General features: G+C 39.6%; 3 non-coding genes across 3 annotated transcripts; 2 read left to right on the top strand and 1 right to left on the bottom strand.

Moving 5' to 3' along the window:
* Positions 1-33,236: 33,236 nt before the first annotated feature.
* On the top strand, positions 33,237-33,340 carry LOC130958675 (small nucleolar RNA R71). The gene has a single exon (XR_009077785.1). It is a non-coding gene; the product is annotated as a small nucleolar RNA R71 (small nucleolar RNA).
* Positions 33,341-38,256: 4,916 nt separating this feature from the next.
* Positions 38,257-38,364, bottom strand: LOC130959083 (small nucleolar RNA R71). Its single transcript, XR_009078178.1, has one exon. It is a non-coding gene; the product is annotated as a small nucleolar RNA R71 (small nucleolar RNA).
* A 24,687-nt stretch (positions 38,365-63,051) lies between these two features.
* Positions 63,052-63,159, top strand: LOC130958981 (small nucleolar RNA R71). The gene has a single exon (XR_009078078.1). It is a non-coding gene; the product is annotated as a small nucleolar RNA R71 (small nucleolar RNA).
* Positions 63,160-72,089: the final 8,930 nt, after the last annotated feature.

Raw genomic sequence — 72,089 nt, 5'->3', positions numbered from 1 at the left:
TATGCAAAGAGACCAAGAGACGCTCCATGAATATTGGACAAGATTCAAGAGATTGTTGGATTCTTGTCCCCATCATAGGATGGATGACCCTTTACTCATTAGCTACTTTATTGGAGGCCTTCGTGCTCAAGACAAAAGGCTTCTTGATGCATCAAGTGGTGGCTCTCTTATTGGAAATTGATTAATGATGTCGCCAAAGCTACTCAACATGCTAGAGTGAGAAACAATCCTCCAAAGAGTGTGGTAGAAGTGTCTTCTTCCAATTCGGCTTTGACCAAGGTGCTTGGGGAGATGACCACTCTTCTCAAGGAGATTCATCAAGGATAAAAATCATCTTCATTAATCCAAGCCATTCAAGCCCACTTCAAATTCTTCAAATTGAGGGACCTCCAAAGGTATGTGGTGTGTGCTCTTACACTTCACACTACACCGATCAATGCCCTCAAATCCAAGGAGACTACACTTTTACGGTAGCTAACCCTTACAATAACAGTTCTTCCTACCATCCTCAAAATCAAGAAAATTACTCTCAAGGTAATAACTACAATCAAGGATGGCAGGACAACTCTCAAGGAAATAACTATAATCAAAGATGGAATCAAGGGTCACCCAATCCTCCTTCTTAATACCAAAACAATTATCAATCTTCTTCTCAACCACCATTCAACAACAACTCATACCAAAGCAATCAAAATTACCACAATCAACCATTTCAACACTCACAGCAAAGCCAACCCAACAACCAAAGATACCAACCACCCCACTAAAGACAACAAGCCCCTACCAACCAACCTTCCTCTTCCTCCACAACCCAACCATCTATTGAAGAATTTCTTTGTCCATTCCTTCAAGAACAAGAAAGAATCCAATCTATGGTGGAAAGACAAGAAACCCAAATGGCCTCTATAGCCGAGATGCCCTCTAAAATGTCCTTGCCTCCTCCCACTAATACTACTAACACCTCCCAAGCTCCTAGCTCTTCTAGCCTTCCTTCTCAACCTCTCCCAAACCCAAGGGATAGCATCAATGTAATTACCTTGAGGAGTGGTACAACACTTGAGGAAGTTGAGCCCAATCTTATCAATTTGGTGGAGGATGTTCCTAATGTAGAAGTTGATGAAACAATGGAGTTAAATAAAGATGAAAGGAGAAAGTTGCAAAGGAAGAAAAAGAACAATTGAAGGCCAAGGAACCAAAGAGGAAGAACAACTTAGAGGAACAAATTTCTATACCTCTCCCAATGGTAGCCAAGAAGGCCAAGAAGCATGAAGAGCTTGATCCTAACATAGTGCAAATTTTTAAGAATATCGAGGTGACCATTCCACTCTTTAATGCCATATATCAAGTTAAAATATATTAAATTCTTTAAAGATGTGTGCACTCACAAAGAGAATATTGTTGGACTAGGGATGAATCTATTAGGTAATTCTATTTCTTCTGTGATGGATAACTTTCCTGAAAAATATAGTGATCCTAATCCTTGCTTGGTATCTTGTATGATTGGTGATATTCAACTTAAGGAATGCATGTGTGACCTAGGATCGTGTGTGAGTATCATGTCACTCTCAGTTTATGAGAAGTTGAACCTTGCATCGTTGAAGCGATCCGGGACTAGGTTTGTTTTAGCAAACAAGAGTGTAATTTCGGTTGTGGATATTGCTAAGAATGTCTTGGTGAGAATTCAGGAATTAATTTTTTCGGTGGAATTACATATTCTAGAGACACCTCCCATTGATTCGGATAGGCCATCCTCCATCTTATTCGGGAGGCCATTCTTGAAGACATCCTGGTTTAAACTAGACGCATTTTTGGGGACTATTCGTTTGAAGCCAAAAGAAAAGTGGTGAAGTTTAAATTGGAAGAAACCATGAGGCAACCCCTAGAGGTACATTCCATTTTTGGTTGTGACATTATTGAAGATGATGTAGTTGAAGACTACTTTGGAAGTGATGATGAGATAAGTGTCATTAAAGGCTTGGGTATAAGAGGAGTTGGCAAAGAAGAGGAAAATAATCCACAACTTCTATGCTATCAAGGAAACAAGGCACCCAATCATGGTTCAATTGACAAGTAGAGGCATCTTCTCTTGAAGGAAACTCTTACCAAGAGCAAAAAGAAGAATAAGTTGGATGTCCTTGAGGATGTCCCAAAGAGATGAGCATGAGCTCATGACCGTCCAACTTAAGAACGTTAAAGAAAAGTGCTAGGTGGGAGACACGCACCCCACCATGGTTTTTCCTTGTCTATAACCTCTTTTAATTAGTTTTAGAACCTTTGATTGATTTTCTTGAGTTTGTTTAGTTGGATTTGAATTATGATTGTTTTATGAGACTTTCTTTGATGTTAGCTTAGTTAGTTTGATAAATTTTGGTTAATGTCATTGAATTCTAGGTACTTTTTGAAGTATTTTGCTTGCATGGATGTCAAGATTGTGCTATAATTGTTTTTTCTTATCAGCTTAAAAAAAAAAGAGAACTTGTCACGCGTACGCCTGACCCACGCGTACGCGTGATCCTCGAAAATTCACCGTGCAAGAATGGTGCGTGAACGATGCTACCACATGGCCTGCACAGTGAGTTGTGCTGGAGCCATGAGGGAAGAATACTATGGGCATGGGCACTGATGACGGGTACGTGTTTGATGAGCGGATATTTATATGCTTTTTGACATCATTTTCATATAGATTTTAGTAGTTTTTATTTAGTTTTTATTGAGTTTTTATAGGTTTTAGTGTTAGATTCACATTTTTGGATTCTACTATGAGTTTTTATCTTTTTGGGCAATTTCAGGTATTTTCTGGCTGAAATTGAGGAGCTAGAGCAGAAGTCTGATTCAGAGACAGAGAAAGCACTGCAGATGCTGTCCAGATCTGACTTGTCTGCATTCGGAAGAGCTTTTCTAGAGTTATAAAAGTTGAAACGGATCCCTCTAACCGGCTATGGAAAGCTGACTTTCAGAGCTTTCTATCAATATATAATAGTTCATACTTTGCTTCGGATTAGAAGGCCCAAAACTGGCGTCCAACGCCAGCAACTTGCCCCCTTCCTGCCGTCCAGCGCCCAAAGAGCAGAGATCAATGTTCAAACGCCCAAAGAGGACCCCTAGCTAGCTTTCCACACCCAAGAGACCCCATAGCACGTGGATCTCATCAAAGCTCATCCCAAACACTCACCAAGTGGGCCCCAAAAGTGGATTTTAGCACTAAAAAGACTATTTTACCCTTACTAGTCATCTGTTTAGTATTTAAAGTGTATTTTTACATAATCGCGCAGATAACATCGAGGACTTTACGCTATTTTTGTTTTTCCATTGTATTTTACTTCAGTGTGAGTTTTTAAACCTCTTAGGTTGAGGGGAGGAGCCCTGCTGAGTCCTATGAATTAATAAAAGTATTACTGTTTCTTCTTCGATCAGTGTTTGATTTACTTCTAAGATGTGTATCCGATCTTCATCGTGGTTAGCATGATAATCTGACAAATTAGCTCTGTTCATCACATTAAGATGAATGTGCCTGACAAACACTCGTGTCTACTTGGGTTCGTGTGAATACTTTGAAGGAAAGCACGAGCCAACAACTATGTTTATACATCTCTCAGATGGTTAATCCACGACTTCGTTGGGGACTTCTCGAGACATCAGTTTAGCCAATTTCCAGGGAGATTAGGATCTCCGTGGTATAGGCTAGAATCCAAAGAAGTAGCGTTCTCTGGTCCGGAAGATTCGACCTTGTCTGTGGCATTTTGAGTAGGATCGCCAAGAGAATGACTTGCTAGAGCTTCACCCTTCGTCAGATTGAATGACCACGGGCAATGGCGTTCATTCTGTAGCTAAGGAGATCAATGACCACAGGCAATGGCTTTGATCACTTATAGCCTGCCATAGAAGAAGATCATTTACAAGCAAGGAAGACAGTAATACCAGAGTTAATACAGAAAGGCAAAGCAACTCTGACTCTCAACTCTATTCCTATTACTGATTACACTTGTTTCACAAATACAAATTATAAATAGTTTCCTCTAATTCAACAACCTTCTGATTTTGCCTGATTAAGACCTGTAAGATAACCATAGCTTGCTTCAAGCCACAATCCTTGTGGGATCGACCCTGACTCGCTCAGGTATTACTTGGATGACCCAATGCACTTGCTGGTACTGCTGCTGTACGAAAAGTGTGGGGTTTGTGTACACGCGCACCAGCATGACCCACGCGTACGTGTCGATGCCTAAATTCTGATGATGGCCAATCCATGCTAAAACCATGCTACAGCATGGCCTGGACAGTGAGTTGTACTAGGACCGTTATACTGTGATGCGAGGCGCACAATCCTAGCCATGCGTACGCGTGACCAATGCGTACGCATCGCCCTATAATCTTGGATTGTAAATTTTTGGTGCTATGTTTGTGCTACCGCATGGTCCAGACAGAGAGTTATACTGGGACCATGCAGGTACTGTGTGGAGGGCACGATAAGCCCTCACGCGTACGCATGACTGACGTATTCGTGTGATCTTCTTTCTCTGCTTCCCACGCGTACGCATGGCGGACACGCACGCATCACATTCCAGATTCAACTTATAGGAGTGCACTGCCCTGTTTCTTTCCCTTTCTTCTTTCTTTCTTTCTTTCTTTCTTTCTTTCTTTCTTTCTTTCTTTCTTTCTTTCTTCTTATCCCTTCTTCTCATCACATTTCTTCTCCAACACCGGCGACCACCACCTCCGGCGGTCCCACCTCCTCTCTTCTCTCTCCTCTTCTCATTCCTCTTATCCTATCTTACTTGCAATTATCTTTATCTTTTCAAGGTTTCATTTCTTACTCTCTTTTGATTTTTAATTCTCTTTTGTTTGTTACATTTGAATACTTTAATTGTTCTTAGTTACATTTTAGTTTTGTTCTTTGTAGCTTATTCTTAGTTCTTTTTCTTCTTGCATTCTTGTATTGGTGTTGGAGTTTCATGTTGAATTTTTTGTGAATTGGTTGATTATTTTGGTATCTCTTGATTTGTTTTATATGGTTTGGTGTTGCTATGGTAGTTGGAATCTTATTTTGGGTACACTACACATTTGGATTTGTCAAGTTGTTTGTTGTTTATAATATGCACACCAAGTGTTTGTGAAAAAGAACCAGTGACACTTTGGTTCATTTTTGGTCTTATTCTTTCAACTTAATGCTTCTTTTTCATAACACTTGCAATTCTTGTGCATCGATCTCAATTTCTATTGTTTTTCATGATCAAATTTCTTATTGTTTATGACTTGTTATCCTTGTGACATCATGCAAGAATTAGTGGTTTAATCCTCTCTAACCCCATCTTCTTCAATTTTTATGCTTCATTGTCTTGGAGTTAGTTGAGCTAATACTCTTCTCATGTCCTAACTAATCTTGCATGTGTTCATCATGGTTGATGCCGATGCTTGAGATTACTCTTTTCATGATTTATACTTATATACTTTTTTCACTCTTGCATCTAGTGCTAGTGATATGCCTCAATGCTCTTGTTAATGTCTCACTTAAATATTGTAGCTACCATGTATTTAAGACACTTTACTCTTTTTTGGCATTAATGCTCGCTTGCACTTTCTTAATTCCGGTGTCTATCTCTCTAAGCTTAATGTTTCTTCTTTTTCTTCCTTTTTCAGGATGGCCACCAAGAAAGAAAAGGAAAAGGCTTCTAAGAAGACACCTACAAAAGGGACAACTCAAAAAGCGCTCACTAAAGCACAGGCTTCAAAGCCAAGTGCTAATTTGCCACCTTCTAAGCGGTTGAAGAAGACTAACCGCATTGATGAGGTAAAGAAGGAAGTTCTCGCAAACAACTCCACAAGATTTGCCAACGCTATTGTGAGTGGATGTTCTCCATCTTGGTTGATACAAAGCACCACCGTGGGCACCTCTTAATTGTTCTGAGACACTTACTTCAATATGTGGTGCACCGCATTGAGAGGCAGCATTGGAGATTTTTAAATCGGGAGCCGAGCGAAGTTAAGCTATGTTAGGTGGATGAGTTTTACGCCAATTATCACACACCCACCCTTCAATCAATTTATATGCGTCAGAAGTAAGTCCTGATATCTGAAGCTGCCATTCAACAAATACTTGAGCTTTTACCAAGTCCAGATGGGATGGATGCTTATCAAGAAGTAAAACTTGACTGCAACAGATATACTTTTGACTGAGATCCCATCCTTAAAGTAATTGCTCAGCCAGGAAACCAGTGGATCTATGGACAAAGCAAAGTTAGACCCAAGTGTATCTCAATGCATGTGCTAACTGTGGAGGCTAAAGTGTGGCAACAGATCATGTCTCATTATGTAATGTCAAGCACTCATGAGTCTATCATTACTACGGATATGGCCGTCCCTTGTTTGGTGTATTCTGATGGATAAACCTCTCAACATCCCAAGACTCATCCGACAAGCTATAGGCCAGGTTCAGATAGTTGGTAACCTCTCATTCCCGGCTTTGGTTACAGAATTAGCATCTGCGGCCGGAGTTCCATATGAGGTTAATAATTTCAAGATAATGACTCTAAGGGACGATGAAATTGTCCCGAATGGCAAGTGGATTAGGCTTCCTGTTGTAACCAAGAGAAAGGACAAGGACCCACACTCAGATATCCCAACAACCTCAGCATCACCACATGCATCACAATAGTCTATCCACCAATTAGTGATTGAGCTCACTGAGAAGGTAGACTGGCAAGGCTGAAAGATTGAACAAATTGAGCGACGCAACAAGCGCCGTTATGACTACTTGAAGAAGCTCATTGGTTGTACCAACCTGCCTTTGGAGGAACCCGACACCCCAAAATCCACTTTGGACCATGAAAAAAAAAGCAATCAAGAGGTGGACATGGAGGCGCCATTGTCTCACCATCCTATGGCCATTGGAAGTGGCGATTCCGGATCTATTTTTCTCATTACTGATGACACGGAGGACCGTGCAAATTTTTAAGTTTGGAGAGGTCAGTGACCGACTTCCGTAGGTAACGACCCTTCTTTTCAACAACTAAATCTTAATTTTCTTTTGTTAATTAGGATAATTTGCATTTTATAGTTAGTTTTTGAATTTAAGTACTTTTTGCATAGTAGTTGTTTGTAAATATATCTAGAGTTTGTACATATCTTACCTATGCTTGTCATGTGATTGGATGCACATGAATTAGATGAATTGCTTTTCATCCAACCATTTTTTACTAGGACCACTTGGTTGAAGTAATGATTTCTTTTTCAAGAAAACTGTTTTAGGGCACCCCACTAATTGGAGCTTTTTTTGTTGTTGAACTTGCTTGAAGAAATAAATTTTGGAACATGGTTTTAGTGCTTGAACACACAAACCTAGTGAGACTTTGAGCTTAGTTGATTGGTTGCATCTTTCAACCAATATTTTGTTTGGTGTGTGTTGTTCTTTCTAAGATTGTGATCTTTGGCTTGCTTAGTTCTATATGTCCATTGTTTAATGTTTGAATGTACTTATGTGATTGAGGTCTTTGTTCATTTAAGATCACACACCTAAATTGGCCTCACCCTTATATCAACCCTTGTGAACCAATGTTGGGCCTACATAACCTTTTTGTTCTTTATAATAGCACATCATTGGCTCTAAGTGAAAAACAATAAATGTCTGTAATTTGAATCTTTGGTTAACTTAGACGAGTGAGAGTGTGCATAATTTGAGTAGAGGAAAATTGGAATTGGGAACATTGGTTGGGTGAATTGGGTATTTCATGAGTCTTGTTGGAAATTTTTGGAAAATTTGGGTACATATTCATGTATTCATTACTTAAATCATATGCATTAATGTCATATGTATATAAAAAAAGATAAAAGAAAAGAAAAGGGGGGGAAATATCCCAAGAAAAAAAAAAGAGAAAAGAAAAGAAAAGAGAAAAAGAAAGTAATAAAAGGGACAAAATGTCCCAAAGTAAAGTGGTGATGACAATGCATATGTGTTGTACATAAAATTGGATGCATGAGTATGTGAAAAAAGATAAATAATGGGTAGTTAGGCTTTACATTATAGTTATACGGGTTGTCTTAGGTTAGGTGGAAAGTTTAGGTTAATTAAAGATTCAACTTCTAGTCCACTTGACCAAATACAATTTTACCTTGACCCTAACCCTATTACAACCCTTGAAAGGACCTCTTGATATGTGTATTCATACATTGAACATATGTTGATTGGTAGAAGAAGAACAAGCCTTAGAAAGCAAGATTAGATGAGAATTGAGAGAAGCGACCCTCAAACACTAGAGAGATTAGAGTGCAAACACTTCCGGTGAGGGTTCAATGCTCAATCCTATGTTCCCCGCTTTTACGAGCTTTCATCTTGCAAGTTCATTTATGCTTTATTTTGGAATTTGAATTAGTGGGATTTCTTGATCATCATACTATTTTAGCCCTATGTGTTCATATATGCTCTTGGAGATTGATTTGCTCTAACCAAGTAAGTATAGGCATTTGCATTAGGTACATTAGCTGCATCCACATAGATAGGTTGTATTCCATAAGTCTTTCCAATCCCTATATTCTTTGGTCTTCTAATCTTTAGCATGAGGACATTCTTAGTTTAAGTGTGGGGAGGTTGATAAACCCCAATTTTAGGGTTTATCTTGTGTTAGATTTGGTAGGTTATATCAATTCTTTTCACATTTATTCATGTAAATTACATGTTTTTATGATTTCTTTCTAATTATGCTTCATAGTTCAAAACATGCTTCTTAGCCCTTAAAAATGCTAAATTTTAATCCTCTCCTCTTATTATTCGATGTCGTGATGCATTTGTTAAGTGATTTCAGGATCTATAAGGCAAGAATGGCTTAGAGGATGGAAAGGAAACATGCAAAAATGGAAGGAACATGAAGAATAGAAGTTGTGAGAGGCTGGTTCCCACGTGCACACGTGACCTTCCGCGTGCGCGTGACTTGTGAAGAGTTCAGCCGACGCGCACGTGTGACCCACGCATACGCGTGACGTTTAGCACATGTCTCATTTATGAAAAACATGGCTAGTGATTTCTGAGAGGCTCTAGGCCCAAATCCAACTTGATTCTGAATGGGAAAAGGCCAAGAATTGATGGGGGGGAAAGGAGCCAATCAAGCATACACACATGAGACTTAATTTTGGCTAGTTTTTGTTTTTTTTTTTCTAGAGAGAAAAACTCTTACTTCTCTCTACGTTTAGTGCATTTTGCTCATTTCTTGTTTGAATTTCTGAATAGGAGTTTGTTAATTCTAGTTTTATTTTCCTAATTTTAGTTTCTCTAGTTATAATTTTGCTTAAATCATGTGTTAGAATTATGTTCTTCTCCTAGTTTTCTCTTTTGTTTCTCATTTTGTGAACTATATTAATTTTGAATTCTCATTAATGTATTGATGTTTTCGTGTTTCTTAGTCTTAGTTGATTTGATATTATTGTTAATTATTAGTTAGTAGTTTTAATTTTTATTTGATTTTACAGGTTAGCTATGTCTTTAACTATTGCCTACCAAGTGTTTGACAAAATGCTTTCATTAGTTATGGAGTAGTTTTCTATACTCTTGGCCTAGGCTAAGGGAATTGAATGACCTTGAGTCATTGGGTCTAATTAGATTGGTGATTTGGAAACCCTTGTTGGTAAATTTAATACCCATTAATACTAGCATACTACTAAGAAATTAGTGGCTAGGTTGGAACTCATGGGTTGATATTGATCAAACCTATTTGACATACTTCAAGCATAGAAGTAGACTTGATGGGTTTGGTCCCTCATAATTGTCAATATATGGTTATTAGACAAGGAAAGTGATCTCAATTCCTATGCCTTAGCTAAAAGTTCTTTTCCAATTCATATTTGAAAACCCAAAATTCTAATCACTTAATTCTTACTTTAGTTAGTTTTAGTTGTTTAATTAGTTCTAGAACAGAATTAGATTTATATATTGTCTTGTTAGATTGCCATTTGCTTAGATCTTGCTTTAATTGTCTTAATTTAAATTCCTTGCAATTTAAGTTTCTTGCATGTTAAGTTTTGTTAGTTTAAATTCTTACTTATATGCCTGTCAACTCTCGATTTCTAGCCAACCTTGATACACACAATTGTCCATTCTCTTGAGGACAACCCGGGATTAATACTCCCGATTATTTTTATTTGTATTGTGACAACCTTTTAAACTTTGATTGAGGGTTAATTGTTGGTTTGGACTATGCTTGCAATGAAATTCCTTTGAGAAATTCTAGACCGACGATTTTCCTCTTTCAAGATTACACAATGGAAATGGGAGAGTATCGCGATGGATTTTATGTCGGGTTTTCCAAGAACTCAAACCGGATTTAACGCTGTTTGGGTGATTATGGACCGGCTGATAAAGTCAGCTCACTTTTTACCCATTCGGATGAATTGCACCTTAGAGGAGCTAGCACGCTTGTACATCAAGGAAATTGTGAGGTTACACAGTGTGCCTACCACCATAATCTCCAACAAAGATCCTCATTTCACATCTAGATTCTGTGGAGCATTCCAACGGCCGTTTGAAACTCAGTTAAGCTTAAGTACCGCGTACCACCCTCAAACCAATGGCCAATCAGATAGGACAATCCAAACCCTAGAAGATATATTGAGGGCTAGTGTTTTAGACTAGCCAGTGAGCTGGGATCGGTATATGCTGCTAGTGGAGTTTGTGTAATAATAGCTACCATGCGAGCATCAGAATGGATCCGGTAACTTACAAAATTGCCTTACCGCTGCATCTTTCAAATATGCACGATGTGTTTCACGTGTCGCAGCTTTTGAAGTATACTCTTGATGCTAGCCATGTCTTGGAACCTGAATCGGTTCAAGTAAGAGAAGATTTGACACTTCAAGTAACCCCGGTTAGAATTGACAACACCAGCATCAAACGATTGCGTAGAAAAAAGGTTTCATTGGTGAAAATTGCTTGGAGTCAGGCTGGAATAAAAGAACATATGTCGGAACTTGAATCCAAAATGCGGAAGGACTATCCACACTTGTTCTCAGGTAACTAAATTTGAATTTTGTGAAAAAATTCTTATTTAGGTGGGTAGGATGTAAATCCTGCGTAATTAACAAATAATTAGCCAATAAATTAATTATTAATCAAAGAAATTAGAAGATTGAATTTCATATTTTAATGAGGTAGAATTAATTAAAACATGAAATTTGACACTGATTTTAAAGGTTTTGGCCTAAAATTGGGCCGAACAAGCCGAACCATACACTTGAGCTTCAACTCATTTTTCACTTCAGACACAAAGAATCACATTGAACATGTTGAGAAGGGGGAGAACAAAGGAGGAAAACTCAAACCCTTGAATTGAATTCAAGTCCCCATATCTTCCAACTCCGAGCTCCGATTGCCGCACCGTTTACGGTCATGCGTCTTGCGCGTCGAGCTCTACAAAGCCCAGTAGTCAATTTGGTAAGGAAGTCTCAATCTCAATTTCAGTTCTTCCTTCCCTAAGTTTCAAAAATTCAATGAATTTAATGTTGAGATTTTGTTAGTTTTAATGCTTAGGATCAAGCTAGCTTAGTGAGCTTGTCGGGTTTTGACCCAATTCTCCATCAGTGAGGTAAGAATTTTTAAATCCTAGTGAATCCTTTGGTTAGTTGTGATTGGGTATTGAAACTTTCTATATGAATGTGATAATATTTGTTAGGTAGGTTATAAGTGAAATTGGAGTACAATTGAGGATAGTGGAAGCTTAATTGGGAGCATTGGATGCTGAATTTTGGTGGTAGAGCTTGTGAACTTGCTTAGTTGACTTGTCCTTGGGCTATACAAGAAAATCGGTCAAGGTATTATTTTGGTTTCTCGTATGTAATATGTACGGTGTCCTGAAAACTTAGGCTAGACGATTTAGGATAAGTTGAACGTAGTGAAATTGATAATGTTAGCGGTTTTGGGTGAAAGATTGAATTTGTTATAATGTGTAATCATGATTGATGAGAATGAGGACTTGCATTATAAATGTTGTGGTATTTGTTGAATTGTATTGTTGATTGAGAATGGGTTGATGATATTGAAATTATTGAATTGAATATGAATTTTGAGGTTGAGTTTGATTAATTATGAGTTGAAGATGTTAAGCTTATTGGAGTTGTGTATTGGGAAACTATGAAATGAATTGAGCATTAGAATGTGAATTGGTATGTTTAGATGTTGTTAAAAAGCTTATAGTTTTGGTATTGAGTTATAAGATTGGTGAAAATAGAGGTTTGATAAATTTTGTGAAAATCCGATTTTTGACCAAATTTTGCCAAGCCATAACATGACTTCCAGACCCCAAAACCCTTCAAACTTATTTCATATAAAAATTGGGTCCGTGAAGTTTACACCATTCAAAGAACAGATGAAAAATATTTTAAAACAAAAAAGTTATGCACGTCGGAAGTTCGGTGTGTAAAACTGAAATTCTGAAACACCTAAAAATTTTTCCTACCTTGCAGAATCCGCCTACGCAAACACTTCCACATGGCGTGGCCATTCCCTTCTGGTTTGGTGTCTCACATACGCGAGCAGGTGTATGCATACACGAGAACCGAATTTTTGACGGGTTGCGTACGCGAACGTAGCACGCGGTGCAGCCAATCTTCTCGGGATGAATCCCCGCGTACACGAATTAGTGATGCGTACGTGGAACCCCTGATGCTACGATTTTAGGAAATTGCACGATCGGCAAAAATTCCTTCCGGCAAGTGCACCGGTTATCGTCAAGTAAAAACTCACAATAGAGTGAGGTCGAATCCCACAAGGATTGGTTGAGTGAGCAATTCGGATTAGAAGTGTGTTCTAGTTGAGCAGAATCAAGATTTAGATGAGAATTGCGGAATGTAAAATTGGCGGGAAACGTAAATGGCAAGAAATTGAAATTGCGGAATCTTAAATTGCATGAATTAAAGAGCGAGAAGCTAAATTGCTGAAATTAAAAAGGGGATCGGGGTGATTGCATGAATTTAATTGCAGAATGTAAAGAGAAAGTGGTAGATCAGAAATGGGGAATTCATTGGGTTTCAGGAGATATTGAGATCTCCAAATCAAAACATTTTTATCCCTTCCTCAACCAATGCGTTCATTGAATTTTGCTTGGCAATCTTATATGATTGGATCCCAATCCCTTGGCTCACCAATTCTCTCTAAAAACAAACAAATTCCCAATCCCTTGGTTTAAATGTTCATAAGAAGAGATGACGCTCGATCACTGATTATACCACACAGTTTTATGAACCACAATTTGGTAGGATTACATGTCACAATATCCATCCAAACCCCAATTCAATTCACTGTGAGAAAGCTTCTCTAGCATGAATCCTCCATTCCTTTCCCAAGGTTCCGAAGGATTCCAATTATGGATAGTTTCTTTCCCAAGACAACTAACCAATGGAATTAGATCGAGAAGCTTTCTAACAAAAATTCAAGAGAAAAGATTGAAGAAGAAGATAAAAACTATTATTGATTCATTGAATTACAATAGAGCTCCCTAACCCAATGAAAGGGGTTTAGTGAGTCATAGCTCTGAATTCAATTACAAAAAGTATGAAAACTCGAAAAAATGATCCAAAAGTCTTTTACTAACTTAAATTCTATCCTATTTATACACTTTCTAAATTGAGCTTCTGTTGTGTTTCTTGGGCTTTGAGGCCTTTCCCTGATTTCCTTTTGCTTTGGGTTTATGATCCATAATCCTGATGAGGCTGCTGATCCAATTCTGTAACATTCATTGAGCCAACTTAGTGATAATCAAGTAATGACACATGACTCAACAAATTGAAATTCCAGACTCATCAATTTTTTAGGCCCAATCCCATAAACCATGATATTCAATTGGGTTTCATACCAGAGTACGTTTAAGTTAATGTTTGTGCTTAAATGCTAACTTAAACTGCAATATCTTTGGCCCAGAAACCTTTTCAAATAGTGGCGTTTAAGTTGCAGTTTAAGCTTAAACTGCAACTTAAACGTTGGACACTCTTGGAGGTGGTATAATTCAAGCACGTTTAAGCTTCAGTTTAAGGTTAAACTGAAGCTTAAACGTGGAAATGGAAGAAAGCAACCCTGGAGGGTGAAGTAGTCGAACACGTTTAAGCTTCAGTTTAAGGTTAAACTGAAGCTTAAACGTGGAAATGGAAGAAAGCAACCCTGGAGTGTGGAATTGTCGAACACGTTTAAGCTCCAGTTTAAGCTTAAACTGGAGTTTAAACGTGGAAATGAAGAAAGCAACCCTGGAGGAGAATGGTCGAACACGTTTAAGCTCAAGTTTAAGGTTAAACTGGAGCTTAAACGTGGAAATGGCTCCCTGGTGCATTTCTCATTTCTGGCGTTTAACTTCCAGTTTAAGGTTAAACTGGAGGTTAAACGCCACTTTCAGCTTTTCCTCAGCTTTCATGATTTTGGCGTTTAAGCTCCAGTTTAAGCTTAAACTAGAGCTTAAACGCCACTGATAGTTCCCAGCATTATATGGCTTGGCAGTTTAAGTTCCAGTTTAAGCTTAAACTGGAACTTAAACTCCACATGTGATATTCAAGCTTCCTTTATTGATTTTGTTGCTTCCTTGCCTAACCTCTTCTTCCCTGAAATCATCCAAACAACTACATCAAAGTCTTGCAAAATTTCATGAGAAATCTTCCATTCATAGCATTCAAGTAATATAACTAAAAACTCATGGAATTTGCATCAAAATCATACTGTTTGGATGGTTCATTGCTTTGTTATTCATTTAACCATTCTTGGTTACTTTAAGCTCAAGAAAATGCATAAAACAACTAAAACTAACAGAAAAATGCTAGTGAAACTAGCCTAAGATGCCTTGGCATCACAACACCAAACTTAATACTTGCTTGTCCCTAAGCAAGTCTTGAGTTATTTGAGAAGAAAGTATGAAACAGAAAGCAATTACATTGGCTATATTAGTAAGCACTTGAAGTTCATCAGAAGGGTTTTATGCAGAAAGTTGCAGCATCACTTTTTCATTCTTATCAGGTAAGATTATCACTTTTTCATTGCATCCATCAAACACTGCTATGGCCTCTTGTTATTCTTATGTCCTTGGCACTTTTCCCTTCTTTGTTTTTCTTTTTCTTAGAGCTCCTTTGCTCCTTGTTTGCTCAGTGTCATGTGTTGCACAAGCCTTTGGCATTTTCTTTTTCTTATCAGTGCACTACACATATCCACTATAGGCATTTTAGTTCACATTTCTTCTTGAGACATTGGTGCCCAGCACCTCTTTGTGTAACTAAATGTTTTGTATTTAGGTTGCTCTTGATAATGGACTTTTGGTTGATAATCCCGGGTTAGTTAACCCAAGTTACCAAGTGTTGAAACACTCCTCAGAACCTATTCATCCAAGCATATCCTTAATACATAAACACCACAGGCATTTGTCTCAGAAGTTCAAACCATTGGTGCCTAGCTTATTTTCTCAATTTTTTTTTTTGGTAAGCACTTGAAGTTCATCAGAAGGGTTTTATGCAGAAAGTTGCAGCATCACTTTTTCATTCTTATCAGGTAAGATTATCACTTTTTCATTGCATCCATCAAACACTGCTATGGCCTCTTGTTATTCTTATGTCCTTGGCACTTTTCCCTTCTTTGTTTTTCTTTTTCTTAGAGCTCCTTTGCTCCTTGTTTGCTCAGTGTCATGTGTTGCACAAGCCTTTGGCATTTTCTTTTTCTTATCAGTGCACTACACATATCCACTATAGGCATTTTAGTTCACATTTCTTCTTGAGACATTGGTGCCCAGCACCTCTTTGTGTAACTAAATGTTTTGTATTTAGGTTGCTCTTGATAATGGACTTTTAGTTGATAATCCCGGGTTAGTTAACCCAAGTTACCAAGTGTTGAAACACTCCTCAGAACCTATTCATCCAAGCATATCCTTAATACATAAACACCACAGGCATTTGTCTCAGAAGTTCAAACCATTGGTGCCTAGCTTATTTTCTCAATTTTTTTTTTGCTTTTTGGATGCCCTTTTTCAGTGGCTTTTTCTTCTTCTTTTTCTTTCTTTTTTATGGCCAAAGACATTTATTCATCAAGATCCATAGACAGTATTCAAACTTCTACACAAAAATGATAATTTTACACTCAATTTCCAGTGATCTGACTAAACAATCAAGCATGCATACCACCACTTAATTCTACTTGATTTGTCACTAATTGAGCCAAGTTACTTTTGTTCAAACTTTTCTTTTATTTTTGGAACAAAACAAGCATGGCAAGCATTTGTTTAAGAAGGTGAAGTTATATCCAAACATCTAGGCATTCACTTTATTCAAAGCAGTAAACCAACACTCATACTAAAAACTTCACATTCCAGAAAGATTCAACAATTACAGTTTAAACCAGAACAAGCATGCTTTTGTTTGCCTTTTAAAGAATGGTCAAGGAACAACACCACCTTGTGAAATTTCTTGTTTTCTCTTTGTTGCCAGGAAACAATTTGATTTCTCCTTCTTCTCCTAGTTGTTGCTTCATGTTCTTTCTAAGATCCTTGTTTCCTTTCCTGCAAAGAGTGATGAAGTTGCTTGCTTCTCAAGCACTTGAGTGGTTAGCTCAACTATGTATGGGCAAGTGTCTGAGTCTTAAGTTGGTGTGTGAACACCAAACTTAGTCTCCTACTTACTCCTCTGCTCTTTAAATCCTTGAATTCTCCTTGGAATGAAGTTGCTGCTAAGGATTTTAAGCATTTCTGTGATTGCTTAGAATGGTTGTTCCTTTCATATAATTCAAAGGTTGTTGTGTTCAGTTGATCTGTATGGTGGAACACCAAACTTAGAGTCACACATTCCCCTTTGAATTATTGATCCACGAATTCATTGTTTGGTGTGAAACACCAAACTTAATTCTTTGCAATGCACAGAAACTACTTCACCTTTTTATTGAAACAAATAAAAGAAACAGCAAAGGAGTATTACCTCAGGTTGGGTTGCCTCCCAACAAGCGCTTCTTTAACGTCATTAGCTTGACGGTCAGCTTCCTCAGTTGAGGTGATATTTAACCTTGTCCTTCTCCTCCACATTGGTGCACGAAATTGCAATCACACTTTTGCAACTCCTCACAACTAACCAGCAAGTGCACTGGGTCGTCCAAGTAATACCTTGCGTGAGCAAGGGTCGATCCCACGGAGATTGTCGGCTTGAAGCAAGCTATGGTTATCTTGTAAATCTTAGTCAGGATATCAGCAATTATCAGGATTGATTGTAAAAAAGCAAAAGAACATGAAATGGTTACTTGTACTGCAGTAATGGAGAATAGGTTGGGGTTTTGGAGATGCTCCATCTTCTAAATCTCTGCTTTCCTACTGTCTTCTTCATCAAACACGCAAGGCTCCTTCCATGGCAAGCTGTATGTAGGGTTTCACCATTGTCAGTGGCTACCTCCCATCCTCTCAGTGAAAACGATTGCATATGCTCTGTCACAGCACGCGGAATTCAGCTGTCGGTTCTCGGTCAGGCCGGAATAGAATCCATTGATTCTTTTGCGTCTGTCACTAACGCCCCACCTGCTAGGAGTTTGAAGCACGTCACAGTCATTCAGTCATTGAATCCTACTTAGAATACCACAGACAAGGTTTAGACCTTCCGGATTCTCTTGAATGCCGCCATCAGTTCTAGCTTATACCACGAAGATTCCGATTAAAGAATCCAAGAGATAACTACTCAATCTAAGGTAGAACGGAGGTGGTTGTCAGGCACACGTTCATGGTTGAGAATGATGATGATTGTCACGGATCATCACATTCATCCGGATTAAGAACAAGTATTATCTTAGAATGGAAGCAAGCATGATTGAATGAGAAACAGTAGTAATTGCATTAATCCATCAAGACACAGCAGAGCTCCTCACCCCTAACCATGGGGTTTAGAGACTCATGCTGTGGAAGGTACACAAAGAAAACGTGTAAAGTGTCATGAGGTACAGATACAATGTCAAAAGATCCTATTAATAGTAAACTAGTAACCTAAGGTTTACAGAAATGAGTAAATGACATAAAAATCCACTTCCGGGCCCACTTGGTGTGTGCTTGGGCTGAGCATTGAAGCTTTCAAGTGTAGAGACCTTTTCTGGAGTTAAACGCCAGCTTTCATGCCAGTTTGGGCGTTTAACTCCAAGTTTTATGCCAGTTCCAGCGTTTAACGCTGGAATTTCTGAGGCCAAATTGCTACGCCGGTTTGGGCCATCAAATCTTGGGCAACGTATGGACTATCATATATTGCTGGAAAGCCCAGGATGTCTACTTTCCAATGCCGTTGAGAGCGCGCCAATTGGGCTTCTGTAGCTCCAGAAAATCCACTTCGAGTGCAGGGAGGTCAGAATCCAACAGCATCTGCAGTCCTTTTCAGTCTCTGAATCAGATTTTTGCTCAGAACCTTCAATTTCAGTCAGAAAATACCTGAAATCACAGAAAAACACACAAACTCATAGTAAAGTCCAGAAAAGTGAATTTTAATTAAAAACTAATAAAAATATACTAAAAACTAACTAAATCATACTAAAAACATACTAAAAACACTGCCAAAAAGCATACAAATTATCCGCTCATCACAACACCAAACTTAAATTGTTGCTTGTCCCCAAGCAACTGAAAATCAAAATAGGATAAAAAGAAGAGAATATACTATAGACTCCAAAATATCAAAGAAACATAGTTCCAATTAGATGAGCGGGACTAGTAGCTTTTTGCCTCCGAACAGTTTTGGCATCTCACTCTATCCTTTGAAGTTCAGAATGATTGGCATCTATGAGAACTCAGAACTCAGATAGTGTTATTGATTCTCCTAGTTAAGTATAATGATTCTTGAACATAGCTAGTGTATGAGTCTTGGCTGTGGGCCAAAGCACTCTGTCTTCCAGTATTACCACCGGATACATACATGCCACAGACACATAATTGGGTGAACCTTTTTAGATTGTGACTCAGCTTTGCTAGAGTCCCCAATTAGAGGTGTCCAGGATTCTTAAGCACACTCTTTTTGCCTTGGTTCACAACTTTATTTTTTTTTCTTTTCTTCTTCTCTCTTTTTTTTCGAAATTTTTTTTTACTGCTTTTTCTTGCTTCAAGAATCACTTTGATGATTTTTCAGATCCTCAATAACAGTTCTCTTTCTCCTCATTTTTTCAAGAGCCAACAATTTTAATATTCTCAAAACAACAAATTCAAAAGACATATGCACTGTTCAAGCATTCATTCAGAAAACAAAAAGTATTGTCACCACATCAAACTAATTCAACTAGTTTCAGAGATAAATTTGAAATCCTGTACTTCTTGTTCTTTTGTGATTAAAGCATTTTTCATTTAAGAGATGTGATGGATTCATAGGACATTCATAGCTTTAAGGCATAAACTTTAAGTTTTATTAATTATGAATTAAGAACAAGACTAAAAAATAGATATAGGATGAAACTAAATAAAAATAGAAAGCGAAAAAAATTAGGCTCCTAATGATAGAGGTTTTCACAGAGTTAGGACTCAACAACCTTGATTTTGAGAAGTGGATGCTCCCTCAGCTTGAGAGGAGAGCTTTTGGCGTTTCATCTCTTGGAGTTCACGCCCCTGCTTCTCTTGTTCCTTCAGCAATTTGCAGAGCATGCAGTTTTGATTCTGCTGTTCTTCCTTCAGTTGCTCCATAGTTTCTTGCAACTTGGTGATAGATGCTTCTAGGCTGGCCCAGTAGCCGATTTCAGGAAATTCAGGGAGGAACTCCTGCGCCCTCCTTTTGATAGAGTTGTCTTGCATTTGTCCTTCCATTGACTTCTTGGTGATTGGGTGTTCAATGGGTATGAATTCATCTACAACCATCTTCACACCAGCCTCTTTACAGAGCAAGGAGATCAAGCTTGGGTAAGCCAGCTTGGCTTCAGTGGAATTCTTATTTGCAATTGTGTAGATCTCACAAGCAATCACATGATGAACCTCCACTTCTTTTCCAAGCATAATGCAATGAATCATCCCTGCTCTCTTGATGGTTACCTCAGAACGGTTGCTAGTGGGCAATATGGAGCGCCCAATAAAGTCTAGCCAACCTCTTGCAATTGGCTTGAGGTCTCCCCTCTTGAGTTGGTTTGGGACACCCTTTGAATTGGTTATCCACTTAGTCCCAGGGAGGCATATGTCCTCTAGAACTTGATCCAACCCTTTATCTGCTCTCACCATCCTCCTATTGAAGGAATCAGGATCATCTTGCAGTTGAGGTAGTTTGAAGATTTCTCTTATTTTGTCCAGATGGAAGTACATAACTTTCCTTCTGACCATGGTTCTGTAGGTATGGTAAGCAGTTCCAGTCATTCTCTGCTTATCTATTAGCCACAGATTTGAGTAGAATTCCTGAACCATGTTCCTTCCAACCTTTATTTCAGGATTGGTTAGAACTTCCCATCCTCTGTTTCGAATTTGCTCTTGGATCCCCGGATATTCATCTTCTTTCAAATCAAATTTAACTTCCGGGATCACTGACCTCAGACCCATTATTTTGTGATAATGGTCCTCATGTTCTTTGGTTAAGAACTTCTCTTGATTCCAAAGACTCTTTAGATTATTCTCTTTCTTGCCTCTTAAATTGGTTTGTTTTCCCTTAGGAGCCATGATATTGATGAATCTTGGCTTTAGTGATCACGGAAAAGCACACCAAACTTAGAGGTTTGCTTGTCCTCAAGCAAAAGAAAGGAAAGAAAAGAGAAGAGAGGGGGAGGAAGAGGAAATTCGAATGGTGTGATGGAATGAGGGAGCCAAACATGAATTTATAAGGTGGGGAGGGGAGTTTTCGAAAAAAAAGAGAGATTTGAAAGGAGATTTGAGAAGATATGGAAAGAAATTGAGAAAAGGGTGATTTTTTTGAACAAAATTTGAGAATGATTTGAGAGATTTGAAGAGTGATTTTAGATATTTGAAAATTTGAAAGTGAATGATGAGAGATTGAAATGTATTTTTGTAGAAAAATATGGGTAAGAAAAGGAAAGTTTGAAAAAATCTGATTTGAAAACAAAATTGTGGTCCCCCCACCTTACTGGCGTTAAACGCCCAGAATGGCACCCATTCTGGCGTTTAACGCCCATTTGGTGCCCCTTTTGGGCGTTTAACGCCCAGCCAGGTGCCCTGGCTGGCGTTAAACGCCAGAAATCCTTTATCACTGGGCGTTTTTCTGAACGCCCAGGATGCTGCACACCTGGCGTTAAACGCCCAGAATGGTGCCCATTCTGGCGTTTAACGCCCAAAATGGCACCATTCCTGGCGTTAAACGCCCAGAATGGTACCCATTCTGGCGTTTAACGCCCAAAATGGCCCTTACTGGCGTTTTTTCGCCAGTAAGCTCATTTTCTCTGCTTTTTGAGCTGAATCCTTCTGTAACTCTGTTAATTCCTTCATTTTTTTTGATACTTGCCTCTGTAAGAACAAATCATATAACTTCCTAATGACTGGGTTGCCTCCCAGCAAGCGCTTCTTTACTGTCTTTAGCTGGACCTTCACTGAGAATCACTCAAGTCTCAGTTTTGAGCATTCCTGCTCAAAATTGCCTTCAAGATAATGCTTGATTCTCTGTCCGTTAACAATGAACTTTTTCTCAGAATCAATATCCTGAAGCTCAACATATCCATATGGTGAAACTCCTGTAATCACATACGGACCCCTCCACCGGGATTTGAGTTTTCCTGGAAACAATTTGAGCCTAGAGTTAAAGAGCAGAACTTTTTGTCCTGGCTCAAAGACTCTGGTTGACAACTTCTTGTCATGCCATTTCTTTGCCTTTTCCTTATAAATTTTTGCATTTTCAAAGGCATTGAGTCTGAACTCCTCTAGCTCATTTAGCTGGAGTAATCTCTTTTCACCAGCTAACTGTGCATCCATGTTTAGGAACCTGGTTGCCCAATAGGCTTTATGTTCCAGTTCCACGGGCAGATGACAGGCCTTCCCATACACCAATTGGTATGGAGAAGTTCCTATAGGAGTCTTGAATGCTATTCTGTATGCCCACAGAGCATCATCCAAGCTCTTTGCCCAATCCTTTCTCCGGGCTATCACAGTCCGTTCTAGGATTCTTTTTAGCTCTCTGTTAGAGACTTCAGCTTGCCCATTTGTCTGTGGATGATACGGAGTTGCCACTTTATGGCTGATTCCATATCTAACCATAGCAGAGTATAGCTGTTTATTGCAGAAATGAGTGCCCCCATCACTGATTAGTACTCTGGGAACACCAAATCTGCTGAAGATGTGTTTCTGGAGGAACTTTAGCACGGTTTTGGTATCATTAGTGGGTGTAGCAATTGCTTCTACCCACTTAGATACATAGTCCACCGCCACCAGAATGTAAGTGTTTGAGTATGATGGTGGGAATGGACCCATGAAGTCAATTCCCCATACATCAAACAATTCTATCTCTAATATCCCTTGTTGAGGCATGGCATATCCATGAGGCAGGTTACCAGCTCTTTGGCAACTGTCACAGTTACGCACAAACTCTCGGGAATCTTTATAGAGAGTAGGCCAGTAGAAGCCACATTGGAGGACTTTAGTGGCTGTTCGCTCACTTCCAAAATGTCCTCCATACTGTGATCCATGGCAGTGCCATAGGATCCTTTGTGCTTCTTCTCTGGGTACACATCTGCGGATCACTCCGTCAGCACATCTCTTAAAGAGATATGGTTCATCCCAGAGGTAGTACTTGGCATCTGAAATTAATTTCTTTCTCTGCACGTAGCTGTACTCTTTGGGTATGAACCTCACAGCTTTATAATTTGCAATATCTGTAAACCATGGAGCTTCCTGAATGGCAAAGAGTTGCTCATCTGGGAAAGTCTCAGAGATCTCAGTAGAAGGGAAGGACGCCCCAGCTACTGGTTCTATTCGGGACAGATGATCAGCTACTTGGTTCTCTGTCCCTTTTCTGTCTCTTATTTCTATATCAAACTCTTGCAGAAGCAACACCCATCTTATAAGCCTGGGTTTTGAATCCTGCTTTGTGAGTAAGTATTTAAGAGCAGCATGGTCAGTGTACACAACTATTTTGGATCCCACTAGATAGGATCTAAACTTGTCAATGGCATAGACCACTGCAAGTAACTCTTTTTCTGTGGTTGTGTAGTTCTTCTGTGCGTCATTTAGAACACGGCTGGCATAGTAAATGACGTGCAGAAGCTTGTTATGCCTCTGTCCCAACACTGCACCAATGGCATGGTCACTGGCATCACACATTAGTTCAAATGGCAATGTCCAATCTGGTGCAGAGATATCTGGTGCTGTGACCAACTTAGCTTTCAGGGTCTCAAATGCCTGCAGACACTGTGTGTCAAACACAAATGGTGTGTCAGCAGCTAACAGGTTACTCAAAGGTTTTGCAATTTTCGAAAAATCCTTTATAAACCTTCTATAAAATCCTGCATGCCCCAGAAAGCTTCTGATTGCCTTAACATTGGCAGGTGGTGGTAACTTTTCAATTACCTCTACCTTTGCCTTATCCACCTCTATTCCCTTGCTTGAAATTTTGTGCCCAAGGACAATTCCTTCAGTCACCATAAAGTGACATTTCTCCCAGTTTAAAACCAGGTTAGTCTCTTGGCACCTTTTCAAGACAAGTGCTAGGTGATTAAGACAGGAGCTAAATGAGTCTCCATACACTGAAAAGTCATCCATGAAGACTTCCAGAAATTTCTCTACCATATCTGAGAAGATAGAGAGCATGCACCTCTGAAAGGTTGCAGGTGCATTGCACAGACCAAAAGGCATCCTCCTATAGGCAAACACGCCAGAAGGGCAAGTGAATGCTGTTTTCTCTTGGTCCTGAGGATCTACTGCAATTTGGTTGTAGCCTGAATAGCCATCCAAAAAGCAGTAATAATCATGGCCAGCTAGTCTTTCTAGCATTTGGTCTATGAATGGTAAAGGAAAATGATCCTTTCTGGTGGCTGTGTTGAGCCTTCTGTAATCAATACACATGCGCCACCCTGTGACTGTCCTTGTAGGAACCAGTTCATTTTTTTCATTATGAACCACTGTCATGCCTCCCTTTTTGGGAACAACTTGGACAGGGCTCACCCAGGGGCTATCAGAAATAGGATAAATAATCCCAGCCTCTAGTAATTTAGTGACCTCTTTCTGCACCACCTCCTTCATGGCAGGATTTAGCCTCCTCTGTGGTTGGACCACTGGTTTGGCATTATCCTCCAATAGGATCTTGTGCATGCATCTAGCTGGGCTAATGCCCTTAAGATCACTTATGGACCACCCAAGAGCTGTCTTGTGTATCCTTAGCACTTGAATCAGTGCTTCCTCTTCCTGTGACTTTAAAGCAGAGCTTATAATCACTGGAAAAGTGTCACCCCCTCCCAGAAATGCATATTTCAGGGATGGTGGTAGTGGTTTGAGTTCAGGCTTAGGAGGCTTATCCTCCTCCTGAGGAATTTTCGAAAATTCCCTTGCCTCCTCTGGTTCTTCTTGATCAGGTTGAGCATCTTTGAAGATGTCTTCAAGCTCTGATTCTAGGCTTTCAGCCATATTGATCTCTTCTACCAGAGAGTCAATGATGTCAGCACCCATGCAATCATTTGGTGTGTCTGGATGCTGCATAGCTTTTACAGCATTCAACTTGAACTCATCCTCATTGACTCTCAAGGTTACTTCCCCTTTTTGTACATCAATAAGAGTTCGTCCAGTTGCTAGGAAAGGTCTTCCTAGAATGAGAGTTGCACTCTTGTGCTCCTCCATTTCCAGCACCACAAAGTCAGTTGGAAAGGCAAATGGCCCAACCTTGACAATCATATCCTCTATTATGCCTGATGGATGTTTAATGGAGCCATCAGCAAGTTGGAGGCATATCCTTGTTGGTTTGACTTCTCCAGTCAACCCCAGCTTTCTGATAGTGGATGCAGGCATTAGATTGATGCTTGCTCCAAGATCACATAGAGCTGTCTTGGTGCAAGTGCCTTCTAATGTGCATGGTATCAGAAAGCTTCCAGGATCTTGAAGCTTTTCTGGTAAGCTTTTCAGAATGACTGCACTGCATTCTTCAGTGAGAAACACTTTCTCAGTTTCTCTCCAATCCTTCTTATGACTTAAGATCTCTTTCATGAACTTAGCATAAGAAGGTATCTGCTCAAGTGCCTCTGCAAACGGAATCTTTATTTCAAGAGTCCTTAGATAGTCTGCAAAGCGGGCAAATTGCTTATCCTGTTCCGCTTTGCGGAGTTTCTGAGGATAAGGCATCTTGGCTTGATATTCTTCAACCTTAGATGCTGCAGGTTTATTCCTTACAGAAGTGGTTGAGGGGGCCTTGTTAGAGGGATAATTATCAGCACTCTCAGGTGTCTGATCCTCCCTTGGCGTTTGAACGCCAGGATTGGGTGGAAAATGGGCGTTTAACGCCAGTTTTTCCCCCTTTTCTGGCGTTTGAACGCCAGAACTGGGCAAGAAATGGGCGTTTAACGCCAGCTTTCCTTCCCTTTCTGGCGTTTGAACGCCAATAAAATTCCTCTCTGGGCTCTTACTGTCCTCAGAGGGATTTTGAACAGTGGTTTGGTTGTCCTCTGTCATTTGTTCCTTGTTTGGCTTTTTGCTCTTTTGAGCAGTGGTATTCAGTGTCTTCCCACTCCTCAGTTGAACTGCTTGACATTCCTCTGTTATCTGTTTAGATATCTGCTGTTTTGCTTGACTCAACTGCAGTTCTATGTTCTTGTTAGCAACTTTAGTTTCATGAAGCATCTCTTTAAATTCTGCTAACTGTTCTGTCATCAGGAGCAATTATTGATTAAGCTCAGTTATCTGTTCTTGAGGATTAGGATCAGTGACTACTGTCATGACTTCCTCTTTTGGAGAGAGCTCATTGCTAGAATACAAGTATTGGTTTCTAGCAACAGTGTCTATAAGCTCTTGAGCTTCTTTAATTGTCTTCCTCATGTGTATAGATCCACCAGCTGAGTGGTCTAAAGACATCTAAGCTTTTTCTGTAAGCCCATAGTAGAAGATATCTAACTGTACCCACTCTGAAAACATTTCAGAGGGGCATTTTCTTAGCATACCTCTATACCTCTCCCAGGCATTATAAAGGGATTCATTATCCTCTTGTTTAAAGCCTTGGATGTCCAGCCTTAGCTGTGTCATCCTCTTTGGAGGGTAAAAATGATTCAGGAATTTGTCTGATAACTGTTTCCATGTCTTTATGCTTGCTGTAGGTTGGTTATTCAACCACCTTTTAGCTTGATCTTTTACAGCAAATGGAAACAGTAATAGTCTGTAGACATCCTGATCTACCTCTTTATCATGTACTGTGTCAGCAATTTGTAAGAACTGTGCCAGAAACTCAGTAGGTTCTTCCTGTGGAAGACCGGAATACTGGCAATTTTGCTGCACTATGATAATGAGTTGAGGATTTAGCTCAAAGCTGCTTGCTTTGATGGGAGGTGTGCAGATGCTATTCCCATATGCAGCTGTAATGGGGTTAGCATATGACCCCAGAGTCCTTTTGGACTGATTAATCCCACTTAAGTCCATAATGGACAAAAGGGAAATGATAATGATTGCAAACAGATAAATTTTGTTTTTTTTTTTGAATTAAACGAAAAAAATAAAATAAAACAAAAGAAAATTAAAATAAAAATTCGAAAATCAAAAAGAAAATAAGATCAAAGCAAATTGAGAACTGAATCAATTAAGTAATAAAAAAGATTTTGAAAATAGCAATTAAAAAGATATGATTGAAATTTTTTTATGAAAAAGATTTGATTTTTGAAAAGAAGAAAGAGAAAAACAACAAAAAGACACCAAACTTAAAATTTTTAGAAAATCAAACACTAATTTTCGAAAATTTTAAAAGAAAAACACAAAGAGGACACCAAACTTAGAATTTTTATGAATCAAAAAGGGACTAAGAACATACAAAATTCGAAAATCAAAAGAAAAACAAAAGCATGCAATTGACACTAACTTAAAATATGAAACTAGACTCAACTAAAAGACTCTAAACCAACAAAAATAAAACAGTCCTAATCTAAGCAACAAGATAAGCCGTCAGTTGTCCAAACTCAACAATCCCCGGCAACGGCGCCAAAAACTTGGTGCACGAAATTGCAATCACACTTTTGCAACTCCGCACAACTAACCAGCAAGTGCACTGGGTCGTCCAAGTAATACCTTGCGTGAGCAAGGGTCGATCCCACGGAGATTGTCGGCTTGAAGCAAGCTATGGTTATCTTGTAAATCTTAGTCAGGATATCAGCAATTATCAGGATTGATTGTAAAAAAGCAAAAGAACATGAAATGGTTACTTGTACTGCAGTAATGGAGAATAGGTTGGGGTTTTGGAGATGCTCCATCTTCTAAATCTCTGCTTTCCTACTGTCTTCTTCATCAAACACGCAAGGCTCCTTCCATGGCAAGCTGTATGTAGGGTTTCACCATTGTCAGTGGCTACCTCCCATCCTCTCAGTGAAAACGATTGCATATGCTCTGTCACAGCACGCGGAATTCAGCTGTCGGTTCTCGGTCAGGCCGGAATAGAATCCATTGATTCTTTTGCGTCTGTCACTAACGCCCCGCCTGCTAGGAGTTTGAAGCACGTCACAGTCATTCAGTCATTGAATCCTACTTAGAATACCACAGACAAGGTTTAGACCTTCCGGATTCTCTTGAATGCCGCCATCAGTTCTAGCTTATACCACGAAGATTCCGATTAAAGAATCCAAGAGATAACTACTCAATCTAAGGTAGAACAGAGGTGGTTGTCAGGCACACGTTCATGGTTGAGAATGATGATGATTGTCACGGATCATCACATTCATCCGGATTAAGAACAAGTATTATCTTAGAATGGAAGCAAGCATGATTGAATGAGAAACAGTAGTAATTGCATTAATCCATCAAGACACAGCAGAGCTCCTCACCCCCAACCATGGGGTTTAGAGACTCATGCTGTGGAAGGTACACAAAGAAAACGTGTAAAGTGTCATGAGGTACAGATACAATGTCAAAAGATCCTATTAATAGTAAACTAGTAACCTAAGGTTTACAGAAATGAGTAAATGACATAAAAATCCACTTCCGGGCCCACTTGGTGTGTGCTTGGGCTGAGCATTGAAGCTTTCAAGTGTAGAGACCTTTTCTGGAGTTAAACGCCAGCTTTCATGCCAGTTTGGGCATTTAACTCCAAGTTTTATGCCAGTTCCAGCGTTTAACGCTGGAATTTCTGAGGCCAAATTGCTACGCCGGTTTGGGCCATCAAATCTTGGGCAAAGTATGGACTATCATATATTGCTGGAAAGACCAGGATGTCTACTTTCCAATGCCGTTGAGAGCACGCCAATTGGGCTTCTGTAGCTCCAGAAAATCCACTTCGAGTGCAGGGAGGTCAGAATCCAACAGCATCTGCAGTCCTTTTCAGTCTCTGAATCAGATTTTTGCTCAGAACCTTCAATTTCAGTCAGAAAATACCTGAAATCACAGAAAAACACACAAACTCATAGTAAAGTCCAGAAAAGTGAATTTTAATTAAAAACTAATAAAAATATACTAAAAACTAACTAAATCATACTAAAAACATACTAAAAACACTGCCAAAAAGCATACAAATTATCCGCTCATCACACATCTCCCAAGTAATGTTTGAGTCTTTGACCATTCACAGTGAAGGTTCGTTGTGACTTTTCTTCCATGATTTCTACTTGTCCATATTGGGAGACCTTGGTGACAAGGAATGGTCCAGACCACCTTGATTTTAGCTTCCCTGGAAATAGCTTCAGCCTAGAATTGTAGAGCAATACTTTTTGTCCCTCTTCAAATTTCCTTGGGGCTATGTTGCTGTCATGCTTCTTATTTGCTCTTTCTTTGTAAATTTTGGCATTCTCATAAGCTTTAGCTCTGAATTCTTCCAACTCTTGAATTTGCAACATCCTTCTTTCTCCAGCAGCTTTGCTGTCCAAGTTCAAGAGTTTCAAGGCCCAGAATGCCTTGTGCTCCAACTCCAGTGGCAAATGGCAAGCTTTTCCATATACTAGTTGGTAAGGAGACATTCCAATTGGTGTTTTGAAAGCTGTCCTATATGCCCAAAGAGCATCATCTAGCTTAATCGACCAGTCCTTCCTTGAAGTTCCCACAGTCTTTTCCAGGATTCTTTTGAGTTCCCTATTAGATATTTCGGCTTGCCCACTTGTCTGTGGATGGTATGGTGTGGCTACCTTGTGTTTGACTCCATATTTTAGAAGCAATGCCTCTAATGGTTTGTTGCAGAAGTTGCTTCCTCCATCACTGATGATTGCTCTTGGAACCCCAAAACGGCAAAAAATGTGTTTTCTGAGGAAGTTCATGACTACCTTATTATCATTGGTTGGAGTTGCTATTGCTTCAACCCATTTGGAGACATAGTCTACTGCCACAAGAATGTAATTATTTGAGTATGAGGTGGGAAAGGGTCCCATGAAATCTATCCCCCATACATCAAACAATTCAAGTTCCAGAATGAATTGTTGTGGCATTTCATTTCTTCTTGGCAGGTTCCCCGCTTTCTGGCATTCATGGCAGTGCTTCACTAGTTCCTTTGCATCTTTGAAGATAGTGGGCCAATAAAAACCACACTGCAACACCTTAGCTGCTGTTCTTTCTCCTGCAAAATGTCCTCCATAAGTGGAGCCATGGTAGTCCCATAAGACTTCCCTTCCTTCTTCCTCTGATATGCATCTTCTGAGTATGCCATCCGAACATTTTTTGAACAAGTATGGTTCGTCCCAGATGAAGTATTTGGCATCATTTACCAATTTCTTCCTTTGATGCTTGTTAAATTCCAACGGCAAACTCCCAGTGGCCTTGAAGTTTGCTATGTCTGCAAACCAGGGTGCTTTGTGAATTACCATGAGTTGTTCATCAGGAAAGCACTCATTTATATGTGTGCTTTGTGTGCTTCCTTCTTCACATGGTATCCTTGATAAATGGTCTGCCACCTTGTTCTCTACACCCTTCTTGTCTTTGATTTCAATGTCAAATTCCTGCAACAAAAGAACCCATCTAATAAGTCTTGGTTTGGATTCTTGTTTAGCAAGTAAGTATTTAAAGCTGAATGATCAGTGAAGACAATGACTTTAGATCCAATGAGATAGGATCTAAATTTGTCAAATGCAAAGACTATTGCCAAGAGTTCTTTTTCAGTGGTTGTGTAATTCCTTTGGTTATCATTCAAGACTTTACTGGCATAATAAATCACATGTACCAAATTGTCTTTCCTTTCTCCTAACACTGCCCCAATAGCAAGGTCTGATGCATCACACATCAGTTCAAAAGGTAAGTTCCAATCAGGTGGGGCAATGATAGGTGCAGAGGAAAGTTTTTGCTTCAAAAGTTCATAGGCTAGCATGCAATTTTTATCAAATACAAAGGGTGTATCAGAGACAAGCAAGTTACTCAAAGGTTTGGCTATTTTAGAAAAGTCTCTAATAAACCTTCTGTAAAAGCCAGCGTGTCCCAAAAAACTCCTAACTGCCTTGACATTACTTGGTGGAGGTAGTTTTTCAATGAGTTCCACCTTAGCTCTGTCCACCTCAATGCCTCTATTAGAGATTTTGTGGCCAAGGACTATTCCTTCTGTGACCATGAAATGACACTTTTCCCAGTTTAATACTAGGTTGGTCTCTTGGCATCTCTTAAGCACCAAGGCAAGGTGGTGTAGGCAGCTAGGAAAAGAATCTCCAAACACAGAAAAATCATCCATGAAAACCTCAATAAATTTTTCAATCATGTCCGAAAAGATGGACAGCATGCATCTTTGGAAAGTGGCAGGTGCATTGCACAATCCAAAGGGCATGCGTCTATAAGCAAAAACTCCATATGGACAAACAAATGATGTTTTTTCTTGATCTCTTGGATCAACTACTATCTGATTATAGCCTGAGTACCCATCCAGAAAGCAATAGTAAGCATGTCCTGCAAGCCTTTCAAGCATCTGATCCATGAATGGGAGTGGGAAATGATCTTTTCTGGTGGCTTCATTGAGCTTCCTGTAGTCTATGCACATCCTCCACCCAGTGACAGTTCTTGTGGGTATGAGTTCGTTCCTCTCATTTGGCACCACAGTTATGCCACCTTTCTTGGGAACTACATGGATGGGACTAACCCATGGGCTATCAGAAATGGGGTAGATTACCCCTGCCTGCCATAACTTCATGACCTCCTTTTGTACCACTTCTTTCATGACGGGATTCAATCTTCTCTGAGCTTGAATGGAGGGTCTAGCATCCTCTTCTAACAAGATTTTATGCATGCATATGGATGAACTTATCCCCTTCAAATCAGCTAGGGTCCATCCAATGGCATCTTGATGAGTTTGTAGCACCTTGATCAATTCTTCTTCCTGTTCTTGGCTCAGGGCAGAGCTAATGATAACAGGATGGCTCTCATCACTACCCAAGTATGCATACTTGAGATTAGGGGGCAATGCTTTGAGCTCAGGTTTTGGTGCTTCCTTCTCTTCTTTCACTCTCTCTGGCATGCTTGGCATGGTTGTTTTAGCAGCCTTGATGTCACTAACTTCAATATCCTTGGTGAACTCCTCCTCTGCCACTTCCTTTGTTGTTTCCTCAAAGGTTTCTTGTACTGCAATGTCCACTACATCCACCCTCATGCATTCCTTTAGTGATTCTGATGGATAGCTCATTGCCTTGAATACGTTAAACACCAATTGCTCATCATGTAGTCTAAGAGTGAGTTCACCCTTTTGGACATCTATGATGGCTCCAGCAGTAGCCAGGAAGGGTCTTCCCAGGATTATCGAAGCTTTGGCTTCTTCCTCCATATCTAACACCACAAAATCGGCAGGAAATATAAAATCTCCCACTTTCACCAACAAATCCTCAACTATCCCATGAGGGAATTTAAAAGTTCGATTTGCCAATTGGAGGGCCATTCTTGTTGGTTTGGCTTCCTCAATCTTCATTCTTCTCATCATTGTTAGAGACATCAAATTGATACTGGCCCCTAAGTCACACAAGGCCTTCTCCACCATGACTTCTCCTATGATGCAGGGGATTTGGAAACTGCCTGGATCCTTCAATTTCTAAGGCAATTTGTGTTGAATGATGGCACTGCATTCTTCAGTCAACAACACAGTTTCCTCATTTCTCCAGCTTCTCTTCTTGGTCATTAATTCCTTTAAGAATTTTGCATAGAGTGGCATTTGCTCTATTGCCTCAGCAAACGGAATGTTGATTTGAAGCTTCTTGAAAATCTCCAAGAATCTGGAGAATTGGCCATCCTTTTCACTTTTCATCAAACGTTGAGGATATGGTGCTTTGGGTGTATAAAGCTTCAGGACCTCTTTTTCTTTTTCTTTTGTTGCAGACGGTGTAAAAGATTATCCCTGTTCCTTGTCTCTCACATTTTCCTTTGCTTCATCCTCTGTGGTTTCCTTTGAGATCTCCTTTAGCTTCTTTCCACTTCTGAGGGTTATGACCTTACATTCTTCCCTTGCAATAGCCTTGGCAGCATGAGAAACGCTTGGCCCAGGGGTTTGCTTAGACAAATACCCAATTTGATTTTCTAGCTTCTGGATGGCAGCTCCTTGGTTTTGCAAGTTAGAATTTACTTCTTCCTTAAAGGCTTTCAATTCGGTTATGTCTTGACCCATGGTTGCAAGCATTCCTTCTATCCTGTTTAATTGATCTTGAAATTGTTGGTTCGGATTAGGTTGGGCAGGTTGATTATTTTGGCCATGATATGGTGGTTGGGAGTAAGTGTTTTGTGTGGCTTGGTATGATCTTTGGTTGGAGTTTTGGTATGTGGAATTGTTATGTTGGTTGGGGTTGTAAGGTTTGTGGTTTTGTGGTTGGGTTTGCTGATTTCCCCACCCAAAGTTTGGGTGGTTTTTCCAGCCTGGGTTGTAAGTGTTGGAATGTGGATCATATGGTTGCCTTTGTTGATTTCCCACATAGTTGGCCTCTTCCCAATCACCTCCTTCAGTGCTTACTTCCTCTTGATCTTGTGTGTATTGCAGCCACTTGATTTGTTTCTAATTTCCTGGTGAGCTCTGCTAGTTGCTTGGCAAACACCTTGTTTTGGGCTAGAATTGTATCAACATGGTTCAGCTCCATGACTCCCTTAGTGTTGTGTCTCTCTGAAGCATAGTAGTACTCATTCTCAGCCACTGTCTCAATCACTTCAATGGCTTCTTCCACAGTCTTTTTCCTGTTCAATGAACCTCCTGATGAATGGTCTACAGCCTTCCTTGATTCATAAGAAAGTCCATCATAGAAAATATGCAATTGCACCCAGTCATGGAACATGTCTGGTGGGCATTTCCTTGTCAAATCCTTGAACCTCTCCCATGCCTCGTAGAGAGTTTTACCATCTTGTTGTCTAAAAGTCTGAACCTCAGATCGAAGCCTATTGACCTTTTGTGGGGGGTAGAAACGTGCCAGAAACTTGCTTTCCACCTCATCCCAGGTTGTTAGGCTCCCCCTTGGGAATGATTCCAGCCACTTAGCTGCCTTGTCCCTAAGTGAAAATGGGAACAAGAGCAGTTTATAGGCATCTTCCTGGACTCCATTGGACTTCACAGTGTCGCAAATTCTCAGGAATTTTGTGAGATGTTGGTTTAGATCTTCATTAGCACTCCCACCAAATGAACAATGATTCTCCACCAGTGATATTAGCTGTGGTTTGAGTTCAAAATTGTTGGCCTGAATGGGTGGTTTCTGAATGCTGCTACCACAATTCCCAGAGGTTGGGTTTATGTATGAACCAAGAACCCTCCTCTCGGGAATGGCATTGTTTCCATCAGCTCTCTCATGGTTGTGAACTTCTCTATCCATGTTGAGATCTAGAGCTTCCTCAAAATTGTCCTCAGATTCTCCTTCAGATTTTTCTTCTCCCAGTACTCTCTTCCCTCTTGCTTCCCTTTCTAAGTTTATGAAGGGTCCTCTCTGGTTCGGTATATAGATGAGTTGATGTCTCTCCTCTCCTACCTGTCATACAAGAACACAGCACAGGCAACAAACAAGTGAAATACTCTTGGTTAATGGAAGAGTATGGTTAGAGCAGTTGAGGAATTAATTCAAATAGTTAGTGAGTCAGTGAGTTAGTTGCTTGAATTTAAAGGCATAAAGAAAGAAAGCAAGTAACAGAGTGCAGAAATTAAAATTCAACAAGTAACTTGAACTGAATTAACAAAACAAGAAAAATGCTCAATCTAGTTAACTTCCAATTTGAGAATTGTCAATCGAAAACCAATCCCCGGCAACGGCGCCATAAACTTGATGCTACGATTTTAGGAATTTGCACGATCGGCAAAAATTCCTTCCGGCAAGTGCACCAGTTATCGTCAAGTAAAAACTCACAATAGAGTGAGGTCGAATCCCACAAGGATTGGTTGAGTGAGCAATTCGGATTAGAAGTGTGTTCTAGTTGAGCGGAATCAAGATTTAGATGAGAATTGCGGAATGTAAAATTGGCGGGAAACGTAAATGGCAAGAAATTGAAATTGCGGAATCTTAAATTGCATGAATTAAAGAGCGAGAAGCTAAATTGCTGAAATTAAAAAGGGGATCGGGGTGATTGCATGAATTTAATTGCAGAATGTAAAGAGAAAGTGGTAGATCAGAAATGGGGAATTCATTGGGTTTCAGGAGATATTGAGATCTCTGAATCAAAACATTTTTATCCCTTCCTCAATGATGAGCGGATAATTTGTACCCTTTTTGGCATTGTTTTTAGTATGTTTTTAGTAGTTTTAGTTGAGTTCTTAGTATATTTTTATTAGTTTTTAGTTAAAATTCACTTTTCTAGACTTTACTATGAGTTTGTGTGTTTTTCTGTGATTTCAGGTATTTTCTGGCTGAAATTGAGGGACCTGAGCAAAAATCTGATTCAGAGACTGAAAAGGACTGCAGATGCTGTTGGATTCTGACCTCCCTGCACTCGAAGTGGATTTTCTGGAGCTACAGAAGCCCAATTGGCGCGCTCTCAACGGCGTTGGAAAGTAGACATCCTGGGCTTTCCAGAAATATATGATAGTCCATACTTTGCCCAAGATTTGATGGCCCAAACCGGCGTTCAAAGTCACCCTCAGAAATTCCAGCGTTAAACGCCGGAACTGGCACCTAAATGGGAGTTAAACGCCCAAAATGGCATAAAAGCTGGCGTTTAACTCCAAGAAGAGTCTCTACACGAAATTGCTTCATTGCTCAGCCCAAGCACACACCAAGTGGGCCCGGAAGTGGATTTTTATGTCATTTACTCATCTCTGTACACCCTAGGCTACTAGTTTTTCTATAAGTAGGACCTTTTGCTATTGTATTAGAGAGCTTTTGATCATGTTTTATGATTGAACTCACTTTGGGAGGCTGGCCATTCGGCCATGCCTAGACCTTGTTCTTATGTATTTTCAACGGTGGAGTTTCTACACACCATAGATTAAGGTGTGGAGCTCTGCTGTACCTCGAGTATTAATGCAATTACTATTGTTCTTCTATTCAATTCCGCTTGTTCTTTGTCCAAGATATCACTTGTTCTTCAACTTGATGAATGTGATGATCCGTGACACTCATCATCATTCTCACCTATGAACAAGGTGACTGACAACCACTTTTGTTCTACAAGCAATCAAGGCTCTAATGAATATCACTTGGATTCCTGATACACGATGCATGGTTGATCGCCTGACATCCGAGTGCTCGCTTGACAAACGAGCCAGCCATTCCGTGAGATCAGAGTCTTCGTGGTATAGGCGAGAACTGATGGCGGCATTCAAGAGAATCTGGAAGGTCTAAACCTTGTCTGTGGTATTCTGAGTAGGATTCAATGATTGAATGACTGTGACGTGCTTCAAACTCCTAGCAGGCGGGGCGTTAGTGACAGACGCAAAAGAATCACTGGATTCTATTCCGGCCTGACCGAGAACCGACAGCTGATTAGCCATATGCTGTGACAGAGCATAGGAACATTTTCACTGAGAGGATGGGAGGTAGCCACTGACAACGGTGAAACCCTACATAAGCTTGCCATGGAAAGGAGTAAGAAGGATTGGATGAAGACAGTAGGAAAGCAGAGAGACGGAAGGGAAGGCATCTTCATACGCTTATCTGAAGTTCCTACCAATGAATTACATAAGTACCTCTATCTTTATCTTTATGCTTTATTCGTATATCACTATACCCATTTGAGTCTGCCTGACTAAGATTTACAAGGTGACCATAGCTTGCTTCATACCAACAATCTCCGTGGGATCGACCCTTACTCGCGTAAGGTATTACTTGGACGACCCAGTGCACTTGCTGGTTAGTTGTGCAAAGTTGTGCAGTGATCACAATTTCGTGCACCAAATTTTTGGCGCCGTTGCCGGGGATTGTTTTGTGTATGGACAACTGACGGTTCATCTTGTTGCTTAGATTAGGTATTTTTTTTCAGAGTTCTTAAGAAGGAATTCTAGTGTTTCATGATGATCTGTTGAAGTCTGGCTGGCTGAAAAGTCATGTCTAATCTTATTGGACCGAGGTTTCAGCTAATCATCACAAGAGCTTGTTGATCTCTATCAATCTTGCTATTGGAGCAATGATCTGCTAAGGCTTGGCTGGCCATTGGCCATGTCTAGTGTTTTGGACCGAAGCTTTCTTTGAAAGCTTGGCTGGCTGTGAAGCCATGTCTAATTCCTGGACCGGAGTCTTAGACCAGCATTGCAATGATTCCTGGAATCCGAATTAAGAATTCTGAAACTTTTATTTTCTATTTCCATACAATTTTCGAAAAAAGCACAAAAAAATTTTTAAAAATCATAAAAAACCAAAAAGATTTTATGTTTCTTGTTTGAGTCTAGTGCCTAATTTTAAGTTTGGTGTCTTGCATGTATTGTTTATTTGATCTTGGTTCTATTTTCAAGTCAATAGTACAGGGAACTGAAGATTCAGAACATGCAGCAGAGGAATTACACAGAAAAAGCTGGGCGTTCAAAACGCCCAGTGAAGAAGGACAGACTGGCGTTTAAACGCCAGCCAGGGTGCCTGGTTGGGCGTTTAACGCCCAAAAAGGTAGCATTTTGGGCGTTAAACGCCAGAATGGATACCATTCTGGGCGTTTAACGCCAGGATGGCACAAGGGGGAGGATTTTGTTTTCAAATCAATTTTTTTTCAAGTTTTCAAAGTTTTTCTAAATCAAATCTTTTTCAAATCATATCTTTTCAATCAAATGTTTTCAAAATCAATTTCTTTCCTTTTTCAAAGATACTTGCTATCAATTAATGATTTGATTGAACATTTCAAGTATGTTGCCTTTTCTGTTGAGAATGGTTTAATGTTTGAATCATATCTTTTCTTGATAGCCAAGTTATTAATTTTTAAAATCAAATCTTTTTTAAAATTGTTTTCAAATCATATTTTCTCAATCACATTTTTTTAAAATCAATCATATCTTCTTAACCTCATCTTTTTCAAAATAGCTTTCAATCAAATCTTTTTTACTTCTAATTTCAAAATCTTTTTCAAAAATCACTTGATTTCTTTCCCACTCTTATTTTCGAAAATTAATTAGTGTTTTTCAAAATGTTTTCAATTTCTTTAACTTAATTTTCGAAAATTCTCTTCCCCTCTTCCCACATCCTTCTATTTATGGAGTACCACTCCTTCTCAATGCACAATTCGAACTCTCTCTGATTAAGTTCGAATTCTTCTACCTCTTTCTTCTATTTTTCTGTTCTTCTGACACCTCAAGGAATCTCTGTACTGTGACATAGAGGATTCCATATCTTCTTGTTCTCTTCTCTTTCATATGAGCAGGAGCAGAGACAAAGGCATTCTTGTTGAAGCTGACCCTGAACCTGAAAGGACCTTGAAGCGAAAGCTAAGAGAAGCTAAGGCAAAACTCTCTGTAGAGGACCTAACAGAAATCTTCAAAGGAGAAGCACACATGGCAGCCGAAAACAACAACAATGCAAACAATGCAAGGAAGGTGCTGGGTGACTTTACTGCACCTACTCCCGATTTCTATGGGAGAAGCATCTCTATCCCTGCCATTGGAGCAAACAACTTTGAGCTTAAGCCTCAATTAGTTTCTCTAATGCAACAAAATTGCAAGTTTCATGGACTTCCATTGGAAGATCCTCATCAGTTTTTAGCTGAATTCTTGCAAATCTGTGACATTGTCAAGACTAATGGGGTTGACTCTGAGGTCTACAGACTTATGCTATTCCCTTTTGCTGTAAGAGACAGAGCTAGGACATGGTTGGACTCACAACCTAAAGAAAGCCTGGACTCATGGGAAAAGCTAGTCAATGCCTTCTTGGCAAAGTTCTTTCCACCTCAAAAATTGAGTAAGCTTAGAGTGGAAGTCCAAACCTTCAGACAGAAGGATGGAGAATCCCTCTATGAAGCTTGGGAAAGATACAAACAATTGATCAAAAAATGTCCTTCTGACATGCTTTCTGAATGGAGCATCATAGGTATTTTCTATGATGGTCTCTCTGAACTATCAAAGATGTCTTTGGATAGCTCTGCTGGAGGATCTCTTCATTTGAAGAAGACACCTACAGAAGCTCAAGAGCTAATTGAAATGGTTGCAAATAACCAATTCATGTACACTTCTGAAAGGAATCCTGTGAACAATGGGACTAATCAGAAGAAAGGAGTTCTTGAGATTGATGCTCTGAATGCCATTCTGGCTCAGAACAAGATATTGACTCAACAAGTCAATTTGATCTCTCAAAGTCTGTCTGGAATGCAAAATGCACCAAGCAGTACTAAGGATGCTTCATCTGAAGAAGAAGCCTATGATCCTGAGAACCCTTCAATGGAAGAGGTGAATTACCTAGGAGAACCCTATGGAAACACCTATAATTTTTCATGGAGAAATCATCCAAATTTCTCATGGAGGAATCAAGAGAGACCTCAACAAGGTTTCAATAACAATAATGGTGGAAGAAACAGGTTTAGCAATGGCAAGCCTTTTCCATCATCTTCTCAGCAACAGACAGAGAATTCTAAGCAGAACCCCTCTGACTTAGAAACCATGGTCTCTGATCTAATCAAAACCACTCAAAGTTTCATGACTGAAACACGGTCCTCCATTAGGAATTTGGAGGCACAAGTGGGACAGCTGAGCAAGAAAGTTACTGAACTCCCTCCTAGTACTCTCCCAAGCAATACAGAAGAAAATCCAAAAGGAGAGTGCAAGGCCATCAACATGGCCGAATTTGGAGAGGAAGGAGAGGAAGTGAACGCCACTGAGGAAGACCTCAGTGGGCGTGCACTGACCTCCATTGAGTTCCCCAATGAGGAACCATGGGAATCTGAGGCTCAAAATGAGACCATAGAGATTCCATTGGACTTACTTCTGCCTTTCATGAGCTCTGATGAGTATTCTTCCTCTGAAGAGGATGAGTATGTCACTGAAGAGCAAGTTGCTAAATACCTTGGAGCAATCATGAAGATAAATGACAAGTTATTTGGAAATGAGACTTGGGAGAATGAACCTCCTTTGCTCACCAAAGAACTGGATGACTTGTCTAGGCAGGAATTACCTCAAAAGAGACAAGATCCTGGAAAGTTTTCAATACCTTGTACCATAGGCACCATGACCTTCAAGAAGGCTCTGTGTGACTTAGGGTCAAGTGTAAACCTCATGCCTCTCTCTGTAATGGAGAAGCTAGGGATCTTTGAGGTACAAGCTGCAAGAATCTCATTAGAGATGGCAGACAACTCAAGAAAACAAGCTCATGGACTTGTAGAGGATGTTTTGGTGAAGATTGAAAACCATTACATCCCTGCTGATTTCATAGTCCTAGAGACTGGGAAGTGCATGGATGAAACCATCATCCTTGGCAGACCCTTCCTAGCCACAGCAAAGGCTGTGATTGATGTTGATAGAGGCGAACTGATCATTCAAGAGAATGAAGAATCCTTTGTGTTTAAGGCTCAAGGATATCCCTCTGTCACCATGGAGAGGAAGCATGAAGAGCTTCTCTCAAATTAGAGTCAAACAGAGCCCCCACAGTCAAACTCTAAGTTTGGTGTTGGGAGGCCACAACCAAACTCTAAGTTTGGTGTTGAACCCCCACATTCAAACTCTAAGTTTGGTGTTGGGAGGTCCCAACATTGCTCTGAGAAAATGTGAGGCTCCATGAGAGCCATCTGTCAAGCTACTGACATTAAAGAAGCGCTTGTTGGGAGGCAACCCAATGTTATATTTTGACTATTTTCTTTTGTTATTTTATGTTTTTTGTAGGTTGATGATCATAAGAAGACACAAAATCAATTGAAAAAGCAAAAACAGAATGAAAAACAGGAAGAAAAATAGCACACCCTGGAGGAAGAACCCACTGGCGTTTAAACGCCAGTGAGGCTAGCAGTTGGGCGTTTAACGCCCAGTCTGGCACCATTCTGGGCGTTTAACGCCAGAAAGGGGCACCAGACTGGCGTTAAACGCCAGAAAAGGGCAAGAACCTGGCGTTAAACGCCAGGAATGGGCACCAGCCCGGCGTTTAACGCCAGAAATGGCTCAAAACGAGATTTTGAATGCCATTTGGTGCAGGGATGACTTTCCCTTGACACCACAGGATCTGTGGACCCCACAGGATCCCCACCAACCCCACCACTCTCTCTCTTCTTCACCCATTCACCAATCACCTCAACTCCTCTTCCCCAAAAACCCTTCACCTATCCAATCCCATCTCTCTCTTCACCACTCACATCCATCCTTCATAAAACCCCACCTACCTTACCATTCAAATTCAAACCACTTTCCCTCCCAAACCCACCCATACATGACCGAACCATGACCCCCCCTCTCCTATATAAACCCTTCTTCACCCCTTCATTTTCACACAACCTAAACACCACTTCTCCCCCTCTTTGGCCGAACACAAAAGCCATTCCCTTCTTCCTCATTTCTTCTTCTTCTACTCTCTTCTTTCTTTTTTTGCTCGAGGACGAGCAAACCTTTTAAGTTTGGTGTGGTAAAAGCGTTGCTTTTTCATTTTTCCATAACCATTTATGGCGTCCAAGGCCGGAGAAACCTCTAGAAAGAGGAAAGGGAAGGCAAAAGCTTCTACCTCCGAGTCATGGGAGATGGAGAGATTCATCTCAAGGGTGCATCAAGACCACTTCTATGAAGTTGTGGCCTTGAAGAAGGTGATCCCCGAGGTCCCTTTTTCACTCAAAAAGGGTGAATATCCGGAGATCTGACATGAGATCCGAAGAAGAGGTTGGGAAGTTCTTACCAACCCCATTCAACAAGTCGGAATCTTGATGGTTCAAGAGTTCTATGCCAATGCATGGATCACCAAGAACCATGATCAAAGTGTGAACCCGGATCCAAAGAATTATCTTACTATGGTTCGGGGGAAATACTTGGATTTTAGTCCGGAAAGTGTAAGGTTGGCATTCAATTTGCCCATGATGCAAGGAGATGAACATCCTTACACTAGAAGGGTCAACTTTGATCAAAGGTTGGACCAAGTCCTCACAGTCATATGTAAAGAGGGCACCCAATGGAAGAGAGATTCAAGAGGGAAGCCGGTTCAATTAAGAAGGCATGACCTCAAACCCGTGGCTAGAGGATGGTTGGAGTTTATCCAACGCTCAATCATTTCCACTAGCAACCGGTCCGAAGTTACTCTAGATCGGGCCATCATGATTCATAGCATCATGATTGGAGAAGAAGTGGAAGTTCATGAGGTTATAGCCCAAGAACTCTATAAGGTGGCGGACAAGTCCTCTACCTTAGCAAGATTAGCCTTTCCTCATCTCATTTGTCACCTCTGTTATTCAGTTGGAGTTGACATAGAGGGAGACATCCCCATTGATGAGGATAAGCCCATCACTAAGAAAAGGATGGAGCACACAAGAGACCCCACTCATCATGAGATCCCTGAGATGCCTCAAGGGATGCACTTTCCTCCACAAAACTATTGGGAGCAACTGAACACCTCCCTAGGAGAACTAAGTTCCAACATGGGACAACTAAGGGTGGAGCATCAAGAACACTCCATCATCCTCCATGAAATTAGAGAAGATCAAAGGATCATGAGAGAGGAGCAACAAAGACAAGGAAGAGACATTGAGGAGCTCAAGCACTCCATAGGATCTTCAAGAAGAAGAACAAGCCGCCATCACTAAGGTGGACCCGTTCTTTAATCTCCTTGTTCTTTATTTTCTATTTTTCGAAAATTAATGCTTATGTTTGTCCATGTTTGTGTCTTGTGATCATTAGTGTCTTAGTGTCTATGCCTTAAAGTTATGAATTTCCTATGAATCCATCACCTTTCTTAAATAAACAAATGTTCTTAAATTGAAAAAGAAAAAGAATTGCATGAATTTTGAATTTTATAGCAGTTTAATTATTTTGATGTGGTGGCATTACTTTTGTCTTCTGAATGTATGCTTAAACAGTGCATATATCTTTTGAATTTGTGGTTCATGAATGTTGGCTCTTGAAAGAATGATGAAAAAGGAGACATGTTACTGAGGATCTGAAAAATCATTAAAAATGATTCTTGAAGCAAGAAAAAGCAGTGAATACAAAAAAAAGAGGCGAAAAAAAAAACCGAAAAAAAAAGAAAAAAAAGAGAAAAAGAAAGAAAAAGAAAGAATAAAGTTGTGATCCAAGGCAAAAAGAGTGTGCTTAAGAACCCTGGACACCTCTAATTGGGGACTCTAGCAAAGCTGAGTCACAATCTGAAAAAGGTTCACCCAATTATGTGTCTGTGGCATGCATGTATCCGGTGGTAATACTGGAAGACAGAGTGCTTTGGGCCACGGCCAAGACTCATAAAGTAGCTGTGTTCAAGAATCATCATACTTAACTAGGAGAATCAATAACACTATCTGGATTCTGAGTTCCTAAAGAAGCCAATCATTCTGAGTTGCAAAGGATAGAGTGAGATGCCAAAACTGTTCAGAGGCAAAAAGCTAAAAGCCCCGCTCATCTAATTAATACTGATCTTCATAGATGTTTTTGGAGTTCATTGCATATTCTCTTCTTTTTTATCTTATTTGATCTTCAGTTGCTTGAGGACAAGCAACAATTTAAGTTTGGTGTTGTGATGAGCGGATAATTTGTACCCTTTTTGGCATTGTTTTTAGTATGTTTTTAGTAGTTTTAGTTGAGTTCTTAGTATATTTTTATTAGTTTTTAGTTAAAATTCACTTTTCTGGACTTTACTATGAGTTTGTGTGTTTTTCTGTGATTTCAGGTATTTTCTGGCTGAAATTGAGGGACCTGAGCAAAAATCTGATTCAGAGACTGAAAAGGACTGCAGATGCTGTTGGATTCTGACCTCCTTGCACTCGAAGTGGATTTTCTGGAGCTACAGAAGACCAATTGGCGCGCGCTCTCAATGGCGTTGGAAAGTAGACATCCTGGGCTTTCCAGCAATATATGATAGTCCATACTTTGCCCAAGATTTGATGGCCCAAACCGGCGTTCAAAGTCACCCTCAGAAATTCCAGCGTTAAACGCCGGAACTGGCACCTAAATGGGAGTTAAACGCCCAAAATGGCATAAAAGCTGGCGTTTAACTCCAAGAAGAGTCTCTACACGAAATTGCTTCATTGCTCAGCCCAAGCACACACCAAGTGGGCCCGGAAGTGGATTTTTATGTCATTTACTCATCTCTGTACACCCTAGGCTACTAGTTTTTCTATAAGTAGGACCTTTTGCTATTGTATTAGAGAGCTTTTGATCATGTTTTATGATTGAACTCACTTTGGGAGGCTGGCCATTCGGCCATGCCTAGACCTTGTTCTTATGTATTTTCAACGGTGGAGTTTCTACACACCATAGATTAAGGTGTGGAGCTCTGCTGTACCTCGAGTATTAATGCAATTACTATTGTTCTTCTATTCAATTCCGCTTGTTCTTTGTCCAAGATATCACTTGTTCTTCAACTTGATGAATGTGATGATCCGTGACACTCATCATCATTCTCACCTATGAACAAGGTGACTGACAACCACTTTTGTTCTACAAGCAATCAAGGCTCTAGTGAATATCTCTTGGATTCCTGATACACGATGCATGGTTGATCGCCTGACAACCGAGTGCTCGCCTGACAAACGAGCCAGCCATTCCGTGAGATCAGAGTCTTCGTGGTATAGGCGAGAACTGATGGCGGCATTCAAGAGAATCCGGAAGGTCTAAACCTTGTCTGTGGTATTCTGAGTAGGATTCAATGATTGAATGACTGTGACGTGCTTCAAACTCCTAGCAGGCGGGGCGTTAGTGACAGACGCAAAAGAATCACTGGATTCTATTCCGGCCTGACCAAGAACCGACAGCTGATTAGCCATATGCTGTGACAGAGCATAGGAACATTTTCACTGAGAAGATGGGAGGTAGCCACTGACAACGGTGAAACCCTACATAAGCTTGCCATGGAAAGGAGTAAGAAGGATTGGATGAAGACAGTAGGAAAGCAGAGAGACGGAAGGGAAGGCATCTTCATACGCTTATCTGAAGTTCCTACCAATGAATTACATAAGTACCTCTATCTTTATCTTTATGCTTTATTCGTATATCACTATACCCATTTGAGTCTGCCTGACTAAGATTTACAAGGTGACCATAGCTTGCTTCATACCAACAACCTCCGTGGGATCGACCCTTACTCGCGTAAGGTATTACTTGGACGACCCAGTGCACTTGCTGGTTAGTTGTGCAAAGTTGTGCAGTGATCACAATTTCGCGCACCACTCAACCAATGCGTTCATTGAATTTTGCTTGGCAATCTTATATGATTGGATCCCAATCCCTTGGCTCACCAATTCTCTCTAAAAACAAACAAATTCCCAATCCCTTGGTTTAAATGTTCATAAGAAGAGATGACGCTCGATCACTGATTATACCACACAGTTTCATGAACCACAATTTGGTAGGATTACATGTCACAATATCCATCCAAACCCCAATTCAATTCACTGTGAGAAAGCTTCTCTAGCATGAATCCTCCATTCCTTTCCCAAGGTTCCGAAGGATTCCAATTATGGATAGTTTCTTTCCCAAGACAACTAACCAATGGAATTAGATCGAGAAGCTTTCTAACAAAAATTCAAGAGAAAAGATTGAAGAAGAAGATAAAAACTATTATTGATTCATTGAATTACAATAGAGCTCCCTAACCCAATGAAAGGGGTTTAGTGAGTCATAGCTCTTAATTCAATTACAAAAAGTATGAAAACTCAAAAAAATGATCCAAAAGTCTTTTACTAACTTAAATTCTATCCTATTTATACACTTTCTAAATTGAGCTTCTGTTGTGTTTCTTGGGCTTTGAGGCCTTTCCCTGATTTCCTTTTGCTTTGGGTTTATGATCCATAATACTGATGAGGCTGCTGATCCAATTCTGTAACATTCATTGAGCCAACTTAGTGATAATCAAGTAATGACACATGACTCAACAAATTGAAATTCCAGACTCATCAATTTTTCAGGCCCAATCCCATAAACCATGATATTCAATTGGGTTTCATACCAGAGTACGTTTAAGTTAATGTTTGTGCTTAAATGCTAACTTAAACTGCAATATCTTTGGCCCAGAAACCTTTTCAAATAGTGGCGTTTAAGTTGCAGTTTAAGCTTAAACTGCAACTTAAACGTTGGACACTCTTGGAGGTGGTATAATTCAAGCACGTTTAAGCTTCAGTTTAAGGTTAAACTGAAGCTTAAACGTGGAAATGGAAGAAAGCAACCCTGGAGGGTAAAGTAGTCGAACACGTTTAAGCTTCAGTTTAAGGTTAAACTGAAGCTTAAACGTGGAAATGGAAGAAAGCAACCCTGGAGTGTGGAATTGTCGAACACGTTTAAGCTCCAGTTTAAGCTTAAACTGGAGCTTAAACGTGGAAATGAAGAAAGCAACCCTGGAGGAGAATGGTCGAACACGTTTAAGCTCCAGTTTAAGGTTAAACTGGAGCTTAAACGTGGAAATGGCTCCCTGGTGCATTTCTCATTTCTGGCGTTTAACTTCCAGTTTAAGGTTAAACTGGAGGTTAAACGCCACTTTCAGCTTTTCCTCAGCTTTCATGATTTTGGCGTTTAAGCTCCAGTTTAAGCTTAAACTGGAGCTTAAACGCCACTGATAGTTCCCAGCATTATATGGCTTGGCAGTTTAAGTTCCAGTTTAAGCTTAAACTGGAACTTAAACTCTACATGTGATATTCAAGCTTCCTTTATTGATTTTGTTGCTTCCTTGCCTAACCTCTTCTTCCCTGAAATCATCCAAACAACTGCATCAAAGTCTTGCAAAATTTCATGAGAAATCTTCCATTCATAGCATTCAAGTAATATAACTAAAAACTCATGGAATTTGCATCAAAATCATACTGTTTGGATGGTTCATTGCTTTGTTATTCATTTAACCATTCTTGGTTACTTTAAGCTCAAGAAAATGCATAAAACAACTAAAACTAACAGAAAAATGCTAGTGAAACTAGCCTAAGATGCCTTGGCATCAACCCCTGTTTTCAAAAAAATGATTTTTGTGTTTTAAAACATAAATTTGAACATCTAAACCTCTATTTTTACTCCTTTATACCCTAAATATTAGTTTTAAGTCTAGTAAAGAGATTAAGCTATGAAAAGGGGGTAACTTGGAGGTGAAGAAAGCTTGAGACATGATGAATTATGAAAGAGAAATGCAAAAATATTATGTATATATGATGAATATGGCCATAATGAATGAATATTCATGAGTATGAATGAATATGAATGATCATGTGGCTTATGCACTTCTTTTATCTGAGATACGAGTTTTCTTGGGTAAAATGTAGTGGCTTGCCACCACGTGTTCCAGTTCGAGACTCGATACTCTGTTGACCCTACGTTGCAAGATGTTTCCAGGCACTTTAATGCCCTGAAAATGCCCCCAATGAGCAAAATTTATTTATGATTGAGAAAAAGCTATGCATAGACTTTTGGGGATGCGCACACAGGGGACTGTCTAGGGTTTAGCAGCCGGACATGTCGGGTTGGCTTTATAACTGACAGATGAGACTCATCATCCATATGATAGACATACATCATATGCATTTATTTGTTTTGTTTGAATGTGCATTAATTGAGTTTGCCTATGTGATTATTATGCTTACCTGCTGGTGCACGAAATTGAAAATCACACTTTTCACAATTCGTACCACTAACCAGCACGTGCACTGGGTCGTCCAAGTAATAGCTTACGTGAGTAAGGGTCGATCCCATGAAGATTGTTGGCTTGAAGCAAGCTATAGTTATCTTGTAAATCTTAGTCAAGATATCAATTATAATTATCAGTTGACTTGCAAATGAACAAGAGAGCATGGATTAAATAATACTTGTTATACAGTAATGGAGAATATGTTGGAGTTTTGGAGATGCTTTGTCTTTTGAATCTCTGCTTTCCCCCGGTCTTCTTCTTCATGCACGCAAGGTTCCTCCTATGGCAAACTGTGTGTTGGTGGATCACCATTGTCAATGGCTACCATCCGTCATCTCAGTGAAAATGGTCCAGGTGCGCTGTCACCGCACGGCTAATCATCTGTCGATTCTCACTCATGCTGGAATAGGATCCATTGATCCTTTTGCGTCTGTCACTATGCCCAACCCTTGTGAGTTTGAAGCTCGTCACAGTCATTCAATCCCTGAATCCTACTCGGAATACCACAGACAAGGTTTAGACTTTCTAGATTCTTAAGAATGCTGCCAATGGATTCTAGCTTATACCACGAAGACTTTGATTAAGGAATCTAAGAGATACTCATTCAATCTAAGGTAGAACGGGGTGGTTGTCAGGCACGTGTTCATAGGTTGAAAATGATGATGAGTGTCACGGATCATCACATTCGTCATATTAAAGTGCAAATGAATATCTTAGATAGAAACAAGCGTGTTTCAATGGAAAACAGAAGTAATTGCATTAATTCATCGAGACACAGTAGAGCTCCTCACTCCCAACAATGGAGTTTAGAGACTCATACCGTCAAAGAGTACAAAGTTCAGATCTAAAATGTCATGAGGTACAAAATAAATCTCTAAAAGTTGTTTAAATACTAAACTAGTAACCTAGGTTTACAGAAAAATGAGTAAACTGAGATAGATAGTGCAGAGATCCACTTCTGGGGCCTACTTGGTGTGTGATGGAGCTGAGACTTGAGCTTGTCATGTGCCTGGGCTGTTTCTGAAGTTAAACGCCAGGTTGTAACCTGTTTTGGGGGTTTAACTCCAACTTGTAACCTGTTTCTGGCGTTTAACGCCAGAATAGAACATGGAACTGGCGTTAAACGCCAGTTTATGTCGTTTATCTTCGAGCAAAGTATGAACCATTATATATTACTGAAAAGCCCTGGATGTCTACTTTCCAACCCAATTGAGAGCGCGCCAATTGAACTTCTTTAGCTCCAAAAGATCCATTCCGAGTGCAGGAAGGTCAGAATCCAACAAAATCAGCAGTCCTTTTTCAGCCTGAATCAGATTTTTGCTTAGATCCCTCAATTTTAGCCAGAAAATACCTGAAATCACAGAAAAACACACAAACTCATAGTAAAGTCCAGAAATATGAATTTTGCCTAAAAACTAATAAAAATATACTAAAAACTAACTGAAACATACTAAAAACTACATGAAATTACCCCCAGAAAGCGTATAAAATATCCACTCATCACAACACCAAAGTTAAATTGTTGCTTGTCCCCAAGAAACAAGATAAATAAAATAGGATAAAGAGAAATAAAGAAGCAATAATATCTCAGGAGTTTTAAGTGAAGCTCAGATTCTAATTAGATTAGCGGGGCTAGTAGCTTATTGCTTCCGAACAGTTTTGGCATCTCACTTTATCCTTTGAAATTCAGAATGATTGGCATCCATAGGAACTCAGAATTCCGATAATGTTATTGGTTCTCTTATTTCAGTATGTTGATTCTTGAACACAGTTACTTATGAGTCTTGGCTATGACCCTAAGTATTTTGTTTTCCAGTATTACCACCAGATGCATAAATGCCACAGACACCTAACTGGGTGAACCTTTTCAGATTGTGACTCAGCTTTGCTAAAGTCCCCAGTTAGAGGTGTCCAGAGTTCTTAGGCACACTCTTTTGCTTTGGATCACGACTTTAACCACTCAGTCTCAAACTTTTCACCTGGACCTTCATGACACAAGCACATGGTTAGGAACAGCATGGTTTAGCCACTTAGGCCAAAATTTTATTCCTTTTAGGCCCTCCTTTCCATTGATGCTCAAAGCCTTGGATCCTTTCTCCCTTGCCTTTTGGTTTAAAGGGCTATTGGCTTTTTCTACTTCTCCTTTTTCTTTTTTTTTCACTGCTTTTTCTTGCTTCAAGAATCAATTTCATGATTTTTCAGATCATCAATAACATGTCTCTTGTTCATCATTCCTTCAAGAGCCAACAGATTTAACATTCATAAACTTCACCATCAAAATTATGCACTGTTCAGGCATTCATTCAGAAGACAAAAAGTATTGTCACCATATATAAATAATTTGAATTTTTCTTATTAAAAACTCGAAAAAAATATTGCCTCCTTATTCTAAAAATATGCTATTTTATTCATGTTTGATGATGATGAGAAAAATAAATTATAGCTTAATTGGAGATAAAATCAAAATAAAGATACTAATTACTACTACTCATATATAACTTCTAAGGTAAATTCCTAATAAGAACAATTATCTCAGAGTTAAGGCTAAGATTAGGACTCAACAATCTTTATTTTGGAAGGTGGATGCTCCTTTAGTCTGTGGGGTGCTTGGCCCTTCAAGAGATAGCTTCTGACGTTTCAGTTCCTTCAGTTCACGCCCTTGCTCTTCTTGTTCCCCAAGCAGTTTGCAAAGCATGCAATTTTGATTTTTCTATTCTTCCTTTAGTTGGTCCATAGCTTCTTGTAACTTGGTAACAGATGCTTCAAGATGCTCCCAGTATTCAATTTGAGGGATTTCTAGGAGGAACTCATGTGCTTTCCTCTTGATGGGGTCGTTCTGCACTTGTTGTCCTTCCATTGATTTTTTGGTGATTGGTTGCTCAACTGAGATATACTCATTTACTCCCATCTTTACCCCAGCATCTTTACATAGCATAGAGATTAAGCTTGGATAAGCCAATTTGGTATCTTTGGAGTTCTTGTTTGCAATTGTGTAAAGTTCACAAGAAATCAGCTTATGAACTTCCACTTCTTTTCCCAACATAATGCAATGGATCATTACTGCTCTTTTGATGGTGACTTCAGAGCAGTTGTTAGTGGGCAGTATAGAACACCCAATGAAGTCCAGCCAGCCTCTGGCGATTGTTTTGAGATCTCCTCTCTTGAGTTGGTTTGGGACACCTTTTGTGTTGGTTGTCCACTTACTTCCAGGGAGGCATATGTCCTCTAGAATTTCGTCCAAGCTCTTATTTGTTCTCATTATTCTCCTATTAAAGGAGTCTGGGTCATCTTGCAGTTGAGGCAGCTTGAAGATCTGTCTTATTTTGATAGGGTGGAGGTGAACAATCTTCTGTCTGACCAGATTTCGATAGTCATAGAAGGCGGTTCCAGCTATTCTCTGCCTGTCTGTTTTCCACAGATTAGAGTAGAATTCCTGACCATGTTTCTTCCCAACTTTGTTTCAAGATTAGCTAGGATTTCCCAGCTCCTGTTTCGAATTTGCTCTTGGATCTCCGGATATTCGTCTTCTTTCAGATCGAATTTAACTTCCGGGATCACTGACCTTAGACTCATTATTTTGTAGTAATGGTCTGAATGTTCTTTGGTTAAGAACTTTCCTTGATTCCAAAGTGGTTTTGGAATATTCTCTTTCTTACCTCTTGGAGTAGTTTGTTTTCCTTTATGAGCCATGATCTTAGTGGTTATTGGCTTAGTGATCACGGATAAACACACCAAACTTAGAGGTTTGCTTGTCCTCAAGCAAAAGAAAGGAAAGGAGAGGGATAGAGGGAGAGCCAAGTTCGAATTGTGGAGGAGAGGAGGGAGGCCGAATGCGGATTTAAAGGGGAGGTGGTGGTTTTTGAAAATTTTTGAAAAAGATAGGATAGAAGATATGATTTGTAAAAGATAAGTATGATGGAAAAAAGATGTAATTTAAAATTGAAAAGATATGAAAGATATTTGAAAAAGATAAATCTGAATTTTAAAAAGAAGATATGATGAGTTTGAAAAGATTTGAGAGGAATTCAAAAAGATTTGAAAAGAATTCAAAAAGATGAGTGAGTTTTGAAAAAGGTTTGAAAAGAAATTGAATAAAAATTAAGAAATATGTTTAGGATTAAAAAATTTTCGAATTTGAAGTTGAAAGATGAGAGTTTGTAACATGTTTATGCAAGAAATCATGAATTGAAACATGAAAAATGGAAAAAAATTTGAAGTGAAAACGAAGTTACCTTCTCCCTACAATCTTGGCGTTAAACGCCCAACTGCTGCATGCTTTGGGCGTTTAACGCCCATTTGTAGCTTCTCCTGGGCGTTTAACGCCCAGCTGTAGCTTCTGGCTGGCGTTAAACGCCAGAAAATCCTTTATCTCTGGGCGTTTTTCTGAATGCCCAGGATGCTGCAAATCTGGCGTTAGACGCCCAGAATGGTATCCATTCTGGCGTTTAACGCCCAGATGGCTATCCTTACTGGCGTTAAATGCCCAGTAGATGCTTCTTTTGGGTGTTTAATACCCAAAACAGCTTTTACTGGTATTTTCGTACCAGTGAGCTTCTTTTTGCTATTTTATCCTCTGAATCTTTCTGTAACTCTGTGAACTCATGCAATTTGATACTTTACCTTGAAGATAATTAATATGAACCTGTAAATTTATCATTTAATTAACAAATAAGCTTTGTTAATGGCTGAGTTGCCTCCCAGCAAGCGCTTCTTTATTGTCTTTAGCTGGACTATTGTTGAGCCTTAATCAAGTCTCAGTTTTGAGCATTCTTTCTCAAAATTGCTTTCAAGATAATTTTTGACTCTCTATCCATTAACAATGAATTTTTTGTTAGAGTCATTATCCTGAAGCTCTACATATCCATATGGTGACACACCTGTAATCACATATGGTCCTCTCCACTAGGATTTCAACTTTTCGGGGAATAATCTGAGCCTAGAGTTAAACAGCAGAACTTTCTGCCCTGGCTCAAAGACTCTGGATGACAGCTTCTTATCATGCCATCTTTTTGCTTTCTCTTTGTAAATTTTTGCATTTCGAAAGCATTGAGTCTGAATTCCTCTAGCTCATTTAACTGGAGCAATCATTTTTCTCCAGCTAACTTGGCATCAAGGTTTAAGAATCTGGTTGCCCAGTAGGCCTTGTGTTCCAGTTCCATTGGCAAGTGATTGGCTTTTCCATACACAAGCTAGTATGGAGAGGTCCCTATAGGAGTCTTGAATGCTGTTCTGTATTCCCACAGAGCATCATCCAAGCTTCTTGCCCAATCCCTTTTATGGTTAATCACAGTCCGTTCCAAGATTCTTTTAAGTTCTCTATTAGAGACTTTAGCTTGCCCATTTATCTGTGGATGATATGGGGTTGCCACCTTGGGGCTAATTCCATATCGAACCATAGCAGAGTAAAGCTGTTTATTGCAGAAATGAGCGCCCCCATCACTGATTAGTACTCTAGAGACACCAAATCTGTTGAAGATGTATTTCTGTAGGAATTTCAGCACTGTCTTAGTATCATTAGTGGGTGTTGCAATAGCCTCCACCCATTTGGATACATAATCCACTACCACCAGAATATAAGTGTTTGAGTATGATGGTGGGAAAGGCCCCATGAAGTCAATACCCCATACATCAAACAACTCAATCTCCAAGATCTCTTGTTGAGGCATGGCATAACCGTGAGGCAGATTGCCAGATCTCTGGCAACTGTCACAATTACGTATAAACTCTCGGGAGTCTTTATAGAGAGTAGGCCAGTAAAAGCCACATTGGAGGACTCTCGTGGCTGTTCGCTCACTTCCAAAATGTCCTCCATACTGTGATCCATGGCAATGCCAGAGGATCTTCTGTGCTTCTTCTTTAGGCACACATCTACGGATTACTCCGTCTGCACATCTCTTGAAGAGATATAGTTCATCCCACAGATAGTACTTTGCATCCGAGATCAATTTCTTTGATTGCTGCCTACTATACTCTTTAGGTATGAACCTCACAGCCTTGTAGTTTGCGATGTCTGCAAACCATGGTACTTCCTGGATGGCAAAGAGTTGCTCATCTAGAAAGTTTTCAGAGATCTCAGTAAGAGGGAGAGACACCCCTTCTACTGGTTCTATTCGGGACAGGTGATCTGCTACTTGGTTCTCTGTCCCTTTTCTGTCTCTTATTTCTATATCAAACTCTTGTAGAAGCAACACCCATCTTATGAGTCTGGGTTTTGAATCCTGCTTTGTGAGTAGATATTTAAGAGCAACATGGTCAGTGTACACAATCACTTTTGATCCTACTAAATAAGATCTAAACTTGTCAATGGCGTAAACCACTGCAAGTAAGTCTTTTTCTGTGGTTGTGTAGTTCTTCTATGCGTCATTTAAAACACGACTGGCATAATAAATGACGTACAGAAGCTTGTCATGCCTTTGTCCCAACACTGCACCAATGGCATGGTCACTGGCATCACACATTTGTTCAAATGGTAATGTCCAGTCTGGTGCAGAGATGACTGGTGCTGTGACCAGCTTAGCTTTCAGAGTCTCGAACGCCTGCAGACACTCCTTATCAAAGATAAATGGCGTGTCAGCAGCTAGCAGATTACTCAGAGGTTTTGCAATTTTGGAAAAATCTTTTATAATCCTCCTATAGAATCTTGCATGTCCCAGAAAGCTTCTGATTGCCTTAACATTGGCAGGTGGTGATAATTTTTCAATTACCTCTACCTTAGCTTGATCTACCTCTATTCTCTTGTCCGAAATTTTGTGCCCAAGGACAATTCTTTCAGTCACCATAAAGTGACATTTCTCCCAGTTTAAAACCAGGTTAGTCTCTTGGCACCTTTTTAGAACAAGTGCTAGATGGTCAAGACAAGAGCTGAATGAGTTTCCAAATACTGAAAAGTCATCCATGAAGACTTCCAGAAATTTTTCCGCCATATCAGAGAAAATAGAGAGCATGCACCTTTGAAAGGTTGCAGGTGCATTGCACAAACCAAATGGCATCCTTCTGTATGCAAATACTCCAGATGGATGATGAGCGGATAATTTATACGCTTTTTGGCATTGTTTTTAGGTAGTTTTTAGTAAGTTCAAGCTACTTTTAGGGATGTTTTCATTAGTTTTTATGTTAAATTCACATTTTTGGACTTTACTATGAGTTTGTGTGTTTTTCTGTGATTTCAGGTAATTTCTGGCTGAAATTGAGGGACTTGAGCAAAACTCTTATAGGAGGCTGACAAATGACTGCTGATGCTGTCGGAATCTGACCTCCCTGCACTCGAAATGGATTTTCTGGAGCTAAAAAACTCCAAATGGCACGCTCTCAACGGCGTTGGAAAGTAGACATCCAGAGCTTTCCAGCAATATATAATAGTCCATACTTTATTCGGGAATTGACGACATAAACTGGCGCTCAACGCCAGTTCCATGCTACTGTCTGGAGTAAAACGCCAGAAACACGTCACGACCCGGAGTTGAACGCCCAAAACACGTTACAACTTGGCGTTCAACTCCAAGAGAAGCCTCAGCTCGTGGATAGATCAAGCTCAGCCCAAACATACACCAAGTGGGCCCCGGAAGTGGATTTATGCATCAATTACTTACTCATATAAACCCTAGTAACTAGTTTATTATAAATAGGACTTTTTACTAGTGTATTAGACATCTCTGGACTCCTAGTCCTTAGACCTTGGGGGCTGGCCATTCGGCCAAGCCTGAACCTTTCACTTATGTATTTTTAACGGTGGAGTTTCTACACACCATAGATTAAGGGTGTGGAGCTCTGCTGTACCTCAAGTTTTAATACAATTACTACTCTTTTCCTATAAACTTCATTTATTCCTGTTCTAAGATATTCGTTGCACTTCAACTTGATGAATGTGATGATCCGTGACACTCATCATCATTCCCACCTATGAACGCGCGTGACTGACAACCACTTCCGTTCTACTTTAGACCGGGCACATATCTCTTGGATTCCTTAATCAGAATCTTCGTGGTATAAGCTAGAATTGATGGTGGCATTCATGGGAATCCGGAAAGTCTAACCTTGTCTGTGGTATTCCGAGTAGGATTCCGGGATTGAATGACTGTGACAAGCTTCAAACTTCTGAAGGCTGGGCATTAGTGACAGACGCAAAAGAATCAAAGGATTCTATTCCAGCCTGATTGAGAACCGACAGATGATTAACCGTGCTGTGGCAGAGCATTTGGACCTTTTTCACTGAGAGGATGGGATGTAGCCATTGACAACGGTGATGCCCTACATACAGCTTGCCATGGAAAGGAGTAAGAAGGATTGAAGGAAGAAGTAGAAAAGTAGAAAAAGAAAGGGCACAGTATCTCCATACGCTTATCTGAAATTTCCACCATTAATTTACATAAGTATTTCTATCCTATGTTATTTATCTTTATTTCCTGTTTATTATTTATTATTATTCGAAAATCCATAATCAATTATAATCCGCCTGACTGAGATTTACAAGATGACCATAGCTTGCTTCATACCAACAATCTCTGTGGGATCGACCCTTACTCACGTAAGGTATTACTTGGATGACCCAGTACACTTGCTGGTTAAGTTGAACGGAGTTGTGTCCACACATAGTAAAGAGCCATTATAATTATTCCATATAACAACAAAGAATACAACATTGATGATCAAAATTTCGTCCACCAATGGACATGTGAATGCTGTTTTCTCTTGATCCTGGGGATCTACTGCAATTTGATTATAACCTGAATATCCATCCAGAAAGCAGTAGCAATCATGACCTGCTAGTCTTTCTAGCATCTGGTCTATGAATGGTAAAGGAAAATGATCATTTCTGGTTGCTGTATTGAGCCTTCTGTAATCAATACACATATGCCACCCTGTAACTGTTCTTGTAGGAACTAGTTCATTCTTTTCATTATGAACCAGTGTCATGACACCCTTCTTAGGGACGACTTGGACAGGGCTTACCCAAGGGCTATCAGAAATAGGATAAATAATTTCAGCCTCTAGTAATTTAGTGACCTCATTCTGCACCACCTCCTTCATGGCTGGATTCAGCCGCCTCTGTGATTGAACCACTGGCTTAGCGTTATCCTCCAATAGGATCTTGTGCATGCATCTGGCTGGGCTAATGCCCTTAAAATCACTGATGGACCACCCAAGAGCTGTCTTGTGTGTCCTTAGCACTTGAATTAGTGCTTCCTCTTCCTGTGGCTCTAAGATAGAGCTTATGATTACAGGAAAAGTGTCACCTTCTCCCAGAAATGCATATTTCAGGGATGATGGTAATGGTTTGAGCTCGGGTTTAGGAGGTTTCTCCTCTTCCTGGGGATTTTCAGAGGTTCTATTATTCTTTCTGGTTCCTCCAGATCAGGCTGAACATCTTTAAAGATATCCTCTAGCTCTGATTCGAAACTCTCAGTCATATTGACCTCTTCTACCAGAGAGTCAATAATATCAATGCTTATGCAGTCGTTTGGGGTGTCTGGATACTGCATAGCTTTGACAACATTTAACTTAAACTCGTCCTCATTGACTCTCAAGGTTAATTCTCCTTTTTGGACGTCAATGAGGGTTCGTCCAGTTGCTAGGAAAGGTCTTCCTAGAATGAGAGTTACACTATTGTGCTCCTCCATTTCTAGCACCACATAGTCAGTGGGAAAGGCAAATGGCCCAACCTTGACAATCATGTCTTCAATCACGCCTGATAGGTATTTAATGGAGCCATCAGCAAGTTGGAAACATATCCAGGTTGGTTTGACTTCTTCAGTCAAACCAAGCTTTTTGATAGTGGATGCAGGTATTAGGTTGATACTTGCTCCAAGATCGCATAGAGCTTTCTTGGTACAAGTACCCTCTAATGTGCATGGTATCATAAAGCTTCCAGGATCCTTAAGCTTCTCTGGTAAGCTTTTCAGAATGACTGTACTGCATTCTTCAGTGAGGTAAACTTTTTCAGTTTCTCTCCAATCCTTCTTATGACTTAAGATCTCTTTCATGAACTTAGCATAAGAGGGTATTTGCTCAAGTGCCTCTGCAAACAAAATCTTTATTTCAAGAGTCCTGAGATAGTCTACAAAGTGGGCAAATTGCTTATCCTGTTCCGCTTGGCAGAGTTTTTGAGGATAAGGCCTTTTGGCTTTGTATTCCTCAACCTTAGTTGCTGCAGGTTTATTTCCTACAGATGTGGTTGGAGAAGCCTTTTTAGAGGGGTTGCTATCAGCACTTGTATATGTCTGATCCCTCAGTAGGTTACAGGTTTGAAGCACGTCACAGTCATTCAATCATTGAATCCTACTCAGAATACCACAGACAAGGTTAGACCTTCCGGATTCTCTTGAATGCCGCCATCAGTTCTTGCCTATACCACGAAGACTCTGATCTCACGGAATGGTTGGCTCGTTTGTCAGGCGAGCACTCGGTTGTCAGGCGATCAACCATGCATCGTGCAATCAGGAATCCAAGAGATATTCACTAAGCCTCAGATGCTTGTAGAACAAGAATGGTTGTCAGTCACCTTGTTCATGGGTGAGAATGGTGATGGGCGTCAATCATCACCTTCATCATGTTGAAGAACAAGTGATATCTTGGACAAAGAACAAGCGGAATTGAATGGAAGAACAATAGTAATTGCATTAATACTCGAGGTACAGCAGAGCTCCACACCTTAATCTATGGTGTGTAGAAACTCCACCGTTGAAAATACATAAACATAAGGTCTAGGCATGGCCGAATGGCCAGCCTCCCAAAGAGGGTTCAATCATCAAACATGATCAAAAGCTCTTCCTAATACAATAGTAAAAGGTCCTACTTATAGAAAACTAGTACATAGATGAGTAAATGACAGAAAAATCCACTTCCGGGCCCACTTGGTGTGTGCTTGGGCTGAGCAATGAAGCAATTTCGTGTAGAGACTCTCCTTGGAGTTAAACGCCAGCTTTAGTGCCAGTTTGGGCGTTTAACTCCCAATTAGGTGCCAGTTCCGGCGTTTAACGCTGGAATTTCTTGAGGTGACTTTGAACGCCGGTTTGGGCCATCAAATCTTGGGCAAAGTATGGACTATTATATATTGCTGGAAAGCCCAGGATGTCTACTTTCCAACGCCGTTGAGAGCGCGCCAATTGGGCTTCTGTAGCTCCAGAAAATCCACTTCGAGTGCAGGGAGGTCAGAATCCAACAGCATCTGCAGTCCTTTTGAGTCTCTGGATCAAATTTTTGCTCAGGTCCCTCAATTTCAGCCAGAAAATACCTGAAATCACAGAAAAATACACAAACTCATAGTAAAGTCCAGAAAAGTGAATTTTAACTAAAAACTAATAAAAATATACTAAAAACTAACTAGATCATACTAAAAATATACTAAAAACAATGCCAAAAAGTGTATAAATTATCCGCTCATCACAACACCAAACTTAAATTGTTGCTTGTCCTCAAGCAACTGAAAATCAAATAAGATAAAAAGAAGAGAATATGCAATGAACTCCAAAAACATCTATGAAGATCAGTATTAATTAGATGAGCGGGGCTTTTAGCTTTTTGTCTCTAAATAGTTTTGGCATCTCACTCTATCCCTTGTAATTCAGAATGATTGGCTTCTTTAGGAACACAGAATCCAGATAGTGTTATTGATTCTCCTAGTTAAGTATGATGATTCTTGAACACAGCTACTTATTGAGTCTTGGCTGTGGCCCAAAGCACTTTGTCTTCCAGTATTACCACCGGATACATACATGCCACAGACACATAATTGGGTGAACCTTTTCAGATTGTGACTCAGCTTTGCTAAAGTCCCCAATTAGAGGTGTCCAGGGTTCTTAAGCACACTCTTATTTGCCTTGGATCACAACTTTATTTCTTTCTCTTTTTCTTTCTTCTTTTTTTTTCTTTTTTTTCGGTTTTTTTTTTCGTTTGCTTCCTTCTTTTTTTTTTATATATTCACTGCTTTTTCTTGCTTCAAGAATCATTTTTAATGATTTTTCAGATCCTCAGTAACATGTCTCCTTTTTCATCATTCTTTCAAGAGCCAACATTCATGAACCACAAGTTCAAAAGACATATGCACTGTTCAAGCATACATTCAAAGAACAAAAGTGTTGCCACCACATCAAAATAATTAAACTATTATAAAATTCAGAATTCATGCAATTCTTTCCTTTTCAATTAAGCACATTTTTATTCAAGAAAGGTGATGGATTCATAGGACATTCATAACTTTAAGGCATAGACACTAAGACACTAATGATCACAAGACACAAACATGGATAACCATAAGCATAAAAATCGAAAAACAGAAGAATAAAGAACAAGGAAATCAAGGAACGGGTCCACCTTAGTGATGGCGGCTCTTTCTTGCTCTTGAAGATCCTATGGAGTGCTTGAGCTCCTCAATGTCTCTTCCTTGTCTTTGTTGCTCCTCCCTCATGATTCTTTGATCTTCTCTAATTTCATGGAGAAGAATGGAGTGTTCTTGATGCTCCACCCTTAGTTGTCCCATGTTGGAACTCAATTCTCCTAGGGAGGTGTTTAGTTGCTCCCAATAATTTTGTGGAGGAAAGTGCATCCCTTGAGGTATCTCAGGGATCTCATGGTGAGAGGGGTCTCTTGTGTACTCCATCCTTTTCTTGGTGATGGGTTTGTCCTCATTAATGGGGGTATCTCCTTCTATGTCAACTCCAACTGAATAACAGAGGTGACAAATGAGGTGAGGAAAGGCTAATCTTGCCAAAGTGGAGGTCTTGTCCGCCACCTTGTAGAGTTCTTGAGCTATAACCTCATGAACTTCTACTTCTTCTCCAATCATGATGCTATGAATCATGATGGCCCGGTCTATGGTAACTTCGGACCGGTTGCTAGTGGGAATGATTGAGCGTCGTATGAACTCTAACCATCCTCTAGCCACGGGCTTGAGGTCATGCCTTCTCAATTGAACCGGCTTTCCTCTTGAATCTTGCCTCCATTGTGCGCCCTCTTCACATATAGTTGTGAGGACTTGGTCCAACCTTTGATCAAAGTTGACCCTTCTAGTGTAAGGATGCTCATCTCCTTGCATCATAGGCAAGTTGAACGCCACCCTCACACTCTCCGGACTAAAATCCAAGTATTTCCCCCGAACCATAGTGAGATAATTCTTTGGATTCGGGTTCACACTTTGGTCATGGTTCTTTGTGATCCATGCATTGGCATAGAACTCTTGAACCATCAAGATTCCGACTTGTTGAATGGGGTTGGTAAGTACTTCCCAACCTCTTCTTCGGATCTCATGGCGGATCTCCGGATATTCACCCTTTTTGAGTGAAAAGGGGACTTCGGGGATCACCTTTTTCAAGGCCACAACTTCATAGAAGTGGTCTTGATGCACCCTTGAGAGGAATCTATCCATCTCCCATGACTCGGAGGTGGAAGCTTTTGCCTTCCCTTTCCTCTTTTTAGAGGTTTCTCCGGCCTTGGATGCCATAAATGGTTATGAAAAAGCAATGCTTTTACCACACCAAACTTAAAATGTTTGCTCGTCCTCGAGCAAAAGAAGAAAGAAGAGAGTAGAAGAAGAAGAAATGAGGAAGAGGGGGGAGGTGGTGTGTTCGGCCAAGAAGGGAAAGAAGGGGTGTTTAGGTTGTGTGAAAATGAAGGGTTGAAGAAGGGTATATATAGGAAAGAGGGGGGTAATGGTTCGGCCATGCAGGGTGGGTTTGGGAGGGAAAGTGGTTTGAATTTGAAGGGTGAGGTTGGTGGGGATTTATGAAGGATGGATGTGAGTGGTGAAGAGAAGGATGGAATTTGATAGGTGAAGGGTTTTTGGGGAAGAGGTGTTGAGGTGATTGGTGAATGGGGGAAGAAGAGAGAGAGTGATGGTGGGGTCCTGTGGGGTCCACAGATCCTGTGGTGTCAAGGAAAAGTCATCCCTGCACCAAGTGGCATCAAAATCCACGTTTTGAGCCATTTCTGGCGTTAAACGCCGGGCTGGTGCCCATTCCTGGCGTTTAACGCCAGGTTGTTGCCCTTTACTGGCGTTTAACGCCAGTCTGGTGCCCCTTTCTGGCGTTAAACGCCCAGAATGGTGCCAGACTGGGCGTTAAACGCCCAACAGCTAGTATTACTGGCGTTTGAACGCCAGCTTCTTCTCCTCCAGGGTGTGCTGTTTTTCTTCCTGTTTTTCATTCTGTTTTTGCTTTTTTCATTGTTTTTGTGACTTCTTATGATCATCAACCTACAAAAAAGATAAAATAACAAAAGAAAATAGTTAACTATAAAACATTGGGTTGCCTCCCAACAAGCGCTTCTTTAATGTCATTAGCTTGACAGAGGACTCTCATGGAGCCTTAGAAATGATCAGAGCAATGTTGGAACCTCCCAACACCAAACTTAGAGTTTGAATGTGGGGGTTCAACACCAAACTTAGAGTTTGGTTGTGGCCTCCCAACACCAAACTTAGAGTTTGACTGTGGGGGCTCTGCTTGGCTCTGTTTTGAGAGAAGCTCTTCATGCTTCCTCTCCATGATGATAGAGGGATGTCCTTGGGCCTTAAACACCAAGGATTCTCCATTCACTTGAATGATAAACTCTCCTCTATCAACATCAATCACAGCCTTTGCTGTGGCTAGGAAGGGTCTGCCAAGGATGATGGATTCATCCATGCACTTCCCAGTCTCTAGGACTATGAAGTCAGTAGGGATGTAATGGTCTTCAATCTTCACCAAAACATTCTCTACAAGTCCATGAGCTTGTTTTCTTGAATTGTCTGCCATCTCTAATGAGATTCTTGCAGCTTGCACCTCAAAGATCCCTAATTTCTCCATTACAGAGAGGGGCATGAGGTTTACACTTGACCCTAAGTCACACAAGGCCTTCTTGAAGGTCATGGTGCCTATGGTACAAGGTATAGAAAATTTCCCAGGATCCTGCCTCTTTTGAGGCAGTTTCTGCCTAGACAAGTCATCCAGTTCTTTGGTGAACAAGGGTGGTTCATCCTCCCAAGTCTCATTTCCAAATAACTTGTCATTTAGTTTCATGATTGCTCCAAGGTATTTAGCAACTTGCTCTTCAGTGATATACTCATCCTCTTCAGAGGAAGAATACTCATCAGAGCTCATGAATGGCAGAAGTAAGTCCAATGGAATCTCTATGGTCTCATTTTGAGCCTTAGATTCCCATTGTTCCTCATTGAGGAACTCAGAGGAGATTGGTACACGCCCACTGAGGTCTTCCTCAGTGGCGTCCTCCTCCTCTCTTTCCTCTCCATATTCGGCCATGTCTATGGCTTTGCACTCTCCTTTTGGATTTTCTTCTGTATTACTTGGGAGAGTGCTAGGAGGGAGTTCAGTAACTTTCTTGCTCAGCTGACCCACTTGTCCTTCCAAATTTCTGATGAAGGACCTTGTTTCATTCATGAAACTTTGAGTGGTCTTTATTAGATCAGAGACCATTGTTGCTAAGTCAGAAGTATTCTGCTTAGAACTCTCTGTCTGTTGCTGAGAAGATGATGGAAAAGGCTTGCCATTGCTAAACCTGTTTCTTCCACCATTATTGTTATTGAAACCTTGTTGAGGTCTCTCTTGATTCTTCCATGAGAAATTGGGGTGATTTCTCCATGAAGAATTGTAGGTGTTTCCATAGGGTTCTCCTAGGTAATTCACCTCTTCCATTGAAGGGTTCTCAGGATCATAGGCTTCTTCCTCAGATGAAGCTTCCTTAGTACTGCTTGGTGCATCTTGCATTCCAGACAGACTTTGAGAAATCAAATTGACTTGTTGAGTCAATATCTTGTTCTGAGCCAATATGGCATTCAGAGTGTCAATCTCAAGAACTCCTTTTTTCTGACTAGTCCCATTGTTCACAGGATTTCTTTCAGAAGTGTACATGAATTGGTTATTTGCAACCATTTCAATCAATTCTTGAGCTTCTGCAGGCGTCTTCTTCAGATGAAGAGATCCTCCAGCAGAGCTATCCAAAGACATCTTGGATAGTTCAGAGAGACCATCATAGAAAATACCTATGATGCTCCATTCAGAAAGCATGTCTGAAGGACATCTTCTGATTAATTGTTTGTATCTTTCCCAAGCTTCATAGAGGGATTCTCCATCCTTCTGTCTGAAGGTTTGGACTTCCACTCTAAGCTTACTCCATCTTTGTGGTGGAAAGAACTTTGTCAAGAAGGCATTGACTAGCTTTTCCCAAGAGTCCAGGCTTTCTTTAGGTTGAGAATCCAACCATATTCTAGCTCTGTCTCTTACAGCAAAAGGGAATAGCATCAGTCTATAGACCTCAGGGTTAACCCCATTAGTCTTGACTGTGTCACAGATTTGCAAGAATTCAGCTAAAAACTGATGAGGATCTTCCATTGGAAGTCCATGGAACTTGCAATTCTGTTGCATTAGAGAAACTAATTGAGGCTTAAGCTCAAAGTTGTTTGCTCCAATGGCAGGGATAGAGATGCTTCTCCCATAGAAATCAGGAGTAGGTGCAGTGAAGTCACCCAGCACCTTCCTTGCATTGTTGGCATTGTTGTTGTTTTCGGCTGCCATGGGTTCTTCTTCCTTGAAGAATTCGGTCAGGTCCTCTAAAGAGAGTTGTGCTTTGGCTTCTCTTAGCTTTCTCTTCAGGGTCCTCTCAGGTTCAGGATCAGCTTCAACAAGAATGCCTTTGTCTCTGCTCCTGCTCATATGAAAGAGAAGAGAACAAGAAAATGTGGAATCCTCTATGTCACAGTATAGAGATTCCTTGGAATGTCAGAGGAAAAGAGAAATAGAAAGAAGAAGGAGAAGAAGAATTCGAACTTTAATTAGATAAGGTTCGAATTGTGCATTTAGAAGGAGTGGTACTCCATAAATAGTAGGATGTGGGAAGGAGGGAAGTGGATTTTCGAAAATTCAATTAAAAGATTTTGAAAACATTTTGAAAATTTGATTGATAATTTTCGAAAATTAAAAGTGAAAAAGAAATCAAGTGATTTTTGAAAAAGATTTTGAAATTAGAAATTAAAAAGATTTGATTGAAAACTTAATTTGAAAAAGATGTGATTAAAAAGATGTGATTGAGAAAATATGATTTGAAAACAATTTTAGAAGATATGATTTGAAAACAATTTGAAAAGATATGATTTAGAAAATTAATGACTTGCCTAACAAGAAAAGATATGATTCAAACATAAAACCTTTCTTAATAGAAAAGGCAAAAAAAATGTTCAATCAAATCATTAATTGTTAGTAAGTATCTTTGAGAAAGGAAAGAAATTGATTTTGAAAACATTTGATTGAAAAGATATGATTTGAAAAAGATTTGGTTTTGAAAAACTTTGAAAACTTGAAAAAAAATTGATTTTGAAAACAAAATCTTCCCCCTAGCACCATCCTGGCGTTAAACGCCCAGAATGGTATACATTCTGGCGTTTAACGCCCAAAATGCTACCTCTTTGGGCGTTAAACGCCCAACCAGGTACCCTGGCTGGCGTTTAAACGCCAGTCTGCCTTCTTCACTGGGCATTTTTGAATGCTCAGCTTTTTCTGTATAATTCCTCTGCAGTATGTTCTGAATCTTCAATTCTTTGTATTATTGACTTGAAAAGACACAAATTAAAAATATTTTTGGATTTTTAATAATCAAAATGCAACAAGAATCAAATAACAATGCATGCAAGACACCAAACTTTAGCAGTTTGTGTGCTCCTGACACTATATGAAACACATGAACACTCAAGTCAATAGAATTTAAAGATCAAAACAAGAAATATATGCATGGATTCGAAAAATATAACAAAAACATGCATTTGACACCAAACTTAAGATGAGACTCTAGACTCAAACAAGAAATATTTTTGGATTTTATGGTTTTGCAAAATTTTTTTGTGTTTTTCGAAAATAAAGTGGAAAAAGGTATCAAAATTCTTAATGAGAATTCCAGGAATCAGTGCAATGCTAGTCTAAGACTCCGGTCCAGGAATTAGACATGGCTTCACAGCCAGCCAAGCTTTCAAAGAAAGCTTCGGTCCAAAACACTAGACATGACCAAAGGTCAGCCAAATCTTAGCAGATCACTGCTCCAAAAGCAAAACTGATGAAAATCAACAAGCTCTTGTGGTGATAAGTTGAAACCTCGGTCCAATCAGATTAGACATGGCTTCTCAGCCAGCCAGATTTCAACAAATCATCATGAAACTCTAGAATTCATCTTCAAGAATTTCGAAAAAAAAATACCTAATCTAAGCAACAAGATGAACCGTCAGTTGTCCAAACTAGAACAATCCCAGGCATTGTTACCAAAAGCTTGCTCAAAACTTGAACAATCCCCAGCAACGGCGCCAAAAACTTGGTAGCGCGAAATTGTGAACAATACTTTTTCACAACTCTCATAATCCCTGGTCATGAACTCCAAAAACTTGGTGGTTCAATTCCATGGCATTACACAACTTCGCACAACTAACCAGCAAGTGCACTGGGTCGTCCAAGTAATACCTTACGTGAGTAAGGGTCGATCCCACGGAGATTGTTAGCATTGAAGCAAGCTATGGTCATCTTGTAAATCTTAGTCAGGCAAACTCAAATGTATATGATGATGAACGAAAATAATATAAAAGATAAAGATAGTGATACTTATGTATATCATTGGTGTAAGAGCTTCAGACAAGTGTATGAAGATGCCTTCCCTTCCGTCTCTCTGCTTTCCTACTGCCTTCATCCAATCCTTCTTACTCCTTTCCATGGCAAGCTCGTGTAGGGTTTCACTGTTGTCAGCAGCTACCTCCCATCCGCGCAGTGAAAGCTAATGCACGCACTCTGTCACAGTACTGCCAATCACCGGTTTGGTTCCCTCCCCTACCGGAATAGAATCACTCTTTTGCGTATGTCACTAACGCCCAGTAGGTTACAGGTTTGAAGCACGTCACAGTCATTCAATCATTGAATCCTACTCAGAATACCACAGACAAGGTTAGACCTTCCGGATTCTCTTGAATGCCGCCATCAGTTCTTGCCTATACCACGAAGACTCTGATCTCACGAAATGGTTGGCTCGTTTGTCAGGCGAGCACTCGGTTGTCAGGCGATCAACCATGCATCGTGCAATCAGGAATCCAAGAGATATTCACTAAGCCTCAGATGCTTGTAGAACAAGAATGGTTGTCAGTCACCTTGTTCATGGGTGAGAATGGTGATGGGCGTCAATCATCACCTTCATCATGTTGAAGAACAAGTGATATCTTGGACAAAGAACAAGCGGAATTGAATGGAAGAACAATAGTAATTGCATTAATACTCGAGGTACAGCAGAGCTCCACACCTTAATCTATGGTGTGTAGAAACTCCACCGTTGAAAATACATAAACATAAGGTCTAGGCATGGCCGAATGGCCAGCCTCCCAAAGAGGGTTCAATCATCAAACATGATCAAAAGCTCTTCCTAATACAATAGTAAAAGGTCCTACTTATAGAAAACTAGTACATAGATGAGTAAATGACAGAAAAATCCACTTCCGGGCCCACTTGGTGTGTGCTTGGGCTAGCAATGAAGCAATTTCGTGTAGAGACTCTCCTTGGAGTTAAACGCCAGCTTTAGTGCCAGTTTGGGCGTTTAACTCCCAATTAGGTGCCAGTTCCGGCGTTTAACGCTGGAATTTCTTGAGGTGACTTTGAACGCCGGTTTGGGCCATCAAATCTTGGGCAAAGTATGGACTATTATATATTGCTGGAAAGCCCAGGATGTCTACTTTCCAACGCCGTTGAGAGCGCGCCAATTGGGCTTCTGTAGCTCCAGAAAATCCACTTCGAGTGCAGGGAGGTCAGAATCCAACAGCATCTGCAGTCCTTTTGAGTCTCTGGATCAGATTTTTGCTCAGGTCCCTCAATTTCAGCCAGAAAATACCTGAAATCACAGAAAAATACACAAACTCATAGTAAAGTCCAGAAAAGTAAATTTTAACTAAAAACTAATAAAAATATACTAAAAACTAACTAGATCATACTAAAAATATACTAAAAACAATGCCAAAAAGTGTATAAATTATCCGCTCATCATCTAACTGCACCCACTCTGAAAATATTTCAGAGGGACATTTTCTTAGCATCTCTCTGTATCTCTCCCAGGCATCATAAAGAGATTCATTATCTCCTTGTTTAAAGTCTTGGATATTCAGCCATAGCTGTGTCATCCGTTTTGGAGGGAAATATTGATACAGGAATTTTTCTGACAGCTGTTTTCATGTCCTAATGCTAGCCTTAGGTTGGTTATTTAACCACCTCTTAGCTTGGTCTTTTATAGCAAATGGAAACAGTAATAATCTGTAGACATCCTGATCTACTTTCTTATCATGTACTGTGTCAGCAATTTGTAAAAATTGTGCTAGAAACTCTGTAGGTTCTTCCTGTGGAAGACTGGAATACTGGCAACTTTGCTGCACCATGATAATGAGCTGAGGATTCAACTCAAAACTACTAATTCCGATGGAGGGTATACAGATACTACTCCCATATGAAGCAATAGTGGGGTTAGCATATGACCCCAGAGTCCTTCTGGACTGTTCATTTCCACTTAGGTCCATGATGGAGAAAGGGAGATGACGTGGATTTATTTTGTTATATTTATTTAAAAGAAATTTTTGAAATAATAAAATAAAATAAAATAAAAACTAAAATAAAAATAAAAAAGAGATTTGAAAATATTTTATGAAGATTTTCGAAAAAGTGAGGAGAGAGAAAGTAGTTAGAGAGTTTTGAAAAAGATGTGATTTTTAAAAATTTTAAAAAGGATATGATTTGATAAAGATATGATTTTTTAAAAAAAAAACTTGACAACTAAGATATGATAAGATAAAATTTTGAAATTGAAATCTGAATTTTTATGAAAAATTTTGAAATATTTGCTTAAAAATAGTTAGAAAAGATATTTTTTATTTTTGAATTTTATGATGAAAGAGAAAAACACACAAAAGACACAAGACTTAAAATTTTTAGATCTAATGCTCCTTGTTCTCGAAAACTTTGGAGGGAAAACACCAAGGAACACCAAACTTAAAAATTTTAAGATCAAAACACAAAGAAGACTCAAGAACACTTTGAAGACTCACAAGAACAACAAGAACATGAAGATAGAACACCAAACTTAAAATTTTTAGAAAACCACAATAAAATTTTCGAAAACTAAAGGAAAATTAACAAGAGAACACCAAACTTAAAATTTGGAACAAGATTTAATTAAAGAAAAAAAATATTTTTGAAAAAGTTTTAAAATTAAGAACCCAATTACCAAGAACACAAGCACAATGCTCTAGCCAACTGAGCTATAAATTTAACGTGTTTTAAAAAGGTATTTTTAAAGGAAAATAAAAACATGCAATTGACACTAAACTTAAGATATGACACTAAACTCACAGAAAAATTAAAAATTAATAAAGAAAAATAATATTTTTGAAAATTTTTTGAAAAGAAAATAAAAGACTCTAACCCAAAAGACAAAATTTTCCTAATCTAAGCAAAAAGATTCACCGTCAGTTGTTCAAACTCGAATAATCCCCGGCAACGGCACCAAAAACTTGGTGGACAAAATTGTAAATCACATTTTTCACAATTCGTACCACTAACCAGCAAGTGCACTAGGTCGTCCAAGTAATACCTTACGTGAGTAAGGGTCGATCCCACGGAGATTGTTGGCTTGAAGCAAGCTATGGTTATCTTGTAACTCTTAGTCAGGATATCAATTATAATTATCAGTTGACTTGCAAATGAACAAGAGAGCATGGATTAAATAATACTTGTTATGCAGTAATGGAGAATATGTTGGAGTTTTGGAGATGTTTTGTCTTTTGAATCTCTGTTTTTCCCCGGTCTTCTTCTTCACACACGCAAGGTTCCTCCTATGGCAAGCTGTGTGTTGGTGGATCACCGTTGTCAATGGCTATCATCTGTCCTCTTAGTGAAAATAGTCCAGGTGCGTTGTCACCGCACGGCTAATCATCTCTCGGTTCTCACTCATGCTGGAATAGGATCCATTGATCCTTTTGCGTCTGTCACTACGCCCGACCCTTGTGAGTTTGAAACTCGTCACAATCATTCAATCCCTAAATCCTACTTAGAATACCACAGACAAGGTATAGACTTTCTGGATTCTCAAGAATGCTGCCAATGAATTCTATCTTATACCATGAAGACTCTGATTAAGGAATCTAAGAGATACTCATTCAATCTAAGGTAGAACGGGGTGGTTGTCAGGCACGCGTTCATAGGTTGAGAATGATGATGAGTGTCACGGATCATCACATTCGTCATATTAAAGTGCAAATGAATATCTTAGATAGAAACAAGCGTGTTTGAATGGAAAACAGAAGTAATTGCATTAATTCATCGAGACACAGCAGACCTCCTCATCCCTAACAATGGATTTTAGAGACTCATGCTGTCAAAGAGTACAAAGTTCATATCTAAAATGTCATGAGGTACAAAATAAATCTCTAAAAGTTGTTTAAATACTAAACTAGTAATCTAGGTTTATAGAAAAATGAGTAAACTGAGATAGATAGTACAGAGATCCACTTCTGGGGCCTACTTGGTATGTGCTGGGGCTGAGACTTGAGCTTGTCACATGTCTGAACCGTTTCTGGAGTTAAACGGAACTGGCGTTAAACGCCAGTTTACGTCATTTATCTTCGAGCAAAGTATGAACCATTATATATTGCTAGAATGCCCTGGATGTCTACTTTCCAACCCAATTGAAAGTGCACCAATTGGACTCCTGTAGCTCCAAAAGATCCATTCTGAGTGTAGGGAGGTCAGAATCCAACAACATCAGCAGTCCTTTTTCAGCCTGAATTAGATTTTTGCTCAGATCCCTCAATTTCAGCCAGAAAATACCTGAAATCACAGAAAAATACACAAACTCATAGTAAAGTCCAGAAATATGAATTTTGCCTAAAAACAAATAAAAATATACTAAAAACTAACTAAAACATACTAAAAACTACATGAAATTATCCCCAAAAAGCGTATAAAATATCCACTCATCACCTGCTAAACTTGCTACCTACTGTATCTGTATTCTACCTGTAATTGTTTTGTTTGCATTGTTTGTCTGTGTTTTGATGTTGTGGAGGAATGGAGGAAGCTGAGGAACTCGGAGGTGGAAGATAGGGCTTAATTTCGAAAGAAAAGTAGGAATAGAACCTTAGACAACCTATCCCGTTTATGGTTTTCTGTTTATAAACTTTAAGACTTAAATCTGAGTGTCAGAGTTCTAGGATCGCCTCTGGCTTTCCCGGGATTTTATGTACTATATATGCTGGCACTATTACCATATTGAGAACCCCTGATTCTCATTCCATATGGATATCTGTGTTTTTCAGATGCAGGTTGAGAGGCACCTCGTTATACGTTTGGAGTTCTTGTTGTAGCGGAGTGGGATATTTCTTTTGGGTTGTATTTTGTATATGTGTGTGTGTGTATATATATATATATATATATATATATATATATATATATATAGACTTCTTTTGTGTTACATTTTGTTAATGTACTTCATAGAGGCTTCCGATGGAGAACTAGGGTTACGTTATGGTATTTTGTATTTTGGGATTATATGTACATATGTAAATATTCTCCGACCAGCCTTAGCTTTGCAGGTTAAGCCCAGAGCTTGAATATTCTGTACCTTGACTCTCCACTCTTGTGTGTGTGTGTGTGTGTGTGTGTGTGTGTGTGTGTGTGTGTGTGTGTGTTCTGTTTTCGTACGCTAGTAATCGTTAGTTTTTTTAGTGTTGTGCTTTTAATTTCACGAGTTAGCTTTAACTATCCTTCAAGACTCCTCGAATATTATATTCTTTCAATTATTATATGTATATATTTTATTTTAAAGGTCATAATACCACACTTCTTTTTTTTACTGCTTAAGCGTAAAGCTCTGCATGGTAGGGTGTTACATTATAGTATCAAAGCAGTTCGTTCTTGTAGAGCCTAGCGAACGGACTGACTATGCTTTTGGGCATACTGTGGGTGTCTATACATGCTAAATTAGGTTATCTAACTGATATATGTGGCATGAATGTTCATGAGCATGCATTTGGGACTTTAAAGCACTAAACATGCAATATTGAGACTAATCAACTTGATATCACTTATTTGGTGTGGACAGGAACCAGATGGCGCCTTGTGGACGTGGTCGCGGGCAAGGCAGAGGTAGAATAGGTAACGCAAACCCTGAAACAGTGGGAAATGACCATGTGGACTTTATGGCTTCCTTGGAAAATATGGCTGCGACTATGCAGGTGACAGCTGAAGCATTGGGGAATCAAATGAATAACGAAAATGGGAACAACGGTGAAGAGAGGCCGGCGACATTAGCCACTTTTCTGAAGTGCATCCTCCGACCTTCAGAGGGACCACAAACCCTACTGAAGCTGATAACTGGCTCCAAGCAATGGAGCTGGCTTTGTAAGCTCAGCAGGTGCCTAAAGAACAGCGAGTGGAGTTTAATATTAGGAGAGGTACTCATTTAGCCCGTTAGAGTTACTTAGTTTTTTATGAGTATAAATAAGGGACTATTATCATTGTATCATAGAAGGAATAAATGAATTAAATATTGAATTTGGTTCAATTTAGAATTTCTCTCCCTACTCAAAGAGGGGGTTCTAACATTGATGGTACTAGAGATGGTTACCATTGACTTATCCTCATAGAGCAATTTTGGAATGCTCAAGGAATTGCAAAAAAACAAAGATTTTTGGAAGTTGAGAAAGGTCTCACAAAAAAGGCTCTAATTGCTTGGTTCCACTTATGGAAGAAACGAAGTCCAAATTCCAACAGAATGGTATTTTGCTTATATGCATAGATATCAGCTAAATTCTCGCCCAATCCTATAAAAAATATTTTGGAATGAAGTTTCAGATTTAGATGTAATTTTGGAGGAAATTAGAGCATATTTAGAGAAGTATCAACCATAGTAACCGCAACACATCACAGGAGGAGAAGAATCATTAGATTTTAATTTTCAAGTTCAACCCCACAACAACAACAAGAAAAATCAACATAAATTTTAGATCAAGCAACAATTCAACAATCATCAATGTAAATTA

Source organism: Arachis stenosperma, chromosome 10, assembly GCF_014773155.1.
Source record: "Arachis stenosperma cultivar V10309 chromosome 10, arast.V10309.gnm1.PFL2, whole genome shotgun sequence".
Classification (NCBI taxonomy): Eukaryota; Viridiplantae; Streptophyta; class Magnoliopsida; order Fabales; family Fabaceae; genus Arachis; species Arachis stenosperma.
The sequence above is the reverse complement of the archived record's forward strand: the minus strand, read 5'-3'. Positions and strand labels throughout refer to the sequence as shown.